General features: G+C 38.4%; 1 long non-coding RNA gene across 1 annotated transcript; it reads right to left on the minus strand.

The window, feature by feature from the left end:
- Nucleotides 1-44,146: 44,146 nt before the first annotated feature.
- LOC128133902 (uncharacterized) lies at nt 44,147-47,669 on the minus strand. The gene is made up of 3 exons (XR_008232206.1): nt 47,511-47,669; nt 45,351-45,414; nt 44,147-44,301 (listed from the first exon to the last, which is right to left on the minus strand). It is a non-coding gene; the product is annotated as an uncharacterized LOC128133902 (long non-coding RNA).
- Between the last annotated feature and the right edge of the window lie 24,420 nt (nt 47,670-72,089).

Raw genomic sequence — 72,089 nt, forward strand, 5'->3', positions numbered from 1 at the left:
ATGGGTTAACACTCGAATGCTTTTATTAAAACCATAGCATATTAAAGTTTGAAAAAATTTGGGGTGTTACAGTTTGGTATCAGAGGCATAGTTTAAGTGAATTAGGATTGGATCATTCCACTCGTAGGCTTAGACTTTGGTTATGGAAAGTGTGAATGAGTATATGATTGTTATGCCTTAGATAGAATCTCCTGCAACATATGTTAAAAAGGAAATATGATGTTAGATGTTTATAAAACTCTAGATAAGTTGGATGTACTTGTAGAAGGCTACATTGTGTTCTTCTAGAGTGAGTAATGGAAAGTCTAAACCAATATATCAAAATCTACTAAGTGGTGAAGTCAAAGTTGGTTATGTATGATGTGGTTATAATAGTATAGGGCCCGTACTATTATAAACACATGATACATACACGAACTTGGTGGAACCACTGAAGGGTTTTGTGAAATGTGGTAAGCATTCAGGTCAGTTAGGGTCTTAATGAACACGCCCCTTGTATTAAATAAGAGTCATGCACAAATATAATATATGTTAATCGGCAATGGAAAATTTTGACAACTTTGACTTTTCTGTCAAAGTCAGACAACTAGTATGATAATGAGAAACTACTTGGGATACAATTGACATACGGTTGAAATTGAGTTTAGACCCTTTTAGTATCATTCGTAACGAGTTAGAAAAACAAAGGAATGAATTGGATTTAGCTATTAAATTGTTAACAAACAATTAGCTAAAAATGGCCATAGTTGACATTTAGTAAAAGTAAAAAATGGGACAAGAATGTGAAATCCCAAATTTATGATTAGGAAAATAATTGAAGTTAGTTATTTGAGACAAGCCAATGTTACTAACCATGGAAGATAACTTCAAACTACATGCAAGTTCATTGAGAAGAGAATGGAATGGAATCATGAATTCCATATTTAGATGAAAGTAAATACGGGTATATGATTGACGACACAAGAAGGTGGTCCAATGACCTAATTGACGAAATGGTGATATTATGATAAAATAAAGAGAGTACTAGAAAGCGAGACCAGAACAACTTTGAAAGGAGTACAATATGGTTGAATCAATGAGATATATTGGAATCCTACAAGTTGATCACCACCATATAATAACAATATCGAGTGTCGGGTGTAATGGTAAATGTGAAAGGAACATGTCCTTTTGAAACCAGTATACAAGTAAAAGGCGAGAAATGGTGCATTAACCTAATATACTAAACTAGTGAGTGAAGTCATTATGAGAAAAGAAGGATAGTGTGAAATACCTGAATGTATTTATTGAGCTTGAAAGAAGACAGATAGTATGAAGACCACCTTGAATGGTAAAAATAATGGAAACTAAAAGTGATGATGATAAGTCCATGAGAGTACCTTACCTTAGGGTGCTAGACTATTATGAATAAAAGTTTAACGTGAGAAACTTTCTAAGGCCTACTTATTATGCGAGGTGTGAGAAAATGTTAGGATTACAAAGAGAACATGATAAGGGCGAAAAAAGAAACAAGACTCCAAAGTGAGATAGTTTGATCATGAAAGAGAAGTATCTAGAAGGTGTTCCATGACCGATAAAGTAGGAAGACATTTCCACATGACGGAATATCAAAGGATGTAAATTGAACATCAAAAGAATGTATAGTACTGATGAGGTATGGACAAGAATGAATACCTGAAGTTCATATAAAAGGACTGTCAAGAAGACGATGATGAGTTAGGAGATTTTGAAATTTCCATGGACATGTTAGAGAAATGACTAACTTCAGTGTAAGAATAAAAGAGTGACTTGGACCATAAAATAAATGCCCTCATTTCTTTTAAGGGGTAGATGGTAAGAAGGATACGAAAGTGTGATGATGTGATGTTACAAGTTCTCACAATACTCTAGGGGTTGAGAAAGAACAACACGCGACACTTGAAATTATAAGTGACAAACAAACCAAGTTATGCAGCCTAATGATGTTGACCAAGCACACATAAGTACAATTTAATACTATGTTTGAGTATTGTTGCTAATTGGAATCGATGACTAGGCAAAGAGCGGATAAATTTATGATAATGGGAGCTTTTATTATGAGTAAATATAGAATACATGACTTTGCCTTAGAGCACCATACAAGATTTAGAGCTACCAAGTTATGCAACCTAATGATGTTGACCAAGCACACACAAGTACAATTTAATACTAAGTTTGAGTATTGCTGCAAATTGTAATCGACGACTAGGCAAAGAGCGGATAGATTTATGATAATGGGAGCTTTTATTGTGAGTAAATATTGAAGACATGACTTTGCCTTAGAGCACTATGGGGCACTCGACTGTGACCAAAGGACTCAAAAATCAATTGATATAAAATTTGGTAGTGTATTCATAAAAAGGGACAAGGAATAGAAACAGTGAAGCATGATGATACTTTAGGAGTATCCTGATAAAGTACAGAATGGAAGAGTCGTGTGCTCAAGCAACAATGTTGAAGGACACTTGAATGATGAAGATGTGAAGAAAGCTATGCATAATCAATGGGAAATACATAAGTGTAATCTGAGGTCCGTAAGGAGTATATGTGGGGCATCGAGTTTCCATTAAGAAATAAGCGAAATATCTTGCTACACGGTGAGCATCATCTTGTGTTTTCACCTTAAAATAAATGCCCTCATTTCTTTTAAGCGGTACATAGCTGGGAAGAACCAAGTTACAAGAAACGAGATCATTCATACCCAAAAATATTTTAAAAGTTAAGTTGAAATCGTTCAATATGATTTGGATCTTCTCTTCATAGTATGTTTAGGCTTGCAACATAATAAATGTGCTAACTTATGAAATGAGACTTTGTGTTTGACATGATAGTTAAAGTGAATGAAAGAGTATACGGACAACGCGGGAATAGACATGAACTTGGATAGTTTGGTACATGCTGGTACAAAAGTATAAGGTTCATAGTTATATACATGATTGAGTTATTTTGTAGATAACATTGAAGGAAAGAATTGTTAGTATAAAATCCATCAAGTGGTTAACTACGATTACATAATTTGAAATGAAACATTATATGAACTGTAGTGTGTTTTGGCATGTATTTGATAGGATATGGTAGTCTATAGACCATGAAAATCTTATTTTGGCAAGCGTTCAGTCCAAGTTGAAGGCACTCGGTTAAGTTTAAGACTTTGATAATAGAGAAAGTCAAAAAGGGCAAGTTGAGAAGATATTTAGGGAGCTAAGTTTGAGAAATGACTTACTAATGGAATTAGTAAAGATGGGAATATTGGTGACATGCTTGAGCATGAAGGGAGATACATAGGAAAATTGGGACCTAAGTAAAGAAATAGACAAATGTTGACTTAAGGTTGGATGTGTTAAAAGTTCAAAAAGGGACAAAATGGTAAAAGTGTCCCAGAGGGTTTATAAACCTTAATGATGTATTATTAATTATTAAAATGGATTGAAATTGTGATCAAATGACAAAAGGATACGGTCATCAAAGAAATTGAAAAGTCATGGAATGAAGTTCCAGTGAGATGGTTCATGATGAGATTCCAAGGACAGAATACTTTACGAGGTAGATAATAGTAACATCCTAAAATTTAAGACCGATTTCATAAAGTAATAAAGTAAATAAATGAAAAATGATTTATATAGTTAAATCATCAAGGTATAATCATATTGTTAGTTGATATGAAGTTTGGAAGTTTAGAAGGGAAAATAATAACATTTTTGAAGTTAAAAGAGCAAAAGTGTCAAATTAGCAAAGTGAGTTGACCAAAAGGGTTTACATAGTTATTGGAAAGGACTACAAAGTTATATAATGGATGGGGAAGTGCTTAGTATGCCAAAACTTATGTTAAAATCATAAATAATGAAGTTTGGTGGGTTTTGGCCAAAACAAGTAAACTTGAGGGGCCAAATGTGAACAAGTGGGATATAAGATGAACACTCCCTTCTTTCTCTTCCAGTTACGTATTGAGCATGCTAAAGAACTTCAAATGGCGATTTTCTTCACCTTTCCATCTAGGGTTAGATCCAAGTGAAGAATGAAACAATCAAACAAAGCAGAGAAGGAATCAAGGTTTGAAAGGTAAAAATATCATATCCTTTAGCTTAGAATTGGAATTTGTGAAGTGGATCTAACCGCCAATGTAACATCCCAAAATTCAAGGCCAAAATTTTCATTTTTAAATAAGTTATTACATAAAACCATCAGTATAAAAACATTCATAATAATATCTCGTGTCAAACCAAAGTGTCAGTAATCAAAACATATTATCATAAAACCATATCAGAGTGTAATTCCCAAAGATCTCATGTGCGGAAAACATAGTGTGATGCGCTGCGATCAAGCCGACTCCTTTCCTTTGAAACAAAGTACTTGAAAACAAAACTTTAAACCGTAGGCATGAAGCTTAGTGAGTTCCCCCAATAGACCACATACCACATAACACCATCTGTATGTCTCAACCGGTAACCATCATCGGTATCTTTCAATCGGTAACCGGGGACTATTTCACCCCTACCAATATCACATAATAATATGTCATAAACATATTGATCACATACTAACATATCATAAACATGCTGATCACATACTAACATATCATAAACATACTAGTCACATAGTAACATATCATAAACATATTGATCACATACTAACATATCAGAAACATACTGATCACATACTAACATATCATAAACATGCAGATAAGCATTGCATCTGTTCTGTATACCCCTTCGGTATCTTTTAACTGGTAACTGCCATTGGTATCTTTCAACCGGTATCTGCCATCGGTATCTTTCAACCGGTATCCGGGGACTATTTCACCCCTACCACTATCATATAATATCATGATAGAATCATACAGTCAGACATTTATGGGGTACTGACCTACCCTTCGATCCTAACGATCGAGTGAGGGAAAAACTATTCCCTGCTACTCACACTAACACACATAGCATATCACATAAGCATATCACATAAACATATCTCATAAGCACATCACATAAGCATATCTCATGAGCATATCATATAAACATACCAAGATAATTATCACAAAGACAATTATCTACCAACTACCCCTGTTGGTGGGCCGGCATTGTGGCCTTAGACCCACCCCTACTAGAAGGTAACTCACCTCACACTGTTGAAGTCCCGTAGACACAATCCCACACTTGCTGAAGTACCGCGGACTCAACCCCAGCTGTTAGATGAAAATTATCGAACTGCAACACCAAAACAACACCCAATTAATAATTGGGTCCCAACACATAACCATAATACATACTTGGATAATTACTACATTACCCCAGGGTCGGCTTATTTAAGCCCAACAAGGCCCAATCCATAGGCCCAAAGCCAACTAGGAATCAAAGCCCATCATATGGCCTAATTTTCCAAATTGGGCCCAAACCCTTACAAGGTCTTACCATAAGGCCCAACCATTTAGTCTAGTCCAACATTCAACATTCTAATGGTCCAATATCACATAATCATAAATGCCCAAACTATGGTCCATCTATGGCCTAATTTTCCAAATTGGGCCCAACTCCTCATATGGGCCTTGCCTCAAAGCCCATTAATTATTCTAGTTCATTCGCTTGATCTTGGATGGCCCATTGATAATCATCAAGGCCCGATAGGAAGGCCCAACAATAAACCCAAGTGAAATTAGGGTTACACATAAAATGGTGATTAGGGATAAGTTTCCTACTTAACCCATTAAGGACTTAATCCTCTAAGGACTTAATACATTAAGTCCAATATCGCTTAGATTAATCTTTACCAATGATTATTATTTAATACATCAAGTTATTAAACAATTCTCGTGTGTGTGACCCGATTAATTCATAAAGTTAGGGTTTCATTGGCATTAGGGTTTCCAATCCAAATATTAGCCCATTTATCAATGTGTTGGGCTTTTAGGTCAATTAGGGTGTAACACCCGGATTCCCAGGTATGATATTTTTGTTCCTTTATTTTTGGGTTTTGTGGGGGAACTCGGCGAGTTGCCGTCTAGACTCGCCGAGTATGTGTCACAAGTAGAAATTTTTGTGTCTTGTAACTACAACACTTATGACAATTATGAATCAAAAACATGAAAGCATGTATGATGCCACCTCCATGACAACAAAATTTCAATCAAACACTTCATACAAGCACTGCAAATAGTCAGCAAACAATTGGGAACCTTAGAAATCCTTGTGTAAGTCCATTATGGATTAGGATTTCCTTATTGGGCCCAATGGACCAATAAGCTTCCAATTGGACTATCTTGGGCTTAGAACTCTTGAATGGGCTCTAATTGGACCCACTTTCATTTATTTCAATATTTTGGGCCATATTGGCCCTAGAATGAAATAAATTATTTAAATGAACCATATTGGGCCATAATTAACCTAATTTAGCCCTAAGAGGTCATAAAAATCACATTTATAATTATTTGGACCAAAAATCACTCAACATAACTATAAAAATTGGGCTTAAGCATTCATGGCCCAAAACTCTATTCTCTTTTTTCCATTCTCGGTGCAAGCCCAATCCATGGGGAAGAGTTGACTTAGGCCTTGCCACCTCATTTTTACATGGAGGTTATCCATGCAAATAACCCAAGTATCCATGCACTATCTCATCAATCTTCTCTCTCCCTCTCCCTCTTTTTCGTTCGGCCGAGAGCAAGAGAATGAACACACACACACACACCTCACAAAACTCTCTCTAAATCACTCAAGAATCATCCACTCTTCTTCATCCAAAATCTCGAAAATTTGGCTTGAAGTCTAAGGATCTTCATCAAATAATTCATCATCTAAGGTAAGTTAATGGCTAACTTATGACCTAACTCCCTTCATTTCATCAAAATCTCTTCTTAATCCATTCAATTTCATGATCTTGCATCTTAGAACCCACTAAGTTCGAGATCCATCCAAGGAACTTGATAGGGCCGAAAATAGCACCAAACTTCCACAAATCTTCTTCAAATCCGAGACCACACCCAAGGTGAGCTTCATACCCCTTCTTTTCGTTTTTTAAGAGTTTTTATGGGGGAGAATGCAAGTAAATGTGTAGATCTATGTGTAAATGTATGCTATGTGTGATTTGATGCGTTTTTGTGTGTGATATCATGTGTTGTGATGAATATGTTATCCAAAAAGTATGTAAAAACTGAGATCTAAAACATAGGGAAGGAAATAAACATAACTTAAACTATTATACCCTAATAAAGTACAGAACAATAACTCATATGGTTAGGATGAACATGCTTGAACATAAAACCCATTTTTGGGCATAAATTGTCTAAAATACAAAACTAAGGGCCCAAACCGACAAATTATAGTTTCTGGAGGGTCAAAAGAGTCCAAAAATTTTCTATAATAATTTTTCTGAAACAAAACATTTTTGAAGGACTTAAAATGTAAAATTTGCACTTAATGGGCTAAACTTTGGCTTTTCGGCCCAATAAGCCTCAATATGCGAGATTTTCAAGTTTGAGGGGCTGAAAAGGAATTTTTCTGTAAAATGGGGGATTTGAAGTGTATTAAAACCATTTCAAAGGTCGAAAATGTTTTTCTAACTAAAAAACGATCAAAAATGTAAAAATTTTCTATTTTGGGCCAAAACTGTAAAAAGTTGCGAAAATGGGGGTTCTAACCGAGAAACTTCATTCTGGAAGGACTTAAGCTGTTTACAAAGTAATTTTGGGCTAAAAATGTCTTTTCAATAAGTTATGATACTAAAGTGTCAAGAAAAATGGTTTAAGGACTAAAAATCTTACTTTTAAACAACTAAATCCCTTCATACAAAACACGAGACCCACGACTACTGGCGAAACGTAATAACAAATACACTTTCAACACCAATATCGTTACCAAATGAATTGATTCGGTCTCGAATCAATAACAAAACAAAAATCAATAAACCGTAGTACTTCAATAAACACATGAAATCTACGAGGAGTCAATATTCAATCTTTGGGCTTGAAAGTTTCAAATCGTGCTTGTTGGGCCTTGCTAGCCCAATAACATGATCTTTGGGCCCGAAGGGAACGCGCTTACATGTTAATGGGCCTTCTACGACCTAATTCCATGTAAACGGGCTTTCAATAGCTCTATTGTGATGTTGGGCCCCAAGGGTCCATTGGTACTGCGAATGAAGTCGAGAAGTCAAATGCGAGTCGGGCCAAGCGCCTTTCGCATTCCTGATAGCCTTGAATAACTTATGGATATAAAGGGGGCTTCGTACCCTCCTTTCTCCTCGATTGCGGGGCTATGAGAAATCGAGTAAACGGATTCGTGGCGTAAATGAAGAGAAGTCAGGGTGGTTGGATTAAGTGAGTAGTACGGATGACGCCTAAAGGATCGTTTGTAATTGGTAGTTATAAACTAGTCATTTTCATTAATGGGTGATTATAATAACTCACAACCCATAATTAATCCAATGTCACCTGGTTAATCAAAAACAATCGTCGTATCGGTATAACAATAAACAAGACATGTAATTTTATTTATTGCGAAAACATCGGGTTTTCCTGGGAAGTTCAACACTTTTACCTATGTGATGTATACAAAGTTCAACAATTATACATGTTTTCAAAATCGACAAACATATTTACGGATCTTCACACTTTTTATAAACAAATACTCTTTTCAGAAAATATCGTATTTCCTGGGTTTTTTTTTTCAAACATCACAAAAATCATTTTTCCATAACATTACTTATGAACTCACCAACATTTCATATTTTGATGTTTTTCAAAATAACTTGTATTCTTAGGTAACAGGTAAACCGAAGAATATGTATCAAGTTATGTCATGGTGTTTTGCTTAGATTATTTATCGAACGATTTATGTTATGAAATTGTAATGTTTAAAACAATGTACTGAATGTAAACAATATCGGTTATAATATTTCAATGCATGGGGATGAATGATGTTATGATTCATGTATAATCATTGTGATGGTATTCAATTTAAGTCATGAGAGCCCTCAGACGTTTCCGCCGTCCGGTTCGGGGGTGTGACAGGTTGGTATCAGAGCTCTGTTTATAGTGAACTAGTATATTTAACCACACATTCATATGCAACTATAAACCAAAAAGAGGGACTAACACAACTCTGAACAAAACAAGTAAAACATAACAATAAAAACATCCTTGATTGTATTAGGAAAAAGAACATAATACCGAACCAAACAAAATAATGCTAGTATCTCGGTTAAGCCAGGACTGTTCTTAGTCGTATCAAGGAGTGGATGTAGCCTGATCAACTACATTTCCTCCAACGTACAACTATCACATGTCCTGAAGAGATCGTGATAGCTAGGGAACCTAAAAATATACCCTTTTACCCCAAGAAGAGAACATCCGTTCGGTCTATACAATAGTTGTAGAGTCATAGGAGTAACGATAGTTTATTCATATACCTTCTCCCAGTCTTCATGGAGGGAGAGCAGCAGGGTATTCAGTTCCATCAAGTCTTAGTGGCTCACAGGATGCTTGAAGATGAACCTGAAGGGAATCAAAGGGAAGCACACGACGTCGGTCCTGACGAGTCACGGACACCGACTGAGTTCGAGGAGGCCGATGATGACGTGGAGGAAGGACAAGACTCGGGCAAGGATCACGCCACGTCATTTGTTAGCGAGGCGCGGCAGGACCACCCCGCCCCACCAGTGAACCCTGCAAGGGAGAATCGCTCCCCCGAAGCTGAGATTGCCGCCTTGCGGCAACAGCTGTTCGCCATGGAGGCACGTGCAGTGCGAGCTGAGCATGAGAAGGATGAGGTCATTGGAGACATGACAGAGATGGCTCAGTTGTTGGCTCAACACTTCGGCATATGATCTCGCCCCCTATCTTAGGGCACTCCATGGAGTACTAGGGATAGCCGTATCAGTTTTTAGTGCTATGTCATTAGGATCCATTCTATGTACCCGACTCTATGTTTAAGTGACTACACTACTCATAGAGCCGTTATGATGTCGAACTATGACACTCCCCGCAGCCAATTCCATGCCATGGACAGAAATGAAAGAATTGTTGATGGCTAAATACTACCCTCGTGGCGAGATTCATAAAATGGAATAAGAGCTGTGGAATCTCACCATCCGAAACTCAGATATAGATGCATACATATCAAGGTTCAGTGAACTGTCTCTGCTATGCCCTGGCATGATTACCTCGGAGGGTAAGAAGATCGAGCGATTCATCTGGGGACTAACCTCCCCGATCCAAGGAAACGTGATAGGTGCAAATCCTGAAACTTTCGACAGTGCCAAGAGATTGGCCAAGAAGCTGTATGACCACAACAACAAGAAGGGTGAGAAGCCAGTGGAGACTGAAGTTAAGAAGGAAAATGATAGCAAAAAGGGGAAGAACAACAAGAGGAAGGGACGTCAAGGCTCCGAATCGTCCAAGAAGCAGCAAACAGTGGCAGTTAATGCTGCAACCACTCAAGTTCCATCCACACCACATGCTCCAGCCTCAACTGCTCCAAGTGCTCCTAGACCTTATTCCTGTAATCTTCCCAAGTGCAACAAGTGCGGTTTACATCACAATGGGGAATGCAGAGAGATGCAGTGCACCAGTTGCAATCGGAAAGGACACACGACAAGGTATTGCAAGACCTACCCTCCTCAGAACCAACAATAGGGAAATAACAACAACAACACCAACACTGGCAGCAAAAATGCAGGACCTAGCCACACCTACTATGGATGTGGAAGGACTGGGCATTTCCATCGAAATTACCCCAACAACAACAATCCCGGAAATGGAGGAACAGGAAGGGTGCTGACCATGGGTCAGGGGGAAGCGATTCAGGATCCCGCTGTTGTTACCAGTACGTTCCTCCTAAACCACACTTATGCATGCATTCTATTCGACATCGGAGCAGAGCGAAGTTTTGTGAGCAATAAGTTTAAACAATTGTTAAAACAACAACCCTAGAAGCTCAATGAAACCTTTATGATGGAAATGGCCAATGGGAAAACCGAATCCACTGGGGAAATCTACATCGGATGTACCCTAACTCTAAATCAACTCGTCTTTCGAATAGACTTAATGCCTGTTTCCATTAGGAGTTTCGATGTGATTATCGGCATGGACTGGTTAAGCCCCCACCATGCTGAAATTATGTGTCACAAGAAGGTCGTTCTCCTTCACCTTCCTAATCACGAAATCCTAGTTATTTACGGAGACAAACCTAGCATGAAACTTCGCCTCATCTCGTGCATCCAGGCACAGAAGCATCTGCGAAAGAACGATTTGACATTCATGGCTCATATAGTGGATAAAACCAAGGAAGAGGTTAGCATTCAAGACATTCCAGTGGCACGTGAATTCCCAGACGTATTTCCCGAAGATCTTCCTGGAGTACCCCCAGAGAGACAAGTTGAATTCCGGATTGATCTTGTTCCAGGAGCAACTCCCCTAGCTAAATCGCCTTACCGACTAGCCCCTGCTGAGATGCAGGAATTGTCCAGCCAACTCATCGAACTCCTGGGCAAAGGATTCATCCGACCCAGCTACTCGCCATGGGGAGCTCCGGTCCTCTTTGTCAAAAAGAAGGATGGATATTTTAGGATGTGTATCGACTACAGGGAGCTAAACAAGCTCACTGTCAAAAATTGCTATCCACTCCAACGAATCGACAGTCTATTTGACAAGCTCCAAGGAGCTAGTTACTTCTCTAAGATAGATCTACAATCCGGATACCATCAACTCAAGGTCCAGGAAGAGGATATTCCCAAAACCGCTTTCCGAACTCGTTACAGACATTATGAATTTGTCGTAATGCCCTTCGGTCTAACGAATGCCCCTGTCGCATTCATGGATCTAATGAACTGAATCTGTCGACCATTCCTCGACAACTTTGTTATTGTTTTCATTGACGACATTCTAGTCTATTCCCGAAGCGAAGAAGAGTATGTCCAACATCTCTGACAAATCCTAGAAACCCTGCAAATGGAGAAGCTATACACAAAACTCTCCAAGTGTGAGTTCTGGCTCTGTAGCGTGAACTTTTTAGGTCATGTTGTTAGTCAGGAAGGAATACATATGGATCCTTCTAAGGTCAAAGCTGTGGAAGGATGGGAAGTTCTGACGACACCCACAGAAATTCGCCAATTTTTAGGCCTAGCAGGCTACTATAGGAGGTTCATTCAAAACTTCTCTAAGATCGCCAAGCCACTTACCTCGCTTACACAAAAGGGCATACCATTCAAATGGACAGACAAACAAGAAGTTGCATTCTGAACTTTGAAACAAGCACTCTGCAGTGCCCCAGTTCTATCCCTACCAGAGGGAACGGAAGATTTCGTGGTCTACTGTGACGTGTCAAATCAAGGTTTAGGTTGCGTTCTCATGCAGCGTGGAAAAGTGATAGCTTACGCTTCCCGCCAACTAAAGACACACGAAGTGAACTATACAACCCATGATCTGGAATTGGGAGCAGTGGTCTTCGCTCTGAAGATTTGGAGGCATTACCTCTATGGAACGAAGTGCACCATCTTCATGGACCACCAGAGTCTCCAGCACATCTTGAATTAGAAAGAGCTGAATATGAGGCAACGAAGATGGGTTGAACTATTAAACGATTACGAGTGTGAAATCAAGTACAACCCCGGCAAGGCCAACGTGGTAGCGGATGCCTTGAGCCGGAAAGAGTACTCTAAACGTCGTGTGAAAACTCTCTCAATAACCATCCAATCTCACCTAACCACTCAGATCAGGGCAGCCCAGTCAGATGCCATGAAGGCGGAAAACAGAGCAAGCGAAGCATTACGCGGAATGGAGAAGAATCTCGAGGTGAAGAGGACGGATTATACTATTTCATGTATCGTATTTGGGTCCCTAAATTCGGAGGATTTAGGAAGGTGGTCATGAATGATGCTCATAAGACGCGATACTCCATCCATCCAGGTTCGGACAAAATGTACTTGGATATTAAACAACATTACCTATGTCAGCAAATGCCTTACTTGCGCCAAAGTAAAGATGGAGTACCAGAAGCCCTCGGGGTTATTACAGCAACCAGTAATTCCCGAGTGGAAATGGGAAGGGATTTCTATGGACTTTGTGACCAAGCTACCCAAGACATCAGATGGATTAGACACAATATGGGTAATAGTCGACCGACTGACGAAATCTGCTCATTTCCTGCCAATAAAAGAATCCTACACGATGGAGAGACTGACAAGAATATACATTTGAGAAATCGTGAGACTTCACGGAGTACTAGTATCTATCATCTCAGATAGAGATAGTAGATTCACGTCACGTTTTTGGCAGTCAATTCAGAAAGCACTAGGAACCCATCTCGATATGAGCACTGCTTATCACCCACAAACGGATGGTCAAAGCGAACGAACCATCTAGACGCTCGAAGAAATGCTTCGCGCATGGGTGATAGACTTTGGGAAGTCCTGGGATACCCACTTATCCTTAGTTGAATTCTCGTATAACAACAACTATCATTCGAGCATCAAATCACTCCTTTCGAAGCGCTATATGGACGTAAGTGTAGGTCACCGTTGTGTTGGGCTGAGGTGGGCGACACCCAGCTAGCAAGGGAACTAGCATCAGACAAGACGTTAACAGGACCGGAGATCATACGTGAAACCACAGAAAAGATAGTTCAAATCAGAGCTCGACTACAAGGCTCGCGCGACCGACAAAAGAGCTACACTGATAGACGGCGAAAGCCCTTAGAATTTCAGGTCGGGGATCGAGTACTATTAAAAGTTTCACCCTGGAAAGGGGTCATTCATTTTGGAAAATAGGGAAAACTGAACCCACGATACATTGGACCTTTCGAGATCCTTGCCCGAATAGGTCCAGTGGCGTACAGACTGCAGCTACCCGCTGAGCTCAGCAGTGTACACCCCGTGTTCCATGTTTCCAATCTAAAGAAGTTCCTATCCAATGAAACTCTGATCATTCCCCTTGACGAAATTGAAATCAACGAGAATCTCCTGTTCGTTGAAGAACCAGTCAAAATCATGGACAGGGAGGTGAAGCGTACTAAGCAAAGTCACATCCCGATCATGAAAGGAGGGTGGAACGCGAAGCGTGGGCCAGAATTCACGTGAAAACGCGAAGACCAAATGAAGCAAAAGTACCCTCATCTATTCTAGCATTCTCAAATCTAGCTTTCAAAAGAATTTCGGGATGAAATTCCCTCTAACGGGGGGATGATGTCACAACTAGAAATTTTTGTATCTTGTAACTACAACACTTATGACAATTATGAATCGAAAACATGAAAGCATGTATGATGCTAACTCTATGACAACAAAATTTCAATCAAACACTTCATACAAGGACTGCAAATAGTCAGCAAACAATTGGGAACCTTAGAAATCCTTGTGTAAGTCCATTATGGATTAGGATTTCCTTATTGGGCCCAATGGACCAATAAGCTTCCAATTGGACTATCTTGGGCTTAGAACTCTTGAATGGGCTCTAATTGGACCCACTTGCATTTATTTCAATATTTTGGGCCATATTGGGCCTAGAATGAAATAAATTATTTAAATGAACCATATTGGTCCATAATTAACCTAATTTAGCCCTAAGAGGTCATAAAAATCACATTTATAATTATTTGGACCAAAAATCACTCAACATAACCATAAAAATTGGGCTTAAGCATTCAAGGCCCAAAACTCTATTCTCTTTTCTCCATTCTCGGCCCAAGCCCAATCCATGGGGAAGAGTTGACTTAGGCCTCGCCACCTCATTTTTACATGGAGGTTATCCATGCAAATAACCCAAGTATCCATGCACTATCTCATCAATCTTCTCTCTCCCTCTCCCTCTTTTTCCTTCGGCCGAGAGCAAAAGAATGAACACACACACACACACACACCTCAGAAAACTCTCTCTAAATCACTCAAGAATCATCCACTCTTCTTCATCCAAAATCTTGAAAATTTGGCTTGAAGTCTAAGGATCTTCATCAAGTAATTCATCATCTAAGGTAAGTTAATGGCTAACTTATGATCTAACTCCCTTCATTTCATCAAAATCTCTTCTTAATCCATTCAGGTTCATGATCTTGCATCTTAGAACCCACTAAGTTCGAGATCCATCCAAGGAACTTGATAGGGCCGAAAATACCACCAAACTTCCACAAATCTTCTTCAAAACCGAGACCACACCCAAGGTGAGCTTCATACCCCGTCTTTTCGGTTTTTAAGAGTTTTCATGGGGAAGAATGCAAGTAAATGTGTAGATCTATGTGTAAATGTATGCTATGTGTGATTTGATGCATGTTTGTGTGTGATATCATGTGTTGTGATGAATATGTTATCCAAAAAGTATGTAAAAACCGAGATCTAAAGCATAGGGAAGGAAATAAACATAACATAAACTATTTTACCCTAATAAAGTCAATAACAATAACTCATATGGTTAGGATGAACATGCTTGAACATAAAACCCATTTTTGGGCTTAAATTGTCAAAAATAGAAAACTAAGGGCCCAACCCGACAAATTATAGTTTCTGGAGGGTCAAAAGAGTCCAAATAGTTTCTATATTAATTTTTATGAAAACAAAACATTTTTGAAGGACTTAAAATGTAAATTTTGCACTTAATGGGCTAAACTTGGGCTTTTCGGCCCAATAAGCCTCAATATGCGAGATTTTCAAGTTTGAGGGGCTGAAAAGGAATTTTTCTGTAAAACAGGGGATTTGAAGTGTATTAAAACCATTTTAAAGGTCGAAAATGTTTTTCAAACTCAAAAAGGATAAAAAATGTAAAAATTTTCAATTTTGGGCCAAAACTGTAAAAGCTGCGAAAATGGGGGTTCTAACCGAGAAACTTCATTCTGGAAGGAATTAAGTTGTTTACAAAGTAATTTTGGGCTAAAAATGTATTTTTAACAAGTTATGATACTAGAGTGTCAAGAAAAATTGTTTAAGGACTAAAATGGAAATCCTTTTATATAAAGGACTAAAAGTGATAATTTTATAAAAGAAGGGTCGTGAAAAGGTAAAAATCTTACTTTTAAACAACTAAATCCTTTCATACAAAACACGAGACCCACGACTACTGGCGAAACATAATAACAAATACACTTTCAACACCAATATCGTTACCACACTAATTGATTCGGTCTCAAAGCAATAACAAAACAAAAATCAATAAACCGTAGTACTTCAATAAACACGCGAAATCTACAAGAAGTCAATATTCAATCTCTGGACTTGAAAGTTTCAAATCGTGCTTGTTGGGCCTTGCTAGCCCAATAACATGATCTTTGGGCCCGAAGGGAACGCGCTTACATGTTAATGGGCCTTCTACGACCTAATTCCATGTAAACGGATTTTCAATAGCTCTATTGTGTTGTTGGGCCCCAAGGGTCCATTGGTACTGCTAATGAAGTCGAGAAGTCAAATGCGAGTCGGGCCAAGCGCCTTTCGCATTCCCGATAGCCTTGAATAACTTATGGAAATAAAAGGGGCTTCGTACCCTCCTTTCTCCTCGATTGCGGGGCTATGAGAAATCGAGTAAACGGATTCGTGGCGTAAATGAAGAGAAGTCAGGGTGGTTGGATTAAGTGAGTAGTATGGACGACGCTTAAAGGATCGTTTGTAATTGGTAGTTATAAACTATTCATTTTCATTAATGGGTGATTATAACAACTCACAACCCATAATTAATCCAATGTCACCTGGTTAATAAAAAACAATCGTCGTATCGGTATAACAATAAACAAGACATGTAATTTTATGTATTGCGAAAATATCGGGTTTTCCCGGGAAGTTCAACACTTTTACCTATGTGATGTATACAAAGTTCAACAATTATACATGTTTTCAAAATCGAAAAACATATTTACGGATCTTCACACTTTTTATAAACAAATACTCTTTTCTTAAAATATCGGATTTTCTGGGTTTTTTTTTTTCAAACTTCACAAAAATCATTTTTCCATAACATTACTTATGAACTCACCAACCTTTCATATGTTGACGTTTTTCAAAATAACTTTTATTCTCAGGTAACAGGTAAACCGAAGAATATGTATCAAGTTATGTCATGGTGTTTTGCTTAGATTATTTATCGAACGGTTTATGTTATGAAATTATAATGTTTAAAACAATGTACTGAATGTAAACAATAGCGGTTGTAATATTTCAACGCATGGGGATGAATGATGTTACGATTCATGTATAATCATTGTGATGGTATTCAATTTAAGTCACGAGAGCCCTCGGACGTTTCCGCCGTCCGGTTCGGGGGTGTGACAGTATGGTCGTAGATTCGTATCCGAGTTCACAACTGGACTCGGCGAGTTCATGAGTGGACTAGGCGAGTCCACGCTGTTTAATGAAACCCTAATTTCCAGGGTTTGAAACCTATTTAAAGGGTCTTCTGGCCCTTATTGGCGGCCACCAACCCCCAGAGAGAAACCCTAAAGAGATCTAGAGCGTTTGTGAGGAAGGAGAGGCCAATCTTGAACTTTTGTGGATGTTTTTGCAAGAAGGAAGTGTTCAAGGAAAGAGGAGGCTGAAGGAGGTGCGATTTTTGTGGTTTTGAGCTCATAGAGATTGTTTTGAGGTATTATTCTCGAACCTTCTTTAGTTTTGGTGTTGATTCTTAGTGTTAAGGTTTTCTAACCCTTTTAGAGGTTGATTAAGTGGTGTATTTGGTCCCTTCTCGAGTTTGTGTTTTGGATCTGGACCCAAAGAGGTCCAGAGACCTTAACCCTTGGAGCTTTATGAGTCATTTTGGGAGTCATGAGCTTGGAATGTAATTTTTGGGGCTAAATCACCATTTTGGACCATTTAGATGTTATATGTGTGTCAAGGTCCAAACTTTACGTGATTATCATGCTTGGGGAGGCTAGATCTATGATTGTATGGAACAGATTTGACCTCAGAAGTTGTTTTGAGTTTGTGCATGGGATGAACTCGCCGAGTCCGAAGAACAGACTAGGAGAGTAGTATGAAGGTTGCCCGTTAATCACTCAGTGAGTGGACTTGCTGAGTTGTGGGAATGACTCAGTGAGTCAGGGAGAGTCAGGGGTTTGAGTTCAAGTTGGAACTCGCCGAGTTGTTCTTGAGACGCAGCGAGTTGAGTCGGGGTGGCCCCGTGATTCATGCCAGGTGGAACTCGTCGAGTCAAGGGGAGTACTCGACGTACCAAGAGAGTCAGTGGACACGTGTAGACTCGGCTAGTCGCCCTAGTGCACTCGACGAGTCGGGTCAAAGTTTGACCGTTCACCTTGTTGACTTTTAGGGTTGAGTACAATTGTATTTATGAGAGTATTACTTTATATGATTAGGCGGAGGCTAGATCACACTTCTTCCAATTAAGATATTTACCGAGACATCGAGGTGAGCCTTCTCACTATACGTTACCTAGAGTGGTACTATGCGATGACCAGAGGGTCTTATTTGTTATGTATGAGATTATGTGCTATGTGATATTTGTATGTTGTATGATGATATAGACCGGACCGGTGGGTCCAACGAGCTATGACCGGACCTAAGGGTCCAACGAGCTACGGGACTGGAGGGTCCCGCTGAGACACATCGACCAGAGGGTTGTATTATAGCCGCGAGTGGCGTATGTGTTGTATGTGGTATTTTGGGGAACTTACTAAGTATTTATGCTTACAGTTGTTGTGTTATGTGTTTCAGGTACTAGTGATTAGCGCGGGAAGGCGCCGGCATGATTCGTACACACGTATTGGAGTTTTCGTAGAGATTTTGGGGAGATGTTTTGTGACAATAACATTTGAGACAATATGTTTGACAATATTTTATGAATGAATGAATGCTTTAAAAATGAAAAAATATTTTGAAAATTTACGTTGTTACAAGTTGGTATCAAAGCCTTTGATTGAGGGATTCGGATGCATCTTCGGGCGTATCTGAATTCAAACTGTGGATTTGAGGAAAAATCTTGACTATTAAATAAAACTTTTGAAAAGAGTAAAAAGAGTTTAGAGACAGACAGAGCAGATTCGTGTGTACGATCAGCCAACACCCGAATGGTGAATCCCCAAAAGTACCCTTACATTATCTGTTATGAGATATGTTATGTTATGCATGCTAGAGTAGGCTAGGTATACATATTAGGACTAGAGTGGCCTGATTTGTGATGCCTTAGCCTTGGAGATTTCTGTTGCTGAGATGCTTTGAGAACAAGTAGATAGCAGTTAGGAGCTCATGAGAGTAGAGTACTTGTAATCCAAGATCCAAGGAGGAGGACTTGGAGTGAATACAGATGCAGTGCGGTCAGTAGTATTGGGCCCGTACTGCTGGACACACCGGATCAGTGGGCATTCCAGGTAAGAACCTTTTGGACAACGAAGGACAAGTAGGGTTTTGTCATCAAGTATGTGTATGCTCGATCGATTCTCTGATAATTTCTTTGTTGTATTAGAGAGGCATCATGGTTGGGACTCGACACACACCTGAGAGCAGTGGTGTCAACGACGAGGAGATCCGTCGATTGATTCATGAGGAGGTGTTTGCTGCCATCCAGGCTGAGATTCCCGAGATGTTTGGGGACATCAAGACCATGTTGATTGAGACTTTTGATGAGCGGTACACAGCGTTAACTGAGGTTGCTGTAGCTGCAACTATTACTGTTGTTGCTGCTGCCAGACCTCAGGGAGGTGACCCGTTGTTGTTCCGGGAGTTAAGCAACACGAAGCCACCATAGTTCGACGGAACGCAGGACCTAATTGCCGCTATGAGGTGTATCTCTGACATCGAGGGATGTTTCTATATGTGTTCTTGTCCAGAGCACTTGAGGGTTCGGTTCGCCTTGAACCAGCTCCGCATGGGAGCAAAGGATTGGTGGAAGTTCGTGACGACGAACGTGACTTTGGCTAAGATTTCCGAGGTGACCTGGGAGAGGTTCACCACTATGTTCAGAGACGAGTATGTTCCCCCGGTGGAGAGGGAACGGTTGATTCAGGAGTTCTTGACCCTCAAGCAGGGTATTGATTCTGTGGCAGTCATCACCAGGAAGTTTCATGAGAGTGCGATGTTTTTCCCTGAGCAGGTGTCGTCTGAGCAGGCTCGTATGAGCCGTTATCTGAGTGTGCTAAGGAGAGATATTCGGGAGTTCGTGGCGAAATCAACCTACCAGACATTTGCTTAGCTCCAGACGAATGCCCGGAAGAGGGAGATCGAGTTGGAGACTCAGGCTAGGGAGGAGGCCGAGTCTCAGAGGATGGATCAGCAGCCGGCTCAGTCTCAGCCAGCAGCCAAGCAGGCTAGACCCGTTGATTCGAGATCTGGAGGCGCGAAGGGCCGCACTTGTGGGAAGTACGGTAAGAGTCACGAGGGGTCGTGCATGGTTGGGTATGCTACAAGTGTGGGAAGGAGGGGCATATAACGAGGGATTGCCCCAAGGGATTCTCAGTTTGCTTTCATTGCAACCAGACCGGCCATCGGAAGGCCGAGTGCCTACAGCTTCTTCAGGGATCAGCACAGGGATCTGCGCCTGCTGCTAGGACTACCGAGGTTTGGCCGGTGAAGGTCGAGGCCCCAAAGGCTCGTGGGAGAGCATTTCAGTTGACCGCGGAGGAGGTCTGTGCGGCGCCCGATGTTGTGGCTAGTATGTATTCTCTTTCATCTTTTATTTGAGTTGAGTTTTTATGCATATATGATGATATGCGTAGGTATTTTTCTCGTGAGTTCTATGCCTGCGTTGGTATTATTTGACTCGGGTGCGAGTCGGTCGTTTGTTTCCATAGCATTTAGTCAGCATATTAGTGTCCATCGAGAGGCATTGGATCGGCCTATGCGAGTTTCCATAGCTGACGAGCGAGCAGTGTATGCTTCAAATGTGATTCGAGAATGTGTCCTTGAGATCTTCGGTGTGGAGTTCCCGATAGATTTGGTTCCTATCGCGATGGGGGACGTGTGTGTTATAGTGGGTATGGATTGGTTGAGTCGATATGGAGCTGTGATAGACTGCGAGCGTCAGTTGGTGACGATTTGAGACCCTCGTGGGGGAGTTCTTACAGTGCACGGCGAGGGTACACGTGCGGGGTCAGCATTTTGTTCGGCCGCCAGAGCGAGACAGAGTCTACAGCAGGACTGTAGAGGATTTGTGGCATATGTGATGGATGCGAGGGTTGTTTCAGAGAAACCGAAGTCAGTTGATGAGGTTCCGATAGTGCGCGAGTTTCCGGATGTGTTTCCAGAGGAATTGTCGGGTGTGCCTCTGGAGAGGCAGGTAGAGTTTGGTATTGAGTTGGTTCCAGGAGCTGCGCCTATAGCTAAGGCGCCTTATCGCCTTGTGCCTCCGAAAATGCAGGAGTTATCCTCGCAACTTCAGGAGCTGTTGGGGAAGGGGTTTATTAGGCCGAGCAGTTCGCCATGGGGGGCGCCTATCCTTTTTTCAAGAAGAAGGATGGCTCGCTCTGGATGTGCATTGATTATTGGGAGCTGAATAAGCTAACGGTCAAGAACCGTTACCCATTGTCGAGGATCGATGATTTGTTTGATCAGCTGAAGGGAGCATCTTGGTTCTCCAAAATCGATTTTAGGTCTGGGTATCATCAGGTGAGGGTGCGGGAGGAGGACGTCCAGAAGACAGCATTCCAGAATCGTTATGGTCATTACGAGTTCGTGGTGATGCCTTTCAGACTCACCAACGCACCCTCGGTGTTCACGGATCTCATGAACAGGGTGTGCAGACCGATGTTGGATCACTCAGTGATCGTGTTCATCGACGACATTTTGGTGTATTCAAGGTCCAGAGACCAGCATGAGGAGCATTTGAGGGAGATCCTCGGAGTTCTAAGATCGGAGAGGCTTTATGCCAAGTTCTCCAAATGTGAGTTTTGGCTACGAGAGGTTCAGTTTCTGGGACACCTCATTAACCAGAATGGGATATTGGTCGATCCGGCCAAGATTGAGGCGGTCATGAGATGGGAGGTGCCGAGGTCTCCCACCGAGATCAGGAGTTTTCTGGGTTTGGCCGGCTATTATCGGAGATTTATTAAGGATTTCTCTAAGATCGCCGTGCCACTCACCAAGTTGACCCGGAAGGGTGTTGCGTTTTCTTGGGGTCCGAAGCAGCAGACCTCGTTCGAGATACTTCGCCAGAGATTATGCGAAGCCATAGTGTTAGCCCTTACGGAAAGGATGGAAGATTTTGTGGTATATTGTGATGCATCGATATCCGGATTGGGAGCGGTGCTTATGCAGAGGGGGCATGGGATTGCATATGCTTCAAGGCAGCTTAAGCCTCATGAGTCGAGATATCCCACTCATGATTTGGAGATGGGAGCGGTAGTATTCGCTCTAAAGATCTGGCGGCATTATCTGTATGGGGTTCGGTGTACGATATACACGGACCACAAAAGCTTGAAGTATTTGATGGACCAGCCCAACCTGAATATGCGCCAGAGGAGGTGGTTGGACGTGGTCAAGGATAATGATTGTGAGATCCTGTACCACCCGGGCAAGGCTAATGTTGTAGCCGATGCATTGAGCCGTAGGGCGGAGGGCGCCCCATTTCAAGATGTGTGTTTGAGATTGACAGTGATGACCCCGGTGTTGGATGCTATTCGTGGGGCCCAGGATGAGGCTGTGAAGCCAGAAAGCCAGAAGAGAGAGCGAGTTGTCGGTTTAGTATCGGAATTAGTTACCGATGGCTGGGGGCTGATGACATTTCAGGGTCACATTTGGGTAACGTCCGTGGGCGGCAAGCGTACCATTTTGATGGAATAGGCTCATCGATTGAAATTCTCGATCCATCACAGGGCCACTAAGATGTATTTGGACCAGAAAACGGATTATTGGTGGCCCTGTTTGAAGAGGGATGTCGCATTGTTTGTTGAGAGGTGCTTGACATGTCGCAGGGTGAAGATCGAGCACCAGCGTCCACATGGTAAACTGCAGCCATTAGAGATTCCCGAATGGAAATGGGAACAGATTACCATGGATTTCATCACCAAATTTCCAAGGACCGCGAGGGGTGTTGATGCAATTTGGGTGATTGTGGACAGATTGACGAAGAGTGCTCACTTCCTGGCCATCAGTGAGAGCTCTTCCGCGGAGAAGTTGGCAGAGATGTACGTGAGGGAGGTGGTATCGCGGCATGGAGTGCCGATCTTGATTGTCTCAGATCGAGATGTACGTTTCACTTCCAGATTCTAGAAGAAGTTTCATGAGGAATTGGGTACGAAACTGCATTTTAGTACCGCATACCACCCACAGACTGACGGGCAGAGTGAGCGGACGATTCAGACGCTCGAGGACATGCTCCGGGCATGTGTGTTGGATTTCGGCGAGTGTTGGGACACGTATTTGCCCTTGGCGGAGTTTTCTTATAACAACAGCCATCATTCGAGCATTGGCATGCCGCCTTTTGAGCTGTTGTATGGGAGGAGGTGTCGAACCCATATTTGTTAGGGAGAAATAGGGCAGCGTGTGATGGGCAACACTGGTATTGTGCTTCAGACGATAGAGCAGATCAAGAAGGTCAGACAGAGGTTGTCGACCACTCAGAGTCGTCAAAAGAGCTATGCGGACAGACACCGGTCCGAGATCGAGTTTCAGGTCGACGACTTCGTGCTCCTGAAGGTCTCTCCTTGGAAAGGAGTGATCTGATTAAGGAAGATGGGCAAGTTGGGGCCCCGATATATTGGTCCTTTCAGGGTGATCGCGAGGGTAGGCAGGGTAGCCCATCGTTTGGAGTTGCCGGCAGAGTTGGGTTAGATTCATGACACTTTCCATGTGTCGCAGTTGTGAAAGTGTATAGCCGACGAGTCGGTAGTGGTGCCATTAGAAGATATTCAGGTGGATGCGAACCTGAATTATGCTGAGAGACCGGTGGCGATCAGGGTCCGTAAGATCAAGATTTTGAGGAACAAGGAAGTGCCACTGGTGCAGGTCCAGTGGCAGCATCGAAAAGGATCAGAGTTGACTTGGGAACCAGAGCGTGAGATGCGGGAGCAGCATCCGGAGTTGTTTGCAGAGTGAGACTTCGAGGACGAAGTCTAATTCTAGTGAGTGAGAATTGTAACACCCGGATTCCCAGGAATGATATTTTTGTTCCTTTATTTTTAAGTTTTATGGGGGAACTCGGCGAGTTGGCGTCTAGAGTCGCTGAGTATGGTCGCGGATTCGTATGCGAGTTCACAGCTGGACTCGGCGAGTTCATGAGTGGACTCGACGAGTCCATGCTGTTTAATGAAACCCTAATTTCCAGGGTTTGAGACCTATTTAAAGGGTCTTATGGCCATCATTTGCGGCCACCAACCCCCAAATAGAAACCCTAAAGATATCTAGAGCGTTTGTGAGGAAGGAGAGGCCAATCTTGAACTTTTGTGGGTGTTTTTGCAAGAAGGAAGTGTTCAAGGAAAGAGGAGGCTGAAGGAGGTTCGATTTTGGTGGTTTTGAGCTCATAGAGATTGTTTTGAGGTATTATTCTCGGACCTTCTTCAGTTTTGGTGTTGATTCTTAGTGTTAGGGTTTTCTAACCCTTTTAGAGGTTGATTAAGTGGTGTATTTGGTCCCATCTCGAGTTTGTGTTTTGGATCTGGACCCAAAGAGGTCCAGAGACCTTAACCCTTGGAGCTTTATGAGTCATTTAGGAGACATGAGCTTGGAATGTCATTTTTGGGTCTAAATCACCATTTTGGACCATTTAGATGTTATATGTGTGTCAAGGTCCGAACTTTACGTGATTATCAAGCTTGGGGAGGCCAGATCTATGATTGTATGGAACAGATTTGACCTCAGAAGTCGTTTTGAGTTTGTGCATGGCATGAACTCGTCGAATCCGAAGAACAGACTCGGAGAGTAGTATGAAGGTTGCCCGTTAATCACTCAGTGAGTCGACTTGTCGAGTTGGGGGAATGACTCGGTGAGTCAAGGAGAGTTAGGGGTCTGAGTTCAAGTTGGAACTCGCCGAGTTGTTCTTGAGACTCGGCGATTTGAGTCGGGGTGGCCCCGCGATTCAAGCCAGGTGGAAGTCGTCGAGTCAAGGGCAGTACTCGATGTGCCAAGAGAGTCAGTTGACATGTGTAGACTCGCCAAGTCACCCTAGTGCACTCAACGAGTCAGGTCAAAGTTTGACAGTTAACCTTGTTGAATTTTAGGGTTGAGTACAGTTGTATTTATGAGAGTATTACTTTATGTGATCAGGCGGAGGCTAGATCACACTTCTTCCGAGTCAGATATTTACCGAGACATCGAGGTGAGTCTTCTCACTATATGTTACCTAGAGTGGTACTATGCGATGACCAGAGGGTCTTATTTGTTATGTATGGTATTATGTGCTATGTGATATTTGTATGTTGTATGATGATATAGACCGGACCGGAGGGTCCAACAAGCTATGACCGGACCTAAGGGTCCAACGAGATATAGGACTGGAGGGTCCCGCTGAGACACATCGACCGGAGGGTCGTATTATAGCCTCGAGTGGAGTATGTGTTGTATGTGGTATTTTGGGGATCTCACTAAGAATTTATGCTTACAGTTGTTGTGTTATGTGTTTCAGGTACTAGTGATGAGCACGGGAAGGCGCGGATATGATTCGTACACACATGTATTGGAGTTTTCGTAGAGATTCTGGGGAGATGTTTTGTGACGATATCATTTGATACAATATGTTTGACAATATTTTATGAATGAATGAATGTTTTAAAATGAAAAATTATTTTCAAAATTTACGTTGTTACATAGGGCTTTATTGGGCCTATTAAGACCACTAGAATATCATTGAGCCCATTAGGGTTTTATTTGGGTCAATTAGGGTCCATTAAGCTTCATTGGGACCATTAGGGCTTACAAGGCCCAGTGGGTTTCAAGCACCCCAAACGAATTGATCAATACGAGGCAAAACACACCGCCACCCGACATGGCGGCCGGTGGCGGCAGGAGGCGGCAGCCACTACCCTAAAGTGGTGGTTTTCAATTTCTTTTCATTATTTTTCTTTCCAGTTAGATTTTACAATGCTAAAACCCCAAATAATCAATCACACACACAGACATTTAATACAACACATGTACCCAAAACCTAATAGTGGTTGGCGGCAGCGAACGACAGAAGCCACGATGGCCGGCGGCCATGGTAGTTTGTCTTCAGGTCCTCCTGTCCATCAAACGTTCAAATGGAGATCAGAAACCCAAAAGCACCACCATGTCGGCAACACATGACTGAAACTCACACACACCCACCCTTACAGCGGCGGTGAGCGGTGGTAGTTGCGGAAACAACATAACGGCGGCGATAGCAGCGATCTAGGGCAACAAAAACAACCGATGTCTCAGTTTTTCACTCTTGTCATTCACCCAGTCGACAGTTCACCATCATGTCACGGAGGCGTTGGCTAGAGGCAAAATGAGAAGAAGAAGTTGCAAAGGGACGGCGGCGGCTAGTGTTGGCATCTGAACCGCAGCAACAGCTTCATGAAGGTGGCTTCGGTGGTCACCGGCCCCAACCATGGTGGTGCGATGCTGAAAGTGAAGAAGGAGGTGGCGGTTAGCAACGACAACGGGCTCAGCAGCACAGCGACGGCTTGGTGGTCGGAGGAACAAGGGTGGCCGATAGGGGCATAAGGGGTGACGGCTGGAAGGGGTTTGGCTAGAGTTAGGGTTTGTTTCATTATATATGGAGGTTGCATGAGGCGTACCCGAGTTCCTTCAAACTTATGCCCATTTTAACACTATCGACCCCTCTCTTCATAATTATTTTCAAAATAGGTCCCATATTTACCTTTTAAACCCTGTCCCTTGAATTTCTTTGCAAACTAAGTCCGGATTTTACTAAACAACCCCCATCTTTTAAAATCTTTACAAGACTAATCCACAATTTACCTTTTTAAACCCCCAACTCTCAAATATGACATATTCAGTTTTTCCTTCTCTTTCTCTTCCAAATTAAGTTTCAATAATTACCATGGAGTCCCCGCCATCATAAATATTACAAAATAAGTCTCGAGTTTATACTCTAACCCACGAATAATCCCAATAATAACTTTTGGCTCCCAAAACCAACACCTGGCTAAACAATTATTGAATTTAGGGCTACGATTCATTCGTTAATTTATTTGTTTATCAAATAAATAAACGGGGTGTTACAAATCTCCCCCACTTAAATTAGATTTCGTCCTTGAAATCGCTCCTTACCATTCCATACACGCCCAACCACTCTAGTAACATGGTGTCACACCCCAAAACCGAGAACGGTGGAATACGTTCTGGGGTGGAGGACATCATGTTCAGTATCATAACAATGCATAATAGTAAAACAAGCAACCACATCCATTGCATTAATATATTAATTGTAATACAAGTGGGTTCTCGACATTTATGTATACACCAAAAGTATAAACAAAATAAAAGAGGAGTCTTATATGTGCTCCATCTTCCAAAAGCTGCACCAGCACCTGTTTCTTACCTGGGGATACAAGTTATTTTGAAAACGAGTATCAGCATAAAGCTGGTGAGTTCATAAGTATTTAGAGGCATTGTTTGTATAAAAGTGTATGCAACTCGCATAGTATGACATTTATTAACAAGGTGTGAAGATGGTTTGATCCTTAGAAAATCCCATATTTTCCAGCAAAAGTAGTCTTTTACCAAGACTTAGTTATTTGTAAATTCGTTTCTTTGAAAATGTAATAGTTTTCTCATGAAAGTATCAGAAATGAAAAATACAGTTTTAAACTTGTTCATTATAGAGAAATAACAGAGTTTCACCCTAGCAGCATCCCTGCTGGTCAAGTGTATTAGTGAATGCAACTCCGGATAGTATTAATTATGTGTACAACTCGGGATGTGTGTTTAATTGAATGTAAGCTCGTATGTAACCATATTGAGTGATAGTAGTGTAGTGGCTGACCCTCCAGATCACCAATAGTGTAGTAGTGTTTTGTCATCCCTGGGCCTAAGAGGCTCGGACTTGATGGGTTTTAGCCATAAGAACTTTCCTATGTGCGCATGCAAAACCCTAATGCTTGGATGTAGGCTTTCTAATTAAACATGCTTTGAATCCAATACTTCTAATGATTAATTAGGTATAAGAACAATACTAAAACAGATCTAGAATCATACCTTTGAATCTCTTGTTAGATCTTGTTGTCTTGGAGCTCTAGAGTCACAATTGTCACTCCTCTAACGGCTTACAAACACCAAATAGCAAGGAGGATGATTTGGGAGAGAGGAGAGGGGAGGAATTCGGCTAGGTGTTCTCTACTTTAGATGAAGTGCCGATTTCCCTTTGCCATAAGGTCTATTTATACTTGTAGACTCCTTAAGGGTAACAGCTTAAACCCTAATTCGATAATCTTCTCTTAAAGCAATCCAAATCCATTCCTTAGATAACCTTGGACGATTTGAAGCTATCCATAGCTTATAGAATCCGTCCACTATCTATCCAATATGGATTTACAGTCTAAAGTTTAACTATCAAACAATTGACAGTTTATACACTCTTATTTAATTAATCTCTTTAAGTCACCAAATTAATTCTAATTAATTCTTTGACTTATATTAATCAAATAACAATATTATTATTCTTTATATTATTCTCATAATATATTAATAAAATTTATTCTCTCTTAATAAATCATCCTATCAAGTTGCTATGGTGAAGGCAACCCAAAAGGACCATGCACAACCGGGTCAAATACTTGCCTAATATAGTTGCAGCCTTAGACACTATTCCAACAGTCTCCCACTTGGATAAGTCTAGTAACTATATGCACAAGTACAATTCGATTTGCAATCATAGCTCTCAAAGACGTTGTCAAACTCTGATCAAATCAATCTTGTCCTTTAGATAAGGGATCGTACAGTCCTCTGTTAGATATCATGCTGACAATCCTATGGAATGGTTAGTCAAGCATTTAGGTTTCTCGATCTCTGATTTATTTGACATAGAACTTAATCGAACACATCAATTCAGTTCTGACCGGGCCCGACACATAAGTCAAATCAAATCATCGAGCGGCCGAGATAACGCTTTTACCTTCTTAGACAAAAGTTACAGATAAACTTCGACTTATATGCATTTACTTATTCATTAACCAACTATACACAACAATGCGTTTTATAACACCGAGTTACTGATGTGTTTTCGCATTATCAATGTACAATCAATTAACAAATAACAAACCATATACCTAGGTTTTAAGACTATATGATATTATCGTCTTGTGATCACCCCTTTTATATCATATTCCATAAGGTGATTCTAGCAAGTGCGGGTTTGTTCCAATGCTCAAAACTAGTTCATAAGCACTCATGAACGTTGCAGCAACCCTTTGCTATGTCTAACACCATTTAGACAATCTACACACCAATTCATGACAATCTTCATTCATATCTACTTCCAACATATGAACGATTGTGGACAATTTGAATAATTTGATTATTCTTAATAAACTCAATTATTCTGGAAGTCAAAACATGCAAAGTGAAACAATAGTTAAACAATTAACATAAGACAGTAACATTACTCATAAATGAAACTCCTTTATTTAATCATCAAATGTTAATTACATTTATCTATTACATGTTTCTAATATTATCTAATCTATGCTAATATCATCCTTCAGCCCAATACTCCTAGCATGCTACAAGTGCTTGACCCTACTCAGTCCCTTCGTAAGCGGATCTGCTGGGTTATCTTCTGATGATATCCTCTTCACTACGAGTTGTCCTTCTTCTACACGATGTCTAATAAAATGATATTTTCTGTCAATATGTCGTGATCTACCATGATCCCTCGGTTCCTTGGTCAAGGCAACCGCTCCTTCGTTATCACAGAAAATCTCCATGGGCTCCTTTATGGCAGGTACAACTCCAAGATCACCGATGAAGTTCTTCACCATATTTCCTCCTTCGACGCTTCGCTCGCTGCAATGTACTCTGATTCACACGTTGAATCAACTACAATTTCCTGCTTGGAACTCTTCCATGTCACTGCTCCTCCATTCAGGGTAAAGACCCATCCCGACTGCGAACGGTAGTTGTCCCTATCGGTCTGAAAACTGGCGTCACTATACCCTCGCACCTTCAAGTCATCACTCCCTCCGAGGACTAAGAACCATTCCTTCGTCCTCCGAAGGTACTTAAGAATATTCCACACCGAAATCATATGGGCTCTGCCAGGATTCCCTTGATATCTGCTAACCATGCTCAAAGAGAAGGCTACATTAGCGCGAGTACAAGTCATAGCGTACATGATTGAGCCAACTGCGGAAGCGTGTGGTACTCGGCTCATTTATGCTATTTCAGCTTCGGTACCCGGACTTTGAGTCTTACTCAGCTTGGCATTACTTTGTATCGGTAATTCTCCCTTCTTTGAGTTTTCCATACTAAAACGTTTCAGTACCTTCTCTAAGTAAGTGTTCTGACTAAGTCCAATTAGTCTCTTACTTCTTTCTCTTACTTCTTTCTCTTACTATCCTTATTCCCAAAATGTAAGAAGCCTCTCCGAGGTCCTTCATAGCGAAGCACTTCCCGAGCCATGACTTAACTTCCTGCAGAGTCGGGATGTCGTTTCCTATGAGTAATATGTCATCGACATATAGAACGAGGAAGCTAACTATAGTCCCACTGGCTTTGATATATACACAAGACTCATCTTCGCTTCGTACAGATCCAAACTCTTTGACTTTCTCATTGAAGCAAAGATTCTATCTGCGAGATGCTTGCTTAAGTCCATAAATGGACTTCTCAAGTTTACACACTCTTTTCGGATGCTTCGGATCCATAAACCCCTCTGGCTGAGCCATGTAAACATCCTCAGCCAACTTTCCGTTAAGGAAAGCCGTCTTGACATCCATTTGCCAAATCTCATAATCATGAAATACGGCAATCGCTAGCATCACTCTAATAGATTTTATCTTCGCAACTGGTGAGAAGGTCTCATCATAGTCAACTCCAGGAGTTTGAGTAAAGCCCTTCGCAACCAATCGCGCTTTATACGTGTGTACGTTTCTATCCACGTCGCTCTTCTTCTTGAAGATCCATTTGCACCCAACGGTCTTACGTCCGGGCACATTATCAACCAAATTCCAAACTTGGTTATCATGCATGGATTGGATCTCGCTATCCATTGCCTCTTTCCATTTTACAGACTCCGGGCCTGCCATGGCTTCCTTATAGCTATTAGGTTCATCAAGATTTATTAGTGTACCATCACTAATATACGTATCCCCTTCGGTAGTAATATGAAAACCATAAAACTGGGGATGAACTCTAACTCTATCAGAACGTCTAAGAGGTAAGGACTCGTCAATCGGTTTAACCGGAGTTTCCTTCTCGGGTTGAGTGCCAGCGGTAGAGGTTCCTTCATCTATCGACTCTTGAATCTCTTCAATCTCGATTTGCCTCCCACTGTCTCATTGGCCTATGAGTTCTCGCTCTCGGAAAACTTCTCTCCTCGCAACAAAGAAAACATTGTCCTTCGGTCTATAGAAGAGATATCCAAAGGATTTCTGCATGTAGCCGATGAAAATACATCACTCACTACGAGGTTCGAGCTTGTCGTGAGTATCTCGTCTTACAAAATCCTCGCAACCCTAAATCTTGATATGTGCCAACGAGGGAGCTCTCCCTGTCCACATCTCGCGAGGTGTTTTGGTAACCTTCTTAGTAGGGACTCGGTTAAGGATATGGGCGGCAGTCTCTAAGGCATACCCCCAAAAAAAGATTGATTGCGAAGCACGACTCATCATAGAGCGAACCATATCTAATAAGGTTCGATTACGCCTTTCTGCCACACCATTCAACTGCGGTGTCCTAGGAGGCGTCAATTGTGAAACTATTCCACACTCCTTGAGATAATCGTGGAATTCAATACTTAGGTACTCTCCTCCTCGATCGGATCGAAGCATCTTAATTTTCCTGCCCAATTGATTCTCCACTTCATTCTTGAACTCTTTGAACTTTTCAAAGGTTTCTAACTTTTGCTTGATTAAACAGATATACCCATATCTACTATAATCATCGGTAAAGGTCACGTAGAAGCGGTTCCCATCCTTCGTGGTTGATCTAAATGGTCCACATACATCGGTATGTATTAGGTCCAATAGATCCTCACCCCTTTCACACGCACTCGTGAAGGGTGATTTAGTCATCTTTCCAAGCAAACAAGACTCGCATGTGTCATCTTCCCTAAGGTTGAATGACTCCAAAACTCCATCCTTTTGGAGTTGGGCTATGCGTTTCTTGTTGACATGTCCAAGACGACAATGCCACAAGGATGCTTTATCCATACTAGTGGAAGAATCTATGTTTAAAACATCATTTCCTAAGTTATCAACAACCATAATAGTTTCATAAATTCCATTACATTGTATAGCTTCAAAGTAAAAGACACCATTTAGATAAGCCAAAATAGAACCATTCTCATTATTAAAAGAAAATCTAAAACCTTGTCTAAACAAACCATGAAATGAAATGATGTTTCTAGCCATCTCTGGCGAATAGCAACAATTGTTCAAATCTAAACATGAATTATTCCTAAGCACTAAAGAATACACTCCAATCTTGGTCACAGGCGAAGATCTTCTGTTCCCCATGATTAGATTGATCCTTCCTTGCTCCACCTCCCTACTTCTTCTTAGTCCCTGCACATTAGAACAAATGTGATAACCACAACCGGTGTCAAGAACCCAAGAAATAACATGATTAGAATCGTTAGATTTAATTATGTATATACCTGCGAAAGACGGCTTGATCTTTCCTTCCTTGATGGCTTGCAGGTACTCTGGGCAGCTTCTCTTCCAATGTCCTATCTTATGGCAGTGGTGACACTCTGCCTCCTTAGGGTTAGGGCAGGGCTTAGCAGGATCAACTTTGGTCCCACTAGAAAAGGCACCATCTCCGACTTTAACCTTGTGATAGTTCTTAGACAAAGCCTTCCTCTTCTTTCCCTTTCCTTGACCAATAGCCAAGACAGGAGCAACGGGTGGATTGGGAGTTGGTGCAATAGACTTGTCTTTGAAGTTGCTCTCAGCAACCCTCAAGAGACCTTGGAGTTTGCTTAGGGTTACCTCCTCTTTGTTCATGTGGTAGGTCATCCTAAATTGATTGTACATCGGAGGCAAAGAGTGAAGCACCATGTCGATCGCCAAGTCTTCCCCAAAGTCAACATTTAACTTGTGAAGGCGGTGGACATACCTTTGCATCTTTTGCAGGTGCACGGTAAGAGACTCTCCATGACCCGTCTTAGCGGAAATCGTGTTAGTGAAAATCTCATAATGCTCTTGTCTCGCGTTTTGGTGGTATCTCTCCAATAAGTCTTGATGCATCTCGTACGGGTACATGTCCTCATAGGACTTTTGGAATTCGGAGTTCATGGTGGCTATCATGATGCAATGTACCTTCGTTGCATCGCGCTCATGGAATTCAAAAGCGGTAATTTCAGCCGGAGTAGCGATTTCAGGGTTGATCTTCTCGAGCTTCTCATCGAGGACATACTCCTTATCCTCATAGCGAGCAATGGTGCGAATGTATCTTATCCATTTGCTAAAGTCCGTTCCATCGAAGGTGACCTTTTGGCAAAGGCTCATCAACTTGAAAGAACTAGCAGCAGCGTTGTTTGTGTTCGACATCTACAAATAGAAAGGACAAAGATAGATTATAATATTAATCCCTAATTATCACCCAATAAGAAAAATTAGGGCTAGGATCCAACAACAACATTTACATATTAGAAAAGGGATGCCATAATCTAACATGCAAATAAATTGAAGGTAAGTGAATGACGATTCACTAATTCTCCACCATAAAAACCTAACTATTAGTCCTAAATGTATTGAGAATTCCTAGATTCGGATGAGATTCATTGAAACTATTCAATGGCATGTTTAAATCTCGATATTCCCCTCTAGTTTGTGACTGGGATACCGAGGAGCACAAAGCGGGTGTGAATTACCATGCAAATTCACATGGTGCCTTCATTGTAACGATCACCTATTCGATGTGCCGGTAAACCACACACGCTCCATCGAACTATGTTAAACAATGAATCACCCTTTGGCACCTTTGCTTAGAACCAATTAGTGTGTCGATAAACCACACACGCTCCACTAACTTCTTAGTAAGGGTGCAAAGTGTAATTTCATGGGATTGCATCAATTCACTTTTCCTAAAGTAACTAAGATTGGGAAATTTTAAAATATGTGTAGTTACTTTGTATTACTTATTATAATTTTAATGAGAGGATGAGGTTGCCCTATCCTACCCGTTCGGCTAACGAGCCTCCACCGATCAAGCAAGCGGTGGGTGTGAGTGTACACCCATTAAGTTCCATTTTATAGGTCGCAACCTTATACCCACCTTATAGATCGGCTGCGTGAATGAGGCCTACTAACGGTAAGACTAGCATTTTAGTTATACATATATATATATATATATATATATATATATATATATATATATATATATATATATATATTAATCTTGTAATATTATATTAGTATAGGGTTGTATTTTAAACATTTTAAAATCTAGGCTTTGGAATTTAAATTGTCTAAATTAAAACTTTTAATCACAAAATATAAATTTCAAAACTCGAGGACAAGTTTTAAACATTTAAAACATGGAGGATCAAATAACAAATAATTTTAATTAACAATTAATTTCCTAATTATCTATATTTGATTTATTCAAGATTTCTTTCAAGATAATTACCAAAATAATCAAAATAATTAATTAATTATCATATAAGGAAATTAACTATTTTATTAGTTGATAAATATCTTTAATTAGATCAAGATGATAGTTATATATATCAAAATATCGGATTAGGGTTGATCTAATATGATTAAGGTAAGTTTCCATAAGATAATCATGAAGAAATCCCGAATCTGGCCATTCCTGACGCTTGGACTCGCCGAGTGCACCAAGGGACTCGCCGAGTCAGGCCAACTCGCCGAGTCCATGACTCAGAAACAAAAAAAACGAATTTTGCAGTTAAGTTTCAAACAAATAAGCAACAATTCAATGCAAACCAAGCTAGGCTCTGATACCACTGATGTGTTTTAGCCATAAGAACTTTCCTATGTGCGCATGCAAAACCCTAATGCTTGGATGTAGGCTTTCTAATTAAACATGCTTTGAATCCAAGACTTCTAATGACTAATTAGGTATAAGAACAATACTAAAACAGATCTAGAATCATACCTTTGAATCTCTTGTTAGATCTTGTTGTCTTGGAGCTCTAGAGTCACAATTGTCACTCCTCTAACGGCTTACAAACACCAACTAGCAAGGAGGATGATTTGGGAGAGAGGAGAGGGGAGGAATTCGGCTAGGGCCTCTCTACTTTAGATGAAGTGCCGATTTCCCTTTGCCATAAGGTCTATTTATACTTGTAGACTCCTTAAGGGTAACAGCTTAAACCCTAATTCGATAATCTTCTCTTAAAGCAATCCAAATCCATTCCTTAGATAACCTTGGACGATTTGAAGCTATCCATAGCTTCTAGAATCCTTCCACTATCTATCCAATATGGATTTACAGTCTAAAGTTTAACTATCAAACAATTGACAGTTTATACCCTCTTATTTAATTAATCTCTTTAAGTCACCAAATTAATTCTAATAAATTGTATGACTTATATTAAACAAATAACAATATTATTATTCTTTATATTATTCTCATAATATATTAATAATATTTATTCTCTCTTAATAAATCATCCTATCAAGTTGCTATGGTGAAGGCAACCCAAAAGGACCATGCACAACCGGGTCAAATACTTGCCTAATATAGTTGCAGCCTTAGACACTATTCCAACAGGACTGTAGCTAACAGTCGGGATGGGGAAATATCCGTCCCGTATAGATCTATACACGTAGTGGTCGCTCTCCCTCCAGGTGATGATGGCTATCCAACGATCGCATAACGATAGGTCATATAGAGAGATAGTGCATCACATTCTGTTGTAGTATTTCTTTCATATGGTATATAGTGTTCTCTTAGTATACTTTGTACTGTTCTCTTGATGTAGTTTAAATTATTTCTTCTTATAGTGGGTAGTGTTTCCTTAGTATAGTGTATAGTGTTCTCTTCGTATCGTGTATTGTACATATAGTCTTGTAATTGTACCAACCATAGTGTGTATCATAGTAATATTAGAAATGAGTGGTAATCCTTAACTATACCTATTATAGTTAAATTGAGTACTTGATTGTGTGCCTTCGATATGTAGAAGTATCGAACTAGAGTGAAAAATTTTATGTATAACACAATTATACAAGATATATAACTAAGTATTCAACGACAATCGGACAGATAACCTAACACCCCAAGTCCACAATCAAACAAGAATAGGAAATAAGGTCAGTTATCAGTTCTAAATCCTTCAATACTTACTTATATAAATATATTGGTGTAGACACGATTTGAAAATAATTTAAGGTTTGAAAATATTGAGAAATTGTTTTAAGACAATTGATTTGTGAAAATGAGGTTGATAAACATTTGAAATAACTTTACTGACCAGGTACTTTGAAAACGTAGACATTTCTATTGTTAATAAGTTTTAAATCACGTGTGATTGATACTGTAAAGTATTGAATTCAACTTGTATCCCCCCCCCCCATAAAAGCATTTAAAACATTTGAAAGGTTAATTAAGGGGTATGAACTCACTGTTTATTGGAGGGTTCGAGTATGCGATTCGTATAAGTGTTGAGTGTCAATGGACGTTCTGAATGCAAGTAGCCCCTATTAATCATATGGTGACACATATATAAGTTTGAGCTAGGGTGTTTCATGACTAAACATGATGAGAAAATCACCCTAAGGGATTGAAATCACTAGGACTAAGTGTCCCGTGTTCTATACTAAATGATCTATACAAGTTTAAGACCAAATATGGGTATAAGTGTGTGTGTATGGCCATAAAGGTGAGTGTGTGGCTGGGGTATGCGGCTAGACTTGTGAGTGAGGCTGCACACTAGAGTGTGCGGCCGTACAGGGTGTGTGTGTGGCCGTACACAGGGGTGTGTGGCCGTACACTCCTTGCTTGAGTCCCATGTGTCGATTGTGTGGCCTTACTCTCACTTTGGAGGGTATTATGAGTGTGTGCAGCCACCTGATGAAGGTGTGCGGCCGCACTCCTTCATAGGATGAAGAACATGGAGAACATTATGAGTTTGAGGCTTGGATTCAAGTGTTTTACCTCTATGCCAAGCTAAATGATGGTCTTCTTCATGTTTTGGAGGCCTTCTAGGTGTTCTTGGGTGGTTTTCTAGAGAGAGAAAGTATAGAGAGAGAAAGGATGCAGCCAAAAGTGAATGGAAGGGAGTCCTCCACTTTATATAGGGTTGAGTGTGAGGCTGGAGGGGTTGCTGCTGGGTGTGCGGCTGGCTTGGCCGCACACACTAGTGTGCGGCCGTACACACCTCTCTTGGTGTGTTTGGCTGGATTTTGTGATCCCCCCCATAAAAGCATTTAAATCATTTGAAAGGTTAATTAAGGGGTATGAACTCACTGTTTATTGGAGGGTTCGAGTATGCGATTCGTATAAGTGTTGAGTGTCAATGGACGTTCTGAATGCAAGTAGCCCCTATTAATCATATGGTGACACATATATAAGTTGGAGCTAGGGTGTTTCATGACTAAACATGATGAGAAAATCACCCTAAGGGATTGAAATCACTAGGACTAAGTGTCCCGTGTTCTATACTCAATGATCTATACAAGTTTAAGACCAAATATGGGTATAAGTGTGTGTGTATGGCCATAAAGGTGAGTGTGTGGCTGGGGTATGCGGCTAGACTTGTGAGTGAGGCTGCACACTAGAGTGTGCAGCCGTACAGGGTGTGTGTGCGGCCGTACACAGGGGTGTGCGGCCGTAAACTCCTTGCTTGTGTTCCATGTGTCGATTGTGTGGCCTTACTCTCACTTTGGAGGGTATTATGAGTGTGTGCGGCCACCTGATGAAGGTGTGCGGCCGCATTCCTTCATAGGATGAAGAAATAGAGAACATTATGAGTTTGAGGCTTGTATTCAAGTGTTTTACCTCTATGACAGGCTAAATGATGGTGTTCTTCACGTTTTGGAGGCCTTCTAGGTGTTCTTGGGTGGTCTTCTAGAGAGATAAAGTATAGAGAGAGAAAGGATGCAGCCAAAAGTGAATGGAAGGGGGTCCTTTACTTTATATAGGGTTAAGTGTGAGGCTGGAGGGGTTTTCTGTTGGGTGTGCGGCTGGCTTGGCCGCACACACCTCTCTTGGTGCGTTTGGCTGGATTTTGTGATGCAACACCCTTCCTAATCCTTCCTAAGGTCCATATCTATGATATATTAAACCTAAAACACTATCGCGGACTCAATATACTATTAAAAGATGCTAAATTCAAGTGAATTATAGATATATGGATCGATTGCTCAGTGTAAAAGTGTCGGGTTGTCACATCCTCCCCCCATTAGGGGAATTTCATCCCGAAATTACAATTCAAGCAACTAAGCTATTACATATTAACTAAGCAAAAAGATGAGGATATTTATGTTTCATTTGATCCTCGCCCTCCCAAGTGAACTCCGGTCCTCGCTTGGCATTCCAGCGAACCTTTACAATTGGAATGCTGCTTTGCTTCGTTCGCTTAACTTCTCGATCCAAAATTTGCACAGGTTCTTCCATGAAGTTGAGACTCTCATTGATTTCGATCTCATCGAGTGGGATTACAAGAATCTCGTCAGACAGACACTTTTTCAAGTTCGAGACGTGGAAGGTAGGATATATGTTACTAAGCTCGTGGGGTAGGTTGAGTTTGTAAGCTACGGGGCCTATTCTGGCGAGAATCTCAAAACGTCCTATGTACCTTGGGTTCAGCTTTCCACACATTCCAAAGCATATCGTGCCCTTCCAGGGTAAAACTTTCAAAAGGACTCGGTCTCCCACCTGGAATTCCAAAGGTTTTCTTTGTTTGGCTGCGTAGCTTTTCTGTCGATCCCTAGCGGCTTTTAATCGTTCGCGAATCTGTACAATCTTCTCGTTCGTTTCTCCAATGATCTCTGGACCCGTGAGAGCACTGTCATGAACTCGTCCTTTGGCTTACTGAGTGTCACCAACCTCGGCCCAACACAGAGGGGATCTGCACTTCTGGCCGTAGAGGGCTTCAAACGGGGCTGCCTTGATGCTCGTGTGATAACTGTTATTGTAAGAAAACTCTACAAGGGGTAAGTGGGTATCCCATGCCTTACCAAAGTCGATCACACAGGCTCGTAGCATATCGTACAGAGTTTGGATAGTCCTCTCACTCTGTCCGTCGGTCTGTGGATGGTAGGCTGTGCTCATATCCAACCTCGTTCCTAAGGCACTCTGTAGTGATTACCAGAATCTCGAAGTGAACCTACTATCTCTATCGGAGATTATAGATATAGGGACACCATGCAGTCATATAATTTCCTTAATGTATGTTCTTGTGATTTTCTCCATCTTATCTGTCTCTTTGATGGGTAGGAAGTGTGCGGACTTGGTCAATCTGTCGACAATGACCCATATGGTATCCAGTCCACCTGTTGTCTTGGGTAGCTTAGTTATGAAATCCATAGTGATCCGCTCCCACTTCCACTCCGGTATCTCCGGTTGTTGAAGAAGACGTGATGGTTTCTGGTATTCGACCTTGACCTTCGCGCAAGTAAGACATTTACTCACGAAGGTAGCAATCTCTGCTTTCATGTTAGGCCACCAGTATAACTTTTTGAGGTCCAGATACATCTTATCCGAACCTGGGTGAATGGAATATCGTGTGTTGTGTGCTTCCTTCATGACCAAGTCTTTGAAACCACCGTGACGCGGCGTCCAGATTCGATCCATGAGATAATAGGCTCCGTCACTCTTGACCTCCAAGTTCTTATCCATTCCACGTAGGGATTCTCCCTCCACATTCTCAGGCTTTAAAGCTTCGTGCTGAGCCTCCTTAATCCGTGCGGATAGATGCGAATGGATAGTCATTGTTAACGACTTGACCCTTCAACCAGAATACTCTTTTCTACTTAGGGCGTCTGCTACTACATTGGCTTTTCCCGGGTGATAACGAATCTCACAGTCGTAATCATTGAGTAGTTCGACCCACTGTCATTGTCTCATATTAAGCTCCTTTTGGTTCAGTATGTGTTGGAGACTATTGTGATCGGTGTATATCGTGCTCTTCGTACCGTACAGGTAGTGTCTCTAGATCTTTAGAGCAAATACGATCGCTCCTAACTTGAGGTCGTGCGTGGTGTAGTTAATCTCGTGTGTCTTCAGCTGTCTCGAAGCGTAGGCGATGACTTTTCCTCGTTGCATCAGGATACAACCGAGCCCCTGATTGGACGCATCGCAGTAGACCACGAAATCATCTGTCCCCTAGGGAAGAGATAGTATCGGCGCGGAGCATAAGGCTCGTTTCATGGTGTGGAATGCCTTCTCCTGTTTCTCTCCCCAGGCAAAGGCCACGCCCTTCTGGGTTAATGTTGTAAGAGGTTTCGTGATCCGAGAGAAGTTCTGAATGAACCTGCGATAGTAGTCAGCGAGGCCTAGATATTGACGAATTTATGTAGGCCTCTTCGGTGCTGACCAGTTCTCGATAGCTTTAATCTTGGATGGGTCCACATGGATTCCTTCCTCACTAACCACGTGTCCTAAGAATTCGACTCTTCGAATCCAAAATTCGCACTTAAAGAACTTTGCGTATAACTTCTCCGATCGTAGGGTTTCTAGAACTCGTCGCAGGTGTTCGCTATGCTCTTCCTGACATCGAGAGTAAACTAGTATGTCATCAATGAAGACGATGACGAACTGATCCAAGTAAGGACAACACACTCTATTCATTAAGTCCATGAATACTGTGGGCACGTTGGTATGTCCGAATGGCATCACTACGAACTCGTAATGTCCGTAACGAGTTCGGAAGGTAGTTTTCGGAACATCCTCTTCGAGTACTCTCAACTGATGATACCCGGACCTAAGATCAATCTTGGAAAACTAACTCGCCCCTTGTAGTTGATCAAATAGATCGTCGATACGTGGAAGAGGGTAACGATTTTTTATTGTGAGTTTGTTGAGTTCTCTGTAATCGATGCACATACGAAATGAACCATCCTTCTTCTTTACGAACAAGACCGGTGCTCCCCAGGGTGAGAAGCTTGGTTTTATAAAGCCCTTATTCAGCAACTCGTTATGTTGACCATACAGTTCTTGCATTTCGGCAAGCGCTAGATGATATGGCGATTTGGCTACGGGGGTAGCTCCCGGGATTAGGTCGATCATGAATTCGACCTGGCGTTGAGGAGGTAAACCTGGTAACTCCTCTGGGAAGACGTCAGGAAATTCGCACACTACGGGGAAGTCTTTTAGATCTTTCGTTTTCTGGCTCGTGTCAACAACGTGTGCAAGGAACGCACGGTATTCCTTACGCAAGTACTTTTGGGCTTGAATACTGGAAATGATACGAAGACTCGTATGGGGTTTGTCTCCGTAGATTATCAGGGTTTCACTATTTAGCAGATTTAGACGGATGGCTTTATCGGAACACAGGATGTCGGCGCGATGGAGACTCAACCAATCCATGCCTACGATGACGTCGAAACTCTTGATTGATACTGGTATGAGGTTGATTAGTAACGAGTGATTATCTAGCGTGAGGGTACAACCTATGTAGATTTCGTTAGAGCTTTCTGTCTTTCCGTTAGCCATTTGTATGACGAATGTTTCTTTCAGTGGTTTAGGGGATTGCTTAAGTAAGTGTTTAAAGTTTTGGTTTATGAAGCTTCTTTCTGCACCACTATCGAATAACACACAAGCATAAGAGTTGTTGAGAAGGAACATACCCGTGACTACTGTGGGGTCTGCTACCGCTTCATTATGACCAATAGCAAGTAGTCTTCCTGTTCCTCCCGCATTCCCAGCTTTTGGGCAGTTTCTTTTGAAGTGTCCGACCTCTCCACAGCCATAGCAGGCTTGGCTCACTCCAGTGCTAGGAACTTGATTGATGGGTTTGGGTTGAGACTTGCAAAACCGAATGGTATGACCCTTCCAGTTGCAGTTACTGCAATGCATTTCACGACAGGGGCCGTGATGATGGAAAAAGCACTTGTTGCACTTGGGTAGGTTTCCAGCATATGTTTTAGCTGGTACAGGGGCAGCAGGAGTAGTGGCAGCATGGATAGCCACTGTCTGTTGGTTTTTGTAGGATGATTGAGTTGACTTGCCCTTCTTCTGGTCCCACCGTTTCCTCTTGTTGTCAGATGACGTGGTTGATGCGGTGGCAACCGTTGTGGTTGTTGATGGGGTGGAGGGAGTTTCATGATCAATCAACCTGTGGGACAACTCCTTGGCGCTGTCAAAGGTTGCAGGATGTGAAGATAGAACGTTTCCTTGATACGGGTTCACCAAACCCCAGATGTATCGTTCGATTTTCTTGCTCTCAGATGGGATCATGTTAGGGCACATAGCTACCAAGTCGCAGAACCTGGCCGTATAAGCCATTATATCTGTCCCCTTCATCTTGAGGTTCCAGAGTTCTTCCTCAAGCTTTTGGATTTCACCCCTAGGGCAGTACTCCTTTCTCAGGAGGTCCTTCAGCGTGTCCCAGCCCATGGCTTTGGCTGTTACCAAGGAGAGTGAATTGAAATGGCCATTCCACCATGTCAGGGCCCTTTCAGTGAAGGTGGCAGCAGCGAACTTGATTTTGCTTTCTTCGGGGCATGAGTACATTTCGAAAACAGCTTCGGCTCTTTGGATCCATTGGGACAGAGCAAGGATTCCTCCGGTCCCATTGAAAAATTTTGGTTTATAGCTCATGAAATCTTTATAAGTACATCCCTGCATCCACTGGTGAACTTCACGATGTCTAGAATTTTCGCCCATTCCAGCACCACTTGCATCACCGGAATTTATTTGGGCCAGAGCTGCAGTCACTGCTGCGGTTACGGCCATTTGAAACAACACTGGATCGAACTGCGAAGGAGGAGGTGGTGGAGGTGGGGTTTGAGTTGCAGGTTTGCCTCTGTTCGGGCGCTTGCGAGGAGGCATCTTTTACTGAAAGTTCATAGAGATGTTGACAATAGTAAGAGTCTATTGCAAGTATGATAAGAGGGTTTTATGGACTAAATCAACATAGACCAATAATCAGAGAGAGAGTTATAGCAACAGAGTAGTTAACTGCCAATATTACTGGTATTCATGATGTAAAATGAGTTCAGGAAAAATGACCTCACAGTAGGTCTTACATCAAACCATAAGGGAAAACGTTGGCAGCCTAGGAGTTCAGTTAGGGTACTTTCGAAGTTAGGAGATGTTTATAGACAAGTGTCCTATTGAAAATATAAAAGGAGACGCTAGTCCTTTAAACAAAAGAGGGACGTGTTGACATCTTCTACTAGCGACGGGTACCCCTTGGGTGGAGGACGTCATGTTCAGTATCATAACAATGGATAATAGTAAAACAAGCAACCACATCCATTGTATTAATATAATAATTGTAATACAAGTGTGTTCTGGACATTTATGTATACACCAAAAGTATAAACGAAATAAAAGATGAGTCTTATATGTGCTCCATCTTCCAAAAGCTGCACCAGCACCTGTTTATTTTTGACCTGGGGATACAAGTTATTTTGAAAACGAGTATCAGCATAAAGCTGGTGAGTTCATAAGTATTTAGTGTCATTGTTTGTATAAAAGTGTATGCAACTCGCATAGTATGACATTTATTAACAAGGTGTAAAGATGGTTTGATCCCTAGAAAATCCCATATTTTCCAGCAAAAGTAGTCTTTTACCAAGACTTAGTTATATGTAAATTCGTTTCTTTGAAAATGTAATAGTTTTCTCATAAAAGTATCAAAAATGAGAAATACAGTTTTAAACTTGTTCATTATAGAGAAATAACAAAGTTTCACCCTAGCAGCATCCCTGCCGGTTAAGTGGATTAGTGAATGCAACTCCGGATAGTATTAATTATATGCACAACTCGGGATGTGTGTTTAATTGAATGTGAGCTCGTATGTAACCATACTGAGTGATAGTAGTGTAGTGGCTGACCCTCCAGGTCACCAATAGTGTAGTAGTGTTTTGTTATCCCTGGGCCTAAGAGGCTCGGACTGTAGCTAACAGTCGGGATGGGGGAAATATCTGTCTCGTATAGATCTATACTGTCACACCCCGCTAAAGCAGAAACACAGGGCGTGGCAGTACAAAGGGTTTCATAGAAAAAGTTAAAATACAACACCAACCATAGTATTAAAAATCATTACAATTTTACAATGGGTTTGAACAACTTTTAAATGAAATTACAATGTAAATTGAAATACGACACATGCGAATGCTCCTAAAAGTGAAGTGTCCCTAAGTGCCACTTACTCGATGATTCCTGAAAAAGCATGTAAAACGAGCGTCAACTATAAAAATAGTTGGTGAGTACTCACAAGTTTAACAAAATAATATTGGTTCATGAGTTGAAATCAAAGTTTTGATTAAAGTTTTCAATAATAAAAGTATATTGCTAAAAGGAGTAAATAAGTTTGTAAACACAGTTCATTGTCATCATGAGAAATAAAGTATCTTGCCCAAATAAGATGCAACATACATATTCTCATGAAAGATAAAGTTCGTTACTCAAACGAGTAAACAAGTTTCATTGCTAAAATGAGCAATCAATTTTGTTGCTACAAGAGCAAACAATTTCATTGCTAAAACATGTATATAAGTTTTCAGTAATAAAAGTTCGTTGTTGTAATGAGAAACAAAGTTCATTGCTATAATTAATAAACAAGTTTATTGCTATAATGAGTAACGAGATTCGTTGCTAAAATAAGTATTCAAGTTTCATTGCTAAAATAAGTATACAAGTGTCGTTGCTAACATGGGAATACAAGTTTCGTATGTGCATAAAGAATAGTACATGCATCAAGTTTCCATTCATGAGTTCACAACCCAAGCCTAATGACCGAATCGTGCCCTATTGACTACTATGTGTATCGCAAACATAGTGTATAAAATGGTAAAATGCACTCAAGCGAATCGTGCGAGTGAGGACTTGTCTACCTCCTGATAGCGCTATCCATAATAACCATAGGCTCAAAAGAGTTAATGAGTTGTGTCTAGAGATTCCAGGGACTTAACCGCGATACAGTCCTCATGAATTAAAGTAACATACACATACATACAAAATATAGCAACCAAGTTTCATACGAGTCAAAATAAAAACAACGAATAAAAATAGTTTAGGACATGCTTTTCCACCCCAAAACATTTAAAAACCAAAAATAGGGGAGTGCGTGAATACTCACAATATGCAAAACGTAGCAACCAAGTTTATACGAGTCAATTAAATAAATACAACGGATATAAATAGTTTAGGACATGCTTTTCCACCCCAAAACATAAAAACCAAAAAATAGGGGAGTGGTGAATACTCACAATATGCATTGAGATGATGCAAATGATGCCTTGAGCTAAGATCCACTCGCACCACTATCGATTCCTACAATAATGGTATTCGCTAGTGAGTCTCTAATCGAAATCTAACACTAGTATACTTACTATTATAATAGAATTATGCCAATAATGTGTCAAAATTTAATATTGATAAGTTACAAACATTTTTCTGTGGAAATTAAGTTTCAAAGAATCAATTGTTCTATAACAATTTAAGTGGAAAAATTTCCATTATTGGAATGTTAATATTTAACATTTTAGAGGTGTTCCAATGATTAAATATTCAAAAACTAAATCAATTTAGTTATAAAATTTCCCAAAGTTTTGCATTTCAGTTTTAATTGAAGTCAAAGACCTTAAGATAAATTTTCTTGACTTTTTGAATTGTCTAATTATTTTTCACCATTTAATTCCTTGAATAATCATAAAATCATGGAAAAATATTAAAATGTTAATAAAAATTACCAAACTTATCATTTTGGTTCTAAATGTTTTAAAAGACTTCTAGATTAATTTTTATGAATTCTGGATATGTATAACCATTTTTCATATATTTAATTCTCTAAATAGATACAAATTAATGAAAATTAGCAATGAGTCAGTAAAATTCCCCAAACTTTTTATAACACTTCCATTACGCATACTTAATCCGTGAAAAATATAAAAATGGGTTTCTAAACAGTTTAACCAATTTTTATGATTTTTGTGCATTTATTATAATAAAAATTGAAATAAATAGAAAACAGTTTCCAAAATTACCCAAACTTTTTTCTTACTAATATTAAACATTATTAAGCTGGGAAAAATATAAAAATCGATTTCTAAACTGTTTAACCCAATTTTATGATTTTTGAGCATTTATTCTAATAAAAATTCAAATAAATAGAAAACAGTTTCCAAAATTATCCAAAATTTTTATTTAACTGTTATTATACATAAATAGTCTGGTAAAAATATAAAAAATATTTTTCAGTGGGTATTTCTATTTTTCCTTGTTTTATCCCCTTAAATAATCATTAATTGAAGAATAAATAATAAACAGTTAAAATAAATTACCAAAATTTTTTTTAACATCATTTACAGTGTAAGTAATCTGGGAAGAATACTAAAAGTGGTTTTCATATTGTATAATCCGGTTTTGGGTATTTATGTGTATTTAAGTGTATTTAAGTGTATTTAACCTTAGAAAATAGGAGAAAACTAGTATACAGTAGGGAAAAATCATCAAAATTTTTATGTAACCTCCTACTGTAAAACATGACGTGCTGGTAAAATTTCATGAATTGTGGATAATCAGAAATATTTTTCCTATTTTTAGGCCATTATAATTACCAAAAACTGGGAAAAATAGGAAGGCCTTATGAAAAATTCTGAAATTATTTTTCTGAGTCTCCCACCACAGGTAAGAGATGCGAAAATTGTTAGATAAAATTGTAAAACTCCCTAATGTGGTTTTGTGATTTATTATAGCCAAACAAAAAGAAAATCGAAAATCATACTAAAAAGCAACATAAATCGATTAAATTTAATGAGAGGTCATTAATCACCATAGGAGTCATCTACGAATTTATTCCGGATTTATAGACCTCTGGAAGTATTTTATATAGTTTATTTCCCTATTTTATTGAATTAGTTATAGTAATTCAAGAAAAATGAATTATCTTCTGGAAATTTACAGAGCATCTTATTTTATTAATGGGAATTTGGGAAAAATCGGATTTGGTCAGAAAATGATTTTTAGATATTTATTTAGAAATAAATCTTTCATTAACATATTTGAAAGCTTTTAACAACAAACTTTGATCATCAAGCATCTAAGCTTGAAGATCATTCATGAGTTTGAAATATTCAAAAATTGTTTTTGAAAGAAAAATTTGGATACATGTGGTGATTTTTACCCAAAACTTGTATAAAAGGGAGTTATGTTGATTTTGACTTAGGTTTTGGTCCTCGAATTTCACCATTAACAACATGCATGTTGTTTTTGGGTGAAATCCTACCACCATCATCATCAAAACCGTGAGTTTGTGTGTGTGTATGTTTATGTGTTCATGATCTTTCATTAGAATGGTGTAGAAGAACAAAGAAATGCAAGAAAATCCATGAAAACTTGAAGGAAAATGAAAGGAAATCGTGTTCTACCTTAATGAACACCATTATATGATGAAGATTTTGAGTATCTTGAGTGTTCTTGGACATGTTGGCTGTAAAATTTCGTGGTTCATAGTGGGAGGAAGAGAGAAAATATGTGTGAAGGTATGAGAGAGAAATGAGAGAACATGAGGGAAGATGGAGTGTGAGAGAGAAGAAGAATCCTTTTGTGTTGGGAAGAGGAGAGGCATCTTGGGAGGAGGGAGTCCGACTTTGGAGTGGAGAGAGGGTCTCCCTCTCTTAAATTTTATAAAATTATAACTTTATTTTATAAAAATATAAAGTTTTTATCAAAATATGCACCTTATTTTAATTTTCATTCACAAAACCTTGATTTTTTTTTGCATAGAAATAAGGTTAAATACTAATGACTTAAATTTTATTTTTCTTAAATGCATTCTCATAATTTTTATTATTATAAGATCATATTATAAGTTTCATAATTATTTTTATAGAAATTTTTAAGGTTAAAGTTTATAAATATGAGTTTTTAGGGCATTTAGGGTTTTTGAGAGTTTGTAAGTCTTTGGATATCAAAATTAATTAAATTTTGAGACTTCAAACTATTTTAGAGTTTCATAACTCTTATTCAAGTTAAAATAATGTTTGTAATATATATATATATATATATATATATATATATATATATATATATATATATATATATATATATTTCAATTTATTGGCATTCTATGTAGTGATTCCGAGATTCAAGCGAAATTGAGGAATCAAGTATACTAGTCCTACTCTTCAACTTTGACTTAAGATTCTATGAGACTCTGACCTAGCTTTCTACCAGTAGGTCAAGTGCATGATGTGTGTATATGATTCATGAAATGGTTTTCAAGTCAAAGAGTGACCCTAATATAGATAGTCACTAAAGTTAAGTAGTAGTAGAATTCACATATCAATGTGAAATCTAAGCACATTATCCATTGTTTCTAATTGTTTCCAAGTTTCTAGTAGGTTATAACTTAGCTTCTAGTTACTAAGTCTAATATGTTTAGTGTCTATATGTGCAACTAAGTCTAGTCAAATCTAGAACCGACTCGAATTTTGATGGTTGTCACATATACACGTAATGGTCGCTCTCCCTCCAGGTGATGATGGCTATCCAACGATCGCATAACGATAGGTCATATAGAGAGATAGTGCATCACATTCTGTTGTAGTATTTCTTTCATATGGTATATAGTGTTCTCTTAGTATACTTTGTACTATTCTCTTGATGTAGTTTAAAGTATTTCTTCTTATAGTGGGTAGTGTTTCCTTAGTATAGTGTATAGTATTCTCTTCGTATCGTGTATTGTACATATAGTCTTGTAATTGTACCAACCATAGTGTGTATCATAGTAATATTAGAAATGAGTGGTAATCCTTAACTATACCTATTATAGTTAAATTGAGTACTTGATTGTGTGCCTTCGATATGTAGAATTATCGAACTAGAGTGAAAACTTTTATGTCTAACACATACAAGATATATAACTAAGTATTCAATGATAGTCGGACAGATAACCTAACACCCTAAGTCCACAATCAAACAAGAACAGGAAATAAGGTCAGTTATCAGTTCTAAATCCTTCAATACTTACTTATATAAATATATTGGTGTAGACATGATTTGAAAATAATTTAAGGTTTGAAAATATTGAAAAATTGTTTTAAGACAATTGATTTGTGAAAATGAGGTTGATAAACATTTGAAATAACTTTACTGACCAGGTACTTTGAAAACGTAGGCAATTCTTTTGTTAATAAGTTTTAAATCACGTGTGATTGATACTGTAAAGTATTGAATTCAACTTGTATCCCCCCCCCCCCCATAAAAGCATTTAAAACATTTGAAAGGTTAATTAAGGGGTATGAACTCACTATTTATTGGAGGGTTCGAGTATGCGATTCGTATAAGTGTTGAGTGTCAATGGACGTTCTGAATGCAAGTAGCCCCTATTAATCATATGGTGACATATATATAAGTTAGAGCTAGGGTGTTTCATGACTAAACATGATGAGAAAATCACCCTAATGGATTGAAATCACTAGGACTAAGTTTCCCGTGTTCTATACTCAATGATCTAGACAAGTTTAAGACCAAATATGGGTATTAAGGTGTGTGTACGACCATAAAGTTGAGTGTGCGGCTAGGGTATGCGGCCAGACTTGTAAGTGAGCCTACACACTAGAGTGTGCGGCCGTACATGGTGTGTGTGTGGTCTAAGACTACATTTCATTTATAAAAGAAAATATAGGATTTTCTGGAAGAACACACTTACGTTTTCAAGGAACAAATAATAGATTTATCATACAAACATGCTTATGAACTCATCAACTTAATTATTGACACTTTTCAAAATCACTTGTATTCTCAGGAAACCAGTAAATGGGTATCCAAACATTTTGAGGGCAGGTGGCGCTGCATCATGTTTTCTACTTTTCAAGTACTTGTATTTGACTTTTGAACAAACAACGTTTGTAAACAATGAAAACTTGTAATCTCAATGTATGATGTTTTGGGTTGTATGATTCATTTATATTCAATTGTTATGATATTGTGCAACGACGTCATCCACCCTTGGACGTTTTCGCCGTTCCGGTTCGGGGGTGTGAGAAATTGGTATCATAGCGTTGTTTATAGTGAACTAGTATATCAAACCATATGAGATATACATCTATAAATACAATGGGAATAAAACACTCTGACCAAGAGTTATACTTGTAAATATAATAATGTTTTATAGAAGTATACATACATACATACATGCTAGAACAATGTCATAATAAGAACAAAAAAAAAGTATTAAGATAAGTTCGACACTACGATTAAACCTTGGTGTGTGTAATCAGGTCTAGGATGAATATAGCCTGATCAATTGTATTTATCCAAGAGGTGACTAGCGTATGCCTGGGAATGGTTGTAGTGAGCAACAAGTCTAAAAATTTTGAACTCTATATACCAAGAAACTCTAGAAGCAAACATAAAGCTGAAAATACTATAGAAGTATTTTATGATACTATAAATAAATTGTGTGAAAACTAAAGACCCTTACTGGCAGGTCTATAATTATTTAGTGTATACGTTAAGGTTATATATAATTAAGATTTTATAGACTTAGAATTTGTGATTTTGCTCTACTTCATGTTCCTTGTTTGGATGTGGTCTTAGAGTAAGATCACTTATTCGAAGCTCTATTCAATCTTAGTCATATACAACTTGTATACACTACGTGATTATAGGAGAAACCGTTAAGGATCACACCATAAAAAAACCATTAGAAATGCTTCTATTAATTTCATATATTCTTAAAATACCTCTATTGTCACACAAACGGCATATCTAGACATCACAACCCCACTACAACAACCAACAAATGAATCAAGGAAGAATCAGGGGGTTCATGAGGAGGAATCGGAGAAGGGGTCAGACGAAGAAAAAGGAACTAAAGAGGTTGTTAATGTAACCTTACCCTATCAAGAACAAGCATGAGACCATTTCACCCCTATCTTTCTAAGATACATTCCCACAATATACATACACCCACTACACCATAATCCAGACCCTAGCACCCACAAATCAAGCACCGTCACTGATTGTACCATGAGAGGCTCGCTTAGACATTCGGGTTCAAACTCTCCATCATGAAGTAATGGCGATCAGTGGCAAAACCCGAAACATGACAACGCAAATCCAACACACCCACGAATAACAAAGAACACCATATGGATGCCATGCCTACAAGTAGATAGTCATCATGAGACAATAAATCATTGCAGATAAAACTAGGACAATCATAGCAAAACAGAGAGCAGAGGAGACCACTCGCAAGACATGCAAGACGGCAGGACACCTTATGCGTCACATTAATAACTAACAAACTAATATAACCTAGTGAATTAGTGACTACATTACTCACACTATGTGTTAGGCTTATCACACCTTAAGTGACAACTAATAATTGTAAATAAAATCATAGAATTTCATTAAGGCATTACAATAAGAAGTCATAAGTTTATTGTTACATAAACTCCTATTATGAATTGGTTACAAAATACTTTTAAGTCGGAACACGATGCATGTAGAAACTAATATGGTTAGTTCAATAACACCTGACTTATAGCCACTACTAAAGACTTACCACCTTTCCATCTTTAAATTTTATGATAGAAGTATGCCACCACGTAAATCAAACAGACGTTTCAACAACACACTACCACCGCCACCACCGCCACAGTATGACTCTGTTGTTTTCCAAGCGACAATAACAACTGCCGTGGAAGCTGCCATGACGCAAATCAGCGCAAGTAGTGCTAGTGTGGCGGGAAGTGGTGCCAACAATTCTAACCATAGAGAAGGTCACGGACACCCAAGAGAGTGTTCCTATAAAGACATTACGAATGCCAAACCCAAATCCTTTGATGGCACCGGAGGTGTCATTGCTATAACTCGCTAGTTCTAGAAGACATAATCAATGTTTGAAATCTGTGTGTGTCCCAAAGCAAGCAAAGTCAAATTTACAACCTGCACTTTCATGGATAGAGTCCTCTCCTGGTGGAACGGCTATGTCAAGTTGTTAACTCTCCCAATAGCCAATGCCATGAGCTGGGAAAACTTAAAGGTCATAATGCTAGCAGAATATTGTCTAAGAGGCAAGGTATAAAAGCTAGAGCAAAAACTCTGGGGGTTAGACGATGAAGGACTCTGACATTTCAGCTTACACTACCAGATTTAGTGACCTGGCTATTCTATGCCTCGGGATAGTCACACCGGAAAGTAATAAAGTGGAAAGGTACATCTAGGGGCTATCTCCTCAGATCCAAGGAAACGTGATAGCTGTGAACCCACTTACTTTTGACAGTGACAAAATTCTGGCACAAACACTCGTGGATCATAGAGTTCGCCAAGGCTTCATGACATTCGTTCCCAAGTAACCCAAGGAAGGTAACAACAAAAAGAAGTTTTGGAACAAAAGGAAGGGCAAATCGTCACAAGAGTCCTCAAGGAAGCAACAAACCATGGCAGTCCACACTACTACTATTCATGTTGTTATTCCTGCTAATCCAACACCCCCCCAATCGATATGCTGGAAACCTTCCAAAGTGTAACAAGTGCAATTTCCATCACACGGGAGTTTGTCGGGACATGCACTTCAAAAACTACAACAAGAAGGGGCACACCGCACGTTTCTGTAAAGCACCAGCACAACCAATCACCCAAATCCTCGGCGTTGGAATAAGCCCAGCTTGTTATGAATGTGGTGAAACTGGACACTTCAAGAGAGATTGTCCGAGAGCAAGGAATGCTGGTGGCGATGGAAGGGTACTTATGATAACTGCAGGATAGACTCTCTCGGAACCACCTGTGAATATTGGTATGTTTTCCTAAAAAGGATGTTTAGGATCTAAATTTTTACTAAAACTAGTGCCAAATAAAGTTGATCAATCATAGATCTCGAAACGCGACAAATCATAGTCATAAATTGCCCCCTCACCCGAATAAATCCCATCATTCATATAAAAACTAAGGACTCTTACGGGTGATCATTGGTGGCTGGTGTAAACATTACAGTCATATATAATTAAGATTCTATAGACTTAGAATGTGTGATTTCGCCTTACTTCCGGTTCCTTGTTTGGATTTGGGCTTAAGGTAGAGTCTCTCATTTGACTGTCTTTTCAATCTTAATTATATACAACTAGTTTACACCAAACGATTATAGAGGGACCTAGGAGGGATCATACTACAAAATTTCATCACTATTTGTCGAAGCACTCGTACTGCTGGTACTCACCAATTAAAATACAAAATATTCACAATAGTGATAACAACGATAAGTCAGGAAGCATTTAAGACATATACATAGAATACACTATCATTCTAAACAATCACCTCCCCTTCTAAATCGACTTAACACCTGTTACAGTAACAAGTTCCAATATCGTCATTTGACATGGATTGACTTGGTCCTCATCATACCAATTTCATGAGTTACGAAAAACAAACCCTACGCCTTAACCGACCGACTAACAAAACCCTTTCAATCTATAACGACAAACCCAACACAAACCTCCAAATCATCTCTTGCTTCAATACCCAGAAGTACCCACACGAGGGGTACCATACCTTCCTATCCCATTCAGTAGATGAGAATCAAGAAGCAGAGAACATCGAGGATGTTTCGGAAGTCTGTAACCTCGGTGGAGTGTTCCCAGCAGACCTCCCAGAAATACCACTCGTATAGAAAGTGAAGTTCAAGAATAGAGACTAAGGACCTAAGCGGTTCAGCTATCACTACTAGGTGTATATGTGAGGGTTGTATATAATTAAGATTCTATGGAATTAGGATGTGTGATTCCCCTTAACTCATGTTCCTTGTCTGGTTATGTGCTTAGGGCAGAATCACATATTCGACTATCTATTCAATCTTAATTGTATACGACTTGTATGCACAGAGCGATGATAGATGAACCAGGTGTGAGTCCTACCACGAAATTCATAACAAAGCTGCCCAGGTCTACTAGTGGACATGTTACCATTTGGGTGAATGTAGGCAAATCAACCAAAATCACACACTCCCTACCAATCAAAGCAACAGATGAAATAGAAAATCTGACATGATCATATCACAAAGAGGTGGTGAGACTACACAGTATATCGTTATCAATTATCACAGATAAAGGACAATCGATTTACCTCGTGCCCCTAACAGTCGTTACAGGAGTCTTTTAAGACCCAAACCGTCTGGATTATAGCTTTCCATCGCTAAACGAACAGAAAGAGTAACCGAAAAAAAAGCTACATACCAAAAGTGAAGGACCACTGGAATGCCAATCGAGATCCGAATCCACTTGGGAATGGGAAGATCAGATGAAACAAAAGTACCCAAATCTTTTCCCTAGTTCACGAGTAACCACTTTAGAAATAATTTCGGGACGAAGTTCCCTCCAAAGGGGGGATGATGTGACAACTAGAAAAAATTGGGTCAAACAAAGTCTAAGTGGTCATGTTTATAAGTGTACCCACAACGTAGGTATATGTAACTTTGATGCAATAACAATCATTGGAAAACCAAGAAGGCTTCATGATATGAAGTAATATGTATGTATATATATATATATATATATATATATATATATATATATATATATATATATATATACACACACACATAAGTGATATGCATATTTTAAAAACCAATGATGGTAGTAAACATAAGAGTTTAGCAAGTAAACTCACTGGAACATAAAATCATGGAACTAAAACATTGTTTTATAACTTTTGGCCTAAATACCCCACCCCTTAAGATTTTGGCTTGCTTAGGACCACACAAAGCCGAAATCTCCTACCTAGAATACCCTAGGTTGGAAACACCATGTGTGAGGGGGCTAGAACCGAAATCACCCCCTTAGTGGGTGAAACTCAAACTGAAAACACCTCAAATGAAGACTTAGGACCAAAATAACTAAAGAACAAAGTGATTTCGGTCATACATGGCTGAAAACACTTCCTTCAAGTCCTTCCTAGAGATATTTCGGTTCAAAGAAGGAGAAGATAAGGTTTAACTTAAGGATTTGATAGTTTAATCATTTCCAAGACAAGTTTATACCCCACAGTACCCCAAGCAAATAAACCAATAGTTATCAATGTAAATATCCCATCAGTCGTTTCCACACTCTATTAGAACCAAAATTAACATTTAGGAATTCCCCCATTTTCATTTCAATTACCATAGAACTTCAATTTCTCTAAAAACTCAAGCCTAAGTCTACAAGGATTTTCCTCCAAGCATTTTCTTAGATTTTGGTAAGTGATTTCGAGACTTCTTAGCATCGTATACATTCTTATGTTTAGCTCATTCCACACACTTTAAATGTGCTAAAACCCTTAGGATGACATTATTCTCAAGGAAGTTCAACTCCATTCAAGTGGTTAGGCTTGAAAAATTCTACCTCTTCAAATCAACCGAAAAACCACTCATGGTGAGTTCATATCCCCACATTTTCAAGCTTTTTCATGTTTTTAGCCGCGGGGGGGGGGGGGGGGGGGGGGGATACAAGTAAAACTTTGTTATAACACAAATATTTACGTGTTTTCCTTTTTATAGCTTTGTGAGACACACTTCAATTACTTATCTAAGTACCAACAAAAGACCTGAAATTATAACTAGAGTCTCCTGGAGGGAGAGCGTGACACTTGTGTATAGATCTATACGGGACTGACAGCCCCGCACCTAAATTGTTAGCTACAGTTAGGCCGATATACTTGGGGTGCCAAATGTCGTATTGATTCCGACACCTGAAGAACGTTGTATCAGGCCATCTTAGGTCATCAAGCATGGTTGTAATAACTCACAATTTGGTATTAACAATATGATTAGTGTATGAATACATAAATAACTTCAAATAGTTTTATTTAATAATAAAACTACAATACAATATTTTAGAGTATAGATGGTGAATCCATGCACATACGTTAAAAAGGATTACATACAAATAAAGACTTAGGACCAAAATCACTAAAGAACCGAAATCACCCCTTTAGTGGGTAAACTCAAACCAAAAACACCTCAAATGAAGACTTAGGACCAAAATCACTAAAGAACAAAGTGATTTCGATCATAGATGGCCGAAAATATTTCCTTTGAATCCTTCATAAAGATATTTCGGTTAAGGGAAGAAGAAGATAAGGTTTGACTTAAGGATTTGATAGTTTAATCATTTCCAAGACAAGTTTATATCCAACAGTACTCCAAGCAAATAAACCAACAGTTATCAATGTAAATATCCCATTAGTATTTTCCACACTCTACTAGAACCAAAATTACCATTTAGGAACTCCTCCATTTTCATTTCAATTACCATAGAACTTCAACTTCTCTCAAAGCCTAAGTCTACAAGGATTTTCCTCCAAGCATTTTCTTAGATTTTGGTAAGTGATTTCGAGACGTCTTAGCATCCTATACATTCTTATGTTTAGCTTATTCCATTTACACACTTTAAATGTGCTAAAACCGTTAGGATAACATTATTCTCAAGGAAGTTCAACTCCATTCAAGTGGTTAGGCTTGAAAACTTCTCAACACCTATTTAAATCAACCAACATAACCACTCAAGGTGAGTTCATACCCTCTGTGACAACCCGAAATTTTAATTCGGTCAAACCCTAGAAATCAATCACTTCTTATTATAAGTTAATGTCATTATTGCTTATTTTAACAAATTTAGAGTTCGTTTGATTAGTTTAATATTATTCTTTAAACGAACGGGGGTAAGAAAGTGCCGTCTCGGGTTTTGAAATTTAGAAACCGCAAACACCTCGCGTCTTAGAAGTTCCCGGCCAAACTATTTTGTTTGGGTTGAAAAATCATCCTAAAAATCTGTAAACTCATGCTTATCCATGAGCTTACTCCCTAAGTCTAGTCAATATGTGTTTACTCCCCATTTATCCAAAAGAGTAAACTCAAGAAAACCTCTCAAGTAGCAAACTAGAAACAATTCGAGATCTTCCAAGTTGTAAGTGTTCTATCCATTTCAAGTTGATTAAACAAGTAATCTAGTGTTTGTGCATCTATTCATCCATTCATTTCTTGTGTTTTGATTAGATTTCCAAAAACACCAAGAACACCAAGAACACACACTAAGTGTTGTTGGACTTTTAGCATATTTCAAGCTTCCTTATAGTAAGTACTTCACTCTTTGAGTCTTATTGAGTTAGTATTACAAGTTAGCATCAAGAATACGCCAAGAACACATGGAACAAGGTGTTCACAGTCCAAGAATGTTCTTGGGCTGTAAACACCATATAAGGCACCAAAGTGTGCCTAAGTCATTAATCTAAGCCCTAGTTGGATGTTTAAGCCTTCCTTGACATTTTTTGAACCTTCCCTTGATGGGTTGAAGCCATGAAAACCACCAAATAATGCCATGATCATGTGTTTACGGTTTGGGGAGCTCCCAAAACCGTAAACACCCTTTAGTGTGTTTATTTGGGCCATATTCCTTCCTTAGGCCTAAAAACTAACATAGGCAATTACCTTGATGAGTTAGGGACTTGAAAACATAACAATACCAATTTCCATATAGGTTTAAGGTAGTAAACCCAAAGGGAAATGACCATAAGTCCGTAAACACCTAACAAGGGGTGTTTTGTTGCCCTAGTCCCTTCCAAAGCTCAAACCACCAAGTAGAAATGCTTCAAAGGACTTGCAAATCCTCAAAAAAACTTATGGTCAAAAGGAGTGGAGTTTACGTCCGTAAAATCTGAGTTTATGACCGTAAACTCATTAGGTCAAGGTCATGAATACCGTACACTCCAAGGGAGTTTACCCTTGAACCCCAAACACAATAACAAGGTCCTTTAGCACTTAGATGCAATCCTTATGACTTGTAGCACTTAAATAAGGTGTTTTACATGCCTTAGGATGTCTTAACTTTGTCAATTAGTGGTTTAAAGTCTAACTGGAAACATATATGTGTGATTATATGTTAGCTAGGATCATTGAGTGTGAACAAGTCTTCACTTGTCACCTAGCTATCCTACATCATTCAATACATCCAAACCACCATCTACAGGTGATTTCATACCCCTTAATCAATGTTTAAATAATTTTTAATTCTTTAATGGGGGGGGGGAATACAAGTAGAGAACAGCATGTTATTAAATCTTTCATATGTATTTATAACTGTGTTTTCATCCAGCAGATTTCACATACTTCAAAATGTGATGCATGAAATGGTTTTCTATCTTAAAAATAATTTGTTATCAAATGTATTACTTTTGAAATGCTTATTAAAATGACATCAAGTCATTGTTAATTATTGTTCAAAACTCATAGATGTTTTACAAAACCATTTTTACCTTCTTGAACAAAACTATATCTATACACTTATGTTCTTATATATGTATTGATGTTATAGTTTTCATCCTTCATTCAGTTCCCACACTCTTGTGTAGCAAGGGTGTATAAACCTACTTGAACAACCAATTACCTTCCAGTTAACTATTATAGGGATAGTTAGAAGATACAAAACATTATTCCTATTACAAGGAATTACATCAGAGTCAGTTCATTCATGAGTCTATGCTATACATTACATGTTACATGGATACACTTACATGAGTACCTTACATGAATACATTACATGAGTACCTTTACGTAGATACATTTACCTGTATACACTTACATGAATACTTGTATCTCAATTCACAAGGATGATTTATTAGTACCTTCTGAGTAAATTGTCCTGCCTATCCCAGTTCAACGGGATGTCTAGACGAGAGTAACCATTCCGAATCCCAGCTGTTAGCACCAGTGGTTGATGAACATCTACGGATGCCTACGGTTATTACTTATACTTGGAGTACCTCTACGGGACTAACCATTCCTCGGGCCTACTGTTCGCTACAGAGGTTGATGAACATCTACAGATGCCTACGGTTAATACTTATATTAGGAATACTTTTACAGGACTAACCCTTCCTCCCACCTGCTGTAGCTACAGAGGACAATTGAACAATCTACGGATGTTCAAAGGTTATACATTTCGCTAATCGCGATGTCGTGTTAATCCTAATACAAAAGGATAACAATTACATTAGTACATTTTCCTATTACTTTATTTTGTGATACATTCACATAAACGAGGAGTTAGACTAAGTACTGTTAGTATTAGTCAAAAGAAAGGAAAAACTATCATTTTTACTTACAAAACATTCAAGTCTTGGTAGAAGACTACATTTCATACTAGTAGGAAATAAGGGATTTTCTAGGGTTTTTATACTTATATCAATTGTTTCATTTAAAGATTTACAAGGCATTCATAACAGTTTTCCAAAACAAGACAATGACACTTAAATACTTATGAATTCACCAGCTTTAGTTTGATACTCACTTTCAAAATAACTTGTATTCTCAGGTCACCAGTAGTCAGGTACGATGGCCAGGTTTTGAGAAGACGGAGCACAGACAAGACTCATCTTTTATTTTGATTGTATTTTTGGTGTCTTATTACATTGAAAGAACACACATGTATTAAAACTTTACTTTTAATGCAATGGATGATGTTGTTGCTTGTTTACTACTTTACATTGTTGTGATACTGTACATGACGTCCTCCACCTCGGAACGTTTCTGCCGTTCTTGGTTTTGGGGTGTGACGCCCTCATAGTTTCAAGCTTTTTCATGTTTTTAGGGGGGATGGGAGGGATAATACAAGGAAAACTTTTTTATCACACAAATATTTACGTATTTTCATCTTTATGTTAAAAATACGATATTATTTTCATATTATATGCTTAATACTAGTTTTTGAACAATTATTTGTGATATATATTAGTTTGAAATGCAAAAATAACAAAACAAACATAATCTGTGTTATAAAATCATAAGAAATTTATGAGTTGTAAAACTACATGATTTCTGAAGCTTTTACTAAAATATAACTTTCATAAGAAAGGGATTACGAGTGCGAAATTACAACTAGAGTCTCCTGGAGGGAGATCGTGACACTTGTGTATAAATCTATATGGGACTGACAACCCCAAAACTAAACTGTTAACTACAGTTAGGCTGGTATGCCTGGGGTGACAAATGTCATATCGATTCTGACGCATGAAGAACATCGTATCAGGCCATCTTAGTTCATCAAGCATGGCTGTAATAACTCACAATTTCGTATTAACAATACGGTTAGTGTATGAATACATAAATAACTTCAAATCGTTTTATTTAATAATAAAAGTACAATAAAATATTTTAAAGTACAGATGGTGAATCCAGACACATACGTTAAAAACATACAAATACAATTACAATATACTATTTTCTAGTACAGCGCAACTTACATTTATGATAGGACCATTATTGTTCTCTCTATGATTTCTTAGTGTATGCATTAGGGTTATATAAAATGAAGAACCGCTAGGTAGTCGAATGTGTGATTTCCGATTTACTTCCTGTTCCTTGTTTGGTTGTGGGCTTGACAGATTTATCATACAAACATGATTATGAACTCACCAACTTAATTGTTGACACTTTTCATAATCACTTGTATTCTTAGGAAATCAGTAAACGGGTATCCAAACATTTTGAGGGTAGGTGGCGCTGCATCACGTTTTCTACTTTTCAGTTGCTTGTATTTGACTTTTGAACAAACAACATTTGTAAACAACGTAAACTTGTAATCTCAATGTATGATGTTTTGGGTTGCTATGATTCATTTATATTCAATTGTTATGATATTGTGCAATGACGTCATCCACCTTCGTGTGTTTCCGTCATTCTAATTCGGGGATGTGACACGGGGTGTTTCGTATATATACGGATTGTCGAGTTGTTAACAAGATAGGGATTAACCATCGTTTCATATCCATCATTTGCATGATATGTTAGACTAGTTGCATGGCCTAACGATATTCTCAAAGGTTGATTAGAGAAGTGGTAACCACCAAATTCGAATGAGTTTGGGCGACAAATGGAAGACGACTTTTATGACTCGTGATGGGCTATACGAGTGGGTCGTTATTCCATTTGGATTATCTAATGCCCCAAACACATTTATGCGCCTTATGAACCTAAATTTAGATTTTTAGCAAAACTGATGAGGACCATCTCTTTCATCTTCGACAAGTTTTCTCAATTTTTCGGGAGCATAAGTTATATACCAATGGTAAGAAATATCATTTTTTGGTTAATGAAGCCACCTTCTTGGGCTATGTGATTTCAGGAGAAGGAATAAAGATGGAAGAGTAAAAGAGTGAGGCTATCCTTTTATGACATAGAATTTTTGAGATTGTCAAGGCATAAAAGGGGAATTTTATGCAAATTTTATGATAAAAAAAACAATACGAGCTCATTTTATGCTCTGCTCCAAGATGTTTGATGCTAATCAGGTTGCTAGTCTACACTTTTATGAGATTCTCAAGTTGTATGGCATTCCAAAGATGATTACTTCTGATTGGGATGTGAAAATTGTTTGCCACTTTTGGCGTACGTTGTGGACACGGTTACGGTCGAAGTTGTAGTTCAATAGTTCTCACCACGCATAAACTGATGTTCATATTGAAGTTACAAATCGAAGTTTAGGAAATTTATTGAGAAGTTTGATTAGAGAAAATGCCAATCAGTGAGATATTACTCTTCCACAAGCATAATTTGTTATAATCAATCACTTAACCAAACTATGGGCAAGAGTCCATTTGAGATTATGTATGGCAGAAATCCAATTATCCTTCTTGACTTATCTCCGTTAGTTATTATAGATCAATTTAGTGTTGAAGGTGATGAGCAGTCAAGCAAAATTAAAGAGCTTCACCAACAAGTTCACATGCATATTGAGAAGCATAATAAACAATACGATGATCATGCCAAAAATCATTACAAGCAGGTTGTTTATCCTGAAGGTGATCTTGTGTGGTTACATTTGAGGAAAGAGAGGTTTTCCAATAGACGTTTTAGCAAGCTTCACCCAAGACTTGATGGTCCTTTTGTGCTTTGAACAAAATCAACAATAATGTGTACAAGATCGAGTTACCGGGTTATTATAATGAGTCTGCTATGTTTAATGTTGTAGATTTCATACCTTTCGGGATGATGAAGTTGACTCGAGGTTGACACCTTTTCAAGAGGGGAAATATGATGCAGGTGGTACAAGTGTTTATGTATGGCTTGATGATGTCAGTACCACTAGGAATGGAAGTTTTATGACATCGACGCCTAATTTGTCGAAATGATCCAACAACTCGGAGGATGAAATTCGTACACAACATGTAAAATGGTCTGATTAAGAAAAATCCTTGCTTCGCCATGACATGTGGTGTTTTTCGGCCATTCGGGATCATTTAGTGCCTCAAAACGTGTTATTTCTATTTTTTTTATTTGCCGAAACTTTTTATTTTGATTTTTGATTTAGATAATTGATTAGAATATTTTCCTTATCAATTATGATCTCATAGGATTACTGAATGGAGCTTATATTCTCATCCTTATAATTATATAGTTTTGATTGTTTGTTAATTTGATTTTTTGATTATTAATAAATGATCCCGTTTTGGAGTTATCTTTATCCTTTATGTTAGTGTTGGTTGTACTTTGACATTCAATCCAATCATCTAGGCATATCGGTATATATCATAGATTAAACTTATCAGTATATAGCATAGATTAAACTCATTTGACAATATCATTTGTTTTCTGTTTTTGATCATTTCTTGTTGAAAGTTGATTTTATAAATGAACAGAATGAAGTTTTGTTTCATACATACTCGAACGTGCAATTTAATGGTTCCGTGTAGGGGCCTGATTGATGTTATTAGACCATAGGTGATAGGCCGGTTCTTCTTCTGAATATATGGACATTTGTTTAAGAGAATATGTGAAAAGTTGCAAAAAATGGATTAACAAAATGATACAGTACATGTAAATAAATAATAGTTCAAGGCAGATGATTGTATATAGCAATTAAGGATGCAGGTGAGCAGTTGTAACTTTTCGTGCTAAAAGAAGAAAAAGTGAATTAAAGTTTGCATGCCAAACGTCATTGTCGTCGTGTTTGATGTTTGCGTAGGGGTCTTGTAATGCATAGAGCTCGTGCTAATTAACTTTGCACTGTTTTCCCCAGATTTTTAAGATAAAGGGGCAAAGACAGCAATATTTTTTCTGGATTTGTTTTCTTAGTTGTTTTTCCTAAATATAAACTCAATTAAAATGAAGACGAGATGAAGAAAATATCTGGAACTATATAATTATTGCAAGCTCCGAAATTTTGCTACATAAAACGTAATGGAGGAGAGCATAGATATTTAGTTCATCTATCACCTAGAACTAGCTAGTCTCTACTCTCGAAATTTTATATATATATATATATATATATATATATATATATATATATATATATATATATATATATATATATATATATATATATATATATATATATATAGGGTAAAGTGAATATACCTAACAACCTTATATAAGTTTAGGTACCAACTTCATAATAGTACATCGGTTTGTATCATATTTACATTGTAATTGTCTAAGGTTCTTAAATTTTAATCCCATAACTTGATTACTTTCAAAATCTTTGGACTTTCATCAATATCTTTCTTTTATATCACGTCTTTCTATCGAATACCACCTGATGGGTTTCATATCCTAACGCTACAAATGAAAGGATGTAGGAAAAATATAATGATGAATTTCCAAATTTTTTTTTGAAGTAAATCAATTTTAGGGATGAAGTTTAAGAACCTTGTATGACTGCAATGAAAATTTAATGCAAAATGACGTAATTTGATGAAGTTAGGTACCTAAGCTTATATAAGGTTGTTTGGTATATTAACTTTACCCATATATATATATATATATATATATATATATATATATATATATATATATATATATATATATATATATATATATATATATATATATATATATATATATATATATATATAGGAAAGAGTTATATGGAAAATGAATGATTAGGACAACACATATTTGAACCAATGAAAACATGACAACACATCACTTACACAATAACGTCCACAACACATTACTTGTGAAGAAAGAAATGGACACGTGTCATTTGATTATTGGTTCCGGTAGATGTTGCCCTAGTTATATGTTTTCCATAGAACTCATTCCTCTATATATATATATATATATATATATATATATATATATATATATATATATATATATATATATATATATATATATATATATATGTATATGTATATAAATATATATGTATATATATACATGTATATATACATATATATATATATATATATATATATATATATATATATATATGTATATATACATCTATATATATATATATATATATATATATATATATATATATATATATATATGGTTAGTTCATTTGAGACCACCTATATTTTGTGAGACCGTGAGACGCAGTTTTTATTTATTTTTATTTTTTTTAGTTAATTCTAGTTCCGAAAATAATGTTTAAAAGTTTTTTTTTATTTTTCCATTTATTTTGCATTTTATAATTATTTTTTAAAATATGTACAGTGTAATATTTTATTAAAATATTTCACGTATTTTAAAAAAAAACGGGATTATTTTTTTTTAGTTAATTCAAGTTCCGAAAATAATATTTAAAAAAAGAATTTTTAGATTTTTCAATTTATTTTGCATTTTAAAATTATTTTTTAGAATATGTACAGTGTAATATTCTATTAGAATATTTCATGTATTTTTCAAAAAAAATGAGATTTTTTTTATTTATTTTTTTTATTTATTTTATTATTTTTTAGTTAATTCAAGTTCCGAAAATAATATTTAAAATTCTTTTTTTTTTTAGATTTTTCCATTTATTTAGCATTTTAAAATTATTTTTTAGATTATGTCAGTGTAATATTCTATTAGAATATTTCACGTATTTTTCAAAAAAAAAAACAGCATTTATTTTTTATTTTTTTTATTATTTTTTTATTTTTTTAGTTAATTTACGTTCCGAAAATAATATTTAAAAAAAGAACTTTTGGATTTTTCTATTTATTTTGCATTTTGAAATTATTTTTAGATTTGGTCTTACGATCTCACAAAATTGTAATGGTCTCAAATGAATCTGAACATATATATATATATATATATATATATATATATATATATATATATATATATATATATATATATATATATATATATATATATATATATATATATATATATATATATATATATATATATATAAAAGCTCCTTGAGCTTAGCAATAGCAACATTTAGTGTCTTTAGGTTTTTGACACAATGTCAAAGGTGTGGGCTGGCGCTCTTCTTTGCTCTCTTGAATGCTCATGCAATATGACCCTCTTGTGTATTACAATTTTCTATGGCTACATATATCTTTAATTGTCGTTGTGATAGGAGAAAATTTGCACATGGAGTAGGATTTAGATTTGAAGAAAACTTATTTCACGATTGTGTTTGATGTTTGTACAAGTGTACTGAGTAGACCTCATGCATGCAGGTCCGATCCATTGATTTTGAAGTCTCTCTACAAAGAGTAAATATCGGTCATGAATAACTTTTTTTCTGTAGAAAAAGTTATAAAAAAAAAAATAAAAAATAAAAAATAATAATAATAAAAAAAAATAAAAAATAAATAAACCGGAAAGAACAAGAATTATTGAAGCTAGGTGGATTAATCAAAGGGAAATGCTAAAGTCATTCCGGCTACGCTATTTTTATTTATATATTAAACGAAACACATTTTGCATATAAAGATTAATAGATAAATCAACCGAATTTTAAGTTCTAAATTTTTAGGGGCGATGTGTGATCACTCATCATGCACACCTTCAGGTTTCTGCGCTTGACCACCTTGACCTCATGTTAAAATAGATTGCATTAGATGATTATTAGATGGGGCAAGTCAACAATAACATAGATGGATTCCTGAACAAGAACATAACTAAAATGGCGAGACACCGATAAATGAATGGCCTCTCTATGGCCAAGACAAAAGTCGTTGATGAAGTTCAAGTTTCGGTCGCTAAGCGCACGACAATGGTTGTCCCTATAAACAGTGTTGCAAATATATCATATGTATCAATAGCAATAGTGACTATATACCCATCATCGTTGTAGACATACGCAATTTCGACAATATGTCGTCGCACCAGACATTAAAGTTGAAGAAGAAAATTAGAAACTTAAATCTATGTACTAACGACATGCTGTCACAAATAGGTAACTTAATAAAATATACAAAGCCTTATTGGACAGCGTTTTGTCGCCATAGGGGTTGTGTTTGAAAAACCCATTCACACATAGTGACATGTGTGTTTCCCACTTATGAAAAATAATCTAATTTTCTTATTATTTCATTTTGAGAAAAATTTATAGATCAATACAATATTTCTTGAAAGTTATTTTTTACAATATAATCATTTGTATTTTAATAGTAATTATTCAAAATTAATTAGTACTAACATTCATAATTCTATACAAACCATTCAAAATGTAATATATTTTTTACAAACACAACAAGAAAAGCCACCTTTAGCGACACCGCTTTAAGCGATGGCGCATGTGTTAACGACCACATCGAACCGGATACGCCTGGTGTCATCAGTAAAGGGACCGTCACCACTAAAAGCGTCATCGCTAATAGCTTCTATCGACGATCCGTGTGACGTTGCCGAGAATGAATCGTGTCTATAGTTTCTTATGCTGATCCAACGGTTAGAGTTTATCTTCGTGTGTGTATATATATATATATACACACACACACACACACACACAATAATGGCGATAACAATCGAGTCGACACCGTCTCTGCTAATGCTCCAAAAAAATTGTACTTTCGTACTTTACTAATTTGTTAAGTGCTTAATACATTTGTTAGGAAAATTGTTACTTTGGAACTTTGTTATATTGTTAAGCCCTTAACGCATTTTGTAGTGAATTTTGCTAGTTTAGTACTTTGCTAATTTGTTAAGTGCTTAATGAATTTATTATGAAATTGGTTGTAACACCGTGAAAATTTACAACCAATTTAAACTTTTCAAAAACAACCTATATTCATTAAGTTATTACAAAAATGTTTTCAATTCTTTTATTATCAGAGTATCCTAGAACATCAACATAAAACTGAGGAACGGTACGATCATGCATTCGCTTTGCCACGGTCTTCTGAAGTACCTAAAACAACACACTGAAACTGTAAGCCCGAAAGCTTAGTGAGTTACCCCCAAAATACCAACCACAATAGCATACACATATCATATAATATCATAAACAGAACAGCCATGCATATCGAGTCTATAGTGTGATTGGTCCGCCTGCACCAGGCCTTCAGTCCACCCGGTGCACTCTCTGAGTCTACAGTATGACGGGTTCGCCCATACCGGGCCTTCAGTCTGTCTGGTCCACTCTCCAAGCCTCGGCACGTCTGGTCCGCCCTCTTGGGGCCTTCAGCCTATCTGGACCGCTCACTGGGCCTTTGGTCTAACCGGTCCGCCCTGGGTATGTTGGCCTACAGCACAAAGCAGGACCCGCCTCAACCCAACCCCAATCCAACAATCATGTGCACATAAACATATAATCATATAGCAATTCACAACTAATCAACTGATCTAGCAGATCACATAACATAGCAACATCCTAACTAGGATACCGACCTAACCGGTCACTAACATAGCATCATCCTATATACCAAGATACCGACCTTAACCAGGTCTGTAACAGATACCATCCTAACTAACATGATGTCGACCTTAACCAGGTCTCTAACAGATACCAACCTAACTACCAGGATGCAGACATAGCAAAACAATAACATAACAAACAACTACCCGATTCCCATCCGATAAAAGGCTGGCCTTGGTGCCTTAGACCCTGTCGATATAGTGAGGATAACTCACCTACAACTGCCGACTTGAAGAAATAAGACCACGTTGCTCCGACCACCAGCACGAACTCCACTACTGATTATTACCAAATAACCAAAACCAATAAATACCAATAATTACCAAAATACCCTTGGAAGTCAAACTGGTCAACCCATGGTCCTAGTCAAAGTCCTCAGTCAAAGTCAATCTTCCTGGTTGACCCTACTTGCCGAGTCAACCTGTTGACTCGTCGAGTTCCTATGCTCAGAAACTCCCATGCCACGAATCAACTCGCCGAGTCCAACAAGCTCTGAGTCCCTTCCTGCTCAACTCACCGAGTCATCCCTCGACTCACCGATTCACAGCTCAACCAAAAAAGGTTATGACTTCACGCCCAGACTTGCCGAGTCCAAGGCAATCTTCAACAGACTCGCCGAGTTGTTCTTCCAACTCGCCGAGTCCATGCACATAATCATACGACTCGTCGAGCACACCCATGTGACTCGCTGAGTCTCTTCAGTTCTCATTCCATACTAAGGCTTTTCAAGCCATGCAGGGACTCTAATCCATAGATCCACTCTTCTACAGCCTAACCCTCACATAAAGTTGCAAACTTTACGTGAAAGCAAGGAGATATAAGCCCAAAACACTTCTAGGGATAGGGTTAAAGACAAAGGGCTTCACCAATAACTCTTAGACATGAACTTTATGACATTTTGGGCCATCACAAGTCTAGATCTAAAGTAGCAACTTCAGATCTAAGCCTCAAACTCGAGATAGCTCCCAAACAAGCTAATGAATCCCAAATCAATCGCCATTCATGAATCAATAATGAAATAGCTTAAGGAGGAGGTTCCTTACCCCTGAAATGTGCCCAAATAGAAGTAGATTCCAGATCTACCCAATCCCCTTGATGATGGGCCTCCAAATCCCCAAGCTTCTTACACCAAATTTCCCTTCCAAGCTCTAATTCTTCATCAATGGAGTCACACACAAGATGAGGGTTTCTGGATCTCAAATGGGTAGCAAAGAGGCTGAAGGTGGGTTATAATGTGCTTTATATAGGGCACAACCCCCGGATTAGGGTTTTCTCCCTTCAACACCAACTCACCGAGTCCAGTCGTCGACTTGCCGAGTTGGTCACTTAACACGTGACTAGAATTGCGACTCGAATCGTCGAGTCTACCCATCGACTCGTCGAGTCGACCTTCCTTATTTACACTAAGAACCCTGAACTTGCACTTTTGAACTCGGGGTGTTACATTGGTACTTTGGAACTTTGCTACATTGTTAATGATTTGATGCACTTTATAGTGAATTTTGGTAGTTTGGTATTTTGCTTATTTGTTAAGTGCTTAATGCATTTGTTAATCAGCTAAGTTGTTAAGGACATAAATAATTTGGTAGTTTGATAGTTGTTAAATTGTCAATGAGTTAATGTGTCTGTGTAAACTAATTGTAACTTGTACGTAATAATTTGTTTTTCTTATTTTGTTATTTTAACATATATATTTATTTTGTAGGACTGAACTCGACATTTAAAGCGACATTGGGAGATATTATATATTCGTTCATTTGATAACCAAGTCAACAAAAACAATGAGATCAACAACGATGGAGAAGAAAACGATGAAGATGAGTAATATTTGTTTTTGATAACCAAGTCAACAAAAACAATGTGATCAACAACGATGGAGAAGACGACGATGAAGATGAGTAATATTTGTTTTTATTATCAATGATGTTATTATAAAAGATATTATAGATTTATTACATTTTTCATGGATTAAAAAGTTAAAACGGTACAATTATGGATTATATCATTTATGTAATGTAGTATATTTTGTTTTATGTTATTTGATCGTTTATGTAATGCAAATTCCTAGATTAGTATTTATGTATTTTTATAATTTATATTTTTTTATAATATAAATTATGTAAAATATAATTTAATATTTAAAAAAAATAAAACAAAAATAGCGACAACGAGTATATGCGACATCATGGCCATATGCTTTCCAAGTATTATTCTTTTGGGTTAAATGTTTTAAATCTTAAACATTTTGGGAGTTTTGCCTGACTGCGATGTGTTGGTGGAGAATCACCACGGCGCGACCACATCATTAAGAAGACGTGTGTTCTTGTTGACAGCGATGTGGTAAAGCATTGGCCACGCTATTGTGGCGGCTAGGGTTCAAAACACTAGACTCTGGGTTTTGATGCCTATTTATAGGCTCTAACTTCTATGGTTGCCTCATTTGCTAGCCCCCACTCTCTAAGAACGAAATGTTCCTTAACCCTTGCGTCCATAAGTGTTTATTGAGTGTTTGAACTTCATTTTGGGATGGTTTGAAAGAATAAGGAGCCCCCCTTGTTATTTAAGTGCTTGATTCCAATGTAGATCCATCATCTTCATCTCATGTCTGATCATTTGGAGGTATAAATCTCTAACCTGGTGTTATCATTTCATTAAATCTAGTTTTGAGCACTTTTATGAGCTTTTTGTCCTAAAGACTCTATGTTCTTGGAGTTGAAGTGAACTTTAGAAGCTCTTGGTGGAAATTATGACTTCTGGACCTTGGTGGTGGTTAGAAATGTTGCTTACATAACCTAGCTTTGTATTCATGCACTTGGTGTATCACTTATTGGAATGTCGTAATGGATAAAGTTGGATATTTTATCCATTACAATCCCTAGAAGGACCATATTTGAGCTTTTGAGTTCTAAAGATTATGGGTTAAGTGCTTAATCTATTAACTTGTTTTGGCTAATGGCCACAACGCGGTGGTGGGTTGAAACTCAACTACTCTGTCTTTTAGCCACCATGGTGCGGTGACTTGCCTGTTAACTACAACCGTTGAACGTTGACTTTTGTCTACGTTGACTTTTGGTCAACTTGAGGGTTTTAGGTTGTAGACTAAGGGTTGACATCTAATTAATGTTAGGGGGTTCATAGTACCAGTGTTTACTTCTTTGTGAGCTGTGAAGTTTGTCTGCTTGGCTGCGAGGTGAGTTTTCTCACTATAATATGTATTGTGGTATGTGTCATAATGTGCTAGGATGTGGTTAGACTGTTGTGTGTTGTTAGGCAGGCGGACCTGTAGATTGCTACCTGTAATATTGAGTTGTCTATTTATTTGTATTATACATATACCCACATATTTGTGAAGGGATGAGGTGTCCAACTTTGTGGGGATGGCCAATAGTACGGTCGGTATAATTTTATATGTGGAGGGCCAAAAGGGGTGAAATGATGACAAGATCAACATTTAGTATTGTGAGTCTAGACATTCACAAGGTTCGGATTGACGGTAAGATTAACTAAAGTGTTGTGAGCTTGAATATCTGTTGGGTTGGTACGGACCCGCTGCATGTATGTTTGTACATATATTGTTTTATATGGTATTTTGAGGAACTCACTAAACTTTGACTTATAGTTGTGGATTTAAATGTTTTAGGTACTTCAAATGATCGTGGGAAGACGAATGCATTACTGTACACACATATCGACAACCTTCTTATTTTGTGATTCGGCATTTATGATTCTACTCTGATTTGGGTTGTAAACTTTTACAACAAGTGATTATTGTGAAGTAACCCTATGGAAATGATTCCTTTTATCTAAGTAAAAATCGAAAATTTTTTGTTGCGAAAATTGCGACGTTACAACTGGTAACTCCGACAACCTTCTCCGGAAAATCTTTGGCCAATGTACCAGAATGGTAATAGAGGCACCCCTGTTTACGACGAAAGATGTTTTAGTGACACACATAATAGTGACGTTTTTATGAGTATTTGACATAAAATAATAGCCGCAACATGTCATCGCTAATCCCTTTAGTGACAATTTTATAATCAATTGTGATGTCTTTTGTTGCGCTAATGATCCAATTTTTTGTTGGAAAAGTTAATGCTATAAACAAATTAATCGTCCACTTTGGAAGACCTTGATTTATATCATCATATCTTGATTTTTCATATATAAATGCAACTAATAACCCTTATTCGTAAAAGATTTCCCCGTAATGTCTAATCAACCAGAACAATTAGAACTCGACTCAATTTTAGATGCATTAGTTTTTTGGTTATTCATACATTTTCACAAAGAAACTAGCCAAGACTAAAGACTAATTAAACATGTCTCTTCATATTAATTGTAATGAAGAAAATAACAATTCAATGGGAATGGATTCAAAATGATGCAACA

This window comes from Lactuca sativa, chromosome 4 (genome assembly GCF_002870075.4).
Source record: "Lactuca sativa cultivar Salinas chromosome 4, Lsat_Salinas_v11, whole genome shotgun sequence".
NCBI lineage: Eukaryota > Viridiplantae > Streptophyta > Magnoliopsida > Asterales > Asteraceae > Lactuca > Lactuca sativa.